The sequence below is a fragment of the Salvia miltiorrhiza genome, chromosome 4 (assembly GCF_028751815.1).
Source record: "Salvia miltiorrhiza cultivar Shanhuang (shh) chromosome 4, IMPLAD_Smil_shh, whole genome shotgun sequence".
NCBI classification, from domain to species: domain Eukaryota; kingdom Viridiplantae; phylum Streptophyta; class Magnoliopsida; order Lamiales; family Lamiaceae; genus Salvia; species Salvia miltiorrhiza.
The window spans coordinates 30,260,080-30,332,168 of NC_080390.1; the positions used below are offsets into that span (position 1 = coordinate 30,260,080).

The window sequence follows — 72,089 nt, forward strand, 5'->3', positions numbered from 1 at the left end:
AACAAAATAAACACTTGATAATATGACCATCGTCGCCAGAGAAAATCATCTATGCCGGAAAGAACGTTGTTTGAGAGAGAGAGAGAGAGAGAGAGGGAGAGAGAGAGAGAGAGAGGGAGAACTAGTTGGTTATAAAAATTGACCAGATGAAAGAGAAAAAGTTGTGATGTAAAAGTAAGGACAATTTCGGCTCTTCAACATAAAATTGACTAAAATTTGTCTAAATACATTAGTTAATGGACAACTTAAAAACATAGATGTCATTCATCACAATTAATTAAAACAAATCTGTGAATTATATTACTCTTTTTAGTTCTTAAAAGAAATATATAAATATATTAGTCTATTTTCTTTTTAAACATCAAATTTATAAATATTTAAATATAAATTCTTCACGTTTAGATACATTTTTGCTTTTATGAAATAATCCTATCTATTTATGTTTATATATATATATATATATTATTTTAGATTTTTTTTTCAGCGATAAACTTTATAAATATGGACATGAATATATATATACGTATATGCGTGTATGTGTATGTGTATATTTAGTAGAATATATGGATTAGATGAATACGGGTTGGGAGCATGAGCATAGAAAAATCACTTTTAAACTATTAGACGTATTAATGAATACGGTTACATAACACTACAAAAAAACAAGAGATTATCGACGGCAGAATGTCGTCGGTAATAAGGCACGGCCGCCGGTGAAATATGCTACCGGCGACGGCGCCATCGGCAACTTGCCGCCGCAATCGGCTCGTCGGTAACGTCATTACCGACGGCGATCGGCCGCCGTCGGCAATTAACGGCGGCGAAGCCGCATACATTTTCGCCGTTGAACGGCGGAGAATTGTCGGAACATTACCGACGGCAATTGCCGTCGCTAATTAGCAGCGGCACTACCGCCGTCGATAATGTTTACCGGACGGCGGTGGCGCACTTGCCGGAGTTGGCCAGGATATTAGCGAGGGTAAATGCCGTCGCTAATTACCGACGACATTTTGCCATCGGTAATATTTTTAAATTTATTTTTTTATTTTATTTTATTTTATTTATTTATTTATTTTATTTATATCCACAATTTATTTATGTATTTATACAGTATTGCATAATTTAGACGAACTTCCCAGTCGGTCACCCAACTTTCCAGTGGGTCACCCATCTTGCTTGTGCTCTGTGTCAAGCACGCTTAACTTTGAAATTCTTTTCGAGTGGTCACCAGTACAGAACACTCGTATTATTGATAAATCTACACCTATTAATTCATTTAAATGCTATATACTCACTCATATATTTATAATCTTTGAATATGTGGAGATAATACCTGAAAGATGTTGTTAATTACTGATCGAGTTCGTTTCCGTCCTTAATTTTATCGTCGGTAAAATATTTAATTATTAATTAAATATTTTTTTAATTTTTTTTAAACATTAATACACCAAAAGTGTTTTAATTTGGTTATTGTAATGTGATTTGAATTTATTTGTTTACGTTAAATGCAATCATCATCATCATTGCCATAAATATATAAAACATATATAGTCTTAATAAAACACTTGAAATATATAGTTCAATAAAACATAAATTTGAAAATAAAGTGCAAATGTAATTTTGTTTGAAAACATAAATATGAAAGTCTAGTATCATCATCATCAGGGAGAAACCTAAGCATCATCATCATCATCAGGGGATGGAGCTCGCTGACCATTATACATCCTCATAAACTGCTCCATTTGAGCAAAGCGCTCTTGCATGGCTTGCGGTTCTGCTTGCTCTGCAGCCAATCGTGCCTCTATTGCAGCCCTTGCAGCCCTCTCTGCTTCCCGCTCATGTTCCTGCTGCTGCAGGCGCTCCTCCAGCGTGGAGATCCGTGTCTCATAAAGCTGTTGAGACACCTCAAAAGTGCCTGTGTTGCGGATAGACCCCCTACTAGCCTAGCTCTGTCCGGCACTCCCGACGCCATCTAGCCGGTGCTCTCGTCCTGTGGCAGCGGCAAGTCGATGAACCTCGTGCTAATTCATACATAACAATGCATAATTGTTAGAAAATAAATACATTCACTAAATATTTGAATAAACTTAAACACTTACGTCAATTCTTGCATCTCTCTTCGACGTATAACTTCCGTCAGCGTACATGTGGAGGCGGAGGAAGGTGGCATAGTTCGGCGCATCCTGGGGGAAATCAGGCTCCAAGCTCTGTTTATGCATTTATATAAGATAAATAAGTTATATTAGTCAAGATATTTTATATATATATATATATATATATATATATATATATACACTTATATTATTTGTTAATTACTAACCATATGTTGCTGCAGGATACGAGTCGACTGAGACCCGCCCACGTGCCTACTGATCCCTGTACCCTCCCCATCGGGCTCGGACATCCGGTTGGCACGTGCTCGTGTAGAAATAGCCTGAACCTCGGGACGCTGCCAGTATTCCTGGAGTCCAGTCCAGAAATCGAGAGTCATCCAGGCGAGTCTAGACATCTCTCTCCCTTGGCGGGTACACTCGCTCTTTCTTGTAGTCGCTCATCATGTCGGAGTACCTTTTGCGGGCGTTTCGCTCTCACATGGCCCTCACGTCATGCTCATCCTCGGGCTGCCAATAAAACTCTTTTCGTTGAAAGAAAGAGAATTAATTTAATATCAAACATTTTAACAATTTAATATGATAAATTTATATGTACTATAAATTTAATTGTACCCGTAATTCACCAAAATACGTATCCTTCATCGCCGGGGGCGCCAACTTCCATGTGTACCCGCCTGGGTTATCAAACATCTTAAATGCTTGCGTGCAAGCTTTGGACAGGCCTATTGGCTCCAACAACACACTGTGTAAAAGCAATAAAAATCAGGGTAATTAAATTAAAAACAATCATTTGTTGGGAGAAGACCCTTAAGAAATAATCAATTTCTATCCCAAAGGGAGAAGATCCTTAAGAAATTGATTAAATCTATCCCACAATATATAATAACATAACATTTCATAAACACATAGCACATATAATTTAACAAAATTATCCAACATATATAAATTATTCTAACAAACAACTTAAACTAATTGATTAAACTAATTACACATTTCATTATTTATAAACTAACAACTTAAACTAATTGATTAAAATTAATCATGCTTAATATAATTTAAAATTAATCATGCTTCATATAATTTATTTATAAACTAAGCCAATTAAAAATTAATTAACTAGATCTAACAAATAAATCTATTTAATTAACATAAATACATAAATAAATTCATAAATAATTAAATAAATAAATAAGAGAAACGTACGGTGGTGGTTTCCGGCGGGGTGTCGTGAAGAAGGCGTCGAAACGGGGTCGTCGAACTACAAGGAAGAATATAAGTGAAAATTAAATAATTATATATATAATTAAAATGAGATAGATCTAGAGAGAGAGAGAGAGAGTTACCTAGGCACGGCGGCGGCGAGTGGCGACCGGAAAAGGAGAAGCAGCAGCAGGGGGGGTTCTGTGCGGCGCAAAACTGAAAAAAGAAAGGCTTCGCGTGCCCTAATATTAATTAATTACCGACGGCGATTTTGCCGTCGGTAATTTTCGTCGCTATTTACGGTTTTTTTGTAGTGTAAATTTTAGACATATTTAAGTAATTGAATCATAATCCACCGAGATTAACATCTCAAAAATTTTAAACCTTAACTTGATTGTTTCGTATAATTGCGGTAAAATAATATTTTGCTACATACTGTTTAATTAATAAGAAACCATTAATTAGTGATATCGTAGCTTTAATTTTGTTTTTTTTTTTTTTTTGAGGAAATATCGTAGCTTTAATTTGATTTCACAGTATTATCTTTCCATTTTCCTTTATATATACATCTCACGCCCAGTCCAAACCCCTCAACCGCAAATATCTATTGTTAAAGTAAGCAGATATATGATTAGGGTTAGGGTTTCAATTCTTAAATCAAAGGTGTTAAAGCGTAAATTAGCTAAAATTGCTTCATAGTTGCCAATTAATTTCCTGAAATCCGCGCGTGTGTGTGTTTGAGAGAGAGAGAGGAAATGGTAATTTTGTTATATATCGATCTGGCAGTTGTAATAAGTGTACAGACACGCACACACGGGTGTTGATGCAAATGAGTTTGTCTACTGTAAAAAGCTGCTCTCCCTAAAAACAAGAGATTTCAGTAACAGTTAACTCTCTCTCTCTCTACAACTTGTCTGCCAACCTCCAAAATTCTTAGTCTTTTCCGAGATGATGATGAAAAGAAATGTGAATATATCTGCTTTGCATTCAATTCACACTCGTCTTGTTTATTCAATTGAAATAAGCGGATATCATCTGCCAAATTGTTGGAACAACTTATAGTGCAACAGCAACAGCACTACTGCTACTGCAATACTATATCTATATAATTTAATCAAGCTTTTTCATACCATCCCATATTTAAGTATATCTTTTTTTTTTGTATTTGCCCTAAATTTATATGTATTCTATTTTTGGATACTGCATACTTTTTATAATTTTACTCTTGTATCCTATACCATTTTTTTTTTAAGAATTACAAGAGGGTATCTAATATATAATCCAATAAGCAATCCGCACACAGACGAAACCATTACCCACGTAAAGGTGGAAACACTACCCACACAAAAGTGGGGAAACTACCCGCATGTAGGTGGGAATTGAACCCTAGACCTCTTACAAATGAGAGTTTTTAAGTGCCTCAACCTTGTCACTTGAGCTAGACCTCATCGGCTTGTATTCTACATTATTTATCCATAATTTATTTAATAATATTCTTATACGAGACTATTCTCCACTATTAATACTTTAAATAATTTTGTATTAAAATATGTGTCGTAATCAATTATGGACAAGAGAAGAGTATTTATTTTTTTTTCTAAAAATTAATATTAATACTTCTGTAGAGCTGTCAAAAGAAGTTACATTGTAACAGCTAAAAGCTGATGGCACTGCATGCCACCCACTCAATTCATTTCATTACCTATGATTTTCAAATATGCCTTCCATCAAATTTAATACTGTTACATTATTTTCGTATATAGGTTCTTCTGTAGAGCCTAGATATATAGCCTATTTTTCTTAATCATTACGTTGCTCTAAGAATTACGCCATTCAATCGCAACATTACGTAAGTTGGACCATTTTGCACCAATTGTTAAAATTTCCATGCTTTCGACAATCTGCGAATACTGTGATGTCTAATTATTTCGTAATGAATTATCACGAAAGGACGTCTTTTCTTTTGAAAAGGAAAAAAGAATCATAAGAAATTTTCAAATTGTAGTTGCAAGATTAAAACAATTTTCATCGTCCACCCTCAACTCCCCAGTCGAAAGTTAGACTTAATTTCAAATACTAATTTTGCAAAAAAAATGTGCATGCCTATTGTATATACAGGCTATTAACCACATATAGAGGCATTCTCTCATACAACCAGTTACCCCGTGCAACTAATTTATAAATGATATTATTTCAACATACAAATGATATTTGAAGATTTTCAAGTGTTATTTGTATGTTGAAGTAGTGTCATTCGGAAAATGTTCAAGTGTGATTTTCCGAATGAAATAATGTCATTGGAAAAACCAGTTGTACGGTGCAACCGATTGGACATGAGTATTTGTGTATATATAATACATATTCTTTCATTTAATATATTTCCCAATCAACAAAGCACAAGAGTGAAAGTAGCACAAGTCAAAGAATAATCATCCTTCTAGATTTTTACACGTGCAAGACCAACTAGAGTTGTCTAATTAAGTAGGAGTAATGTTTTTAATAATTTGAATTAAATGTCTTAAAAAATAGTTTAAAATAAAAAGAGCCCAGATAGGCAAATAATGAATACACTGCCAAAAAAGAAAAAAATAATAACTATTGTAAACGGCAGAATTTTTTATCGTTAAATTTGAAGAATTCAAAATTCCATCGTCAAAAAAAAGTAACGATAAAATTAATGAAAGAAAATCGACGCAGAGATCTACTTTGCGGCCACTTATTTTATATATCTGTCGTTAGTAACGACTAATTTAATGATGGATTTGACCGTTGTTAAAGATTAACGACAATTTCAATTTCACAGTTAAATTTAGTATTTTGACCGTAATGGTGGAATTGAGTAATATCTTCGATAAAATATACAAATATATTGTAATCTTGATCCCTTGCAGCCTCAAGCCTCCTCCCACGTCTTCCTTTTACTCCATCGCTGCCGTCCTCTCATTCTTCCTCAATCATATTCAACTTCAAGCTTACCCAAATCATCCTCTCCTTTGCTTTGCTTTTCTTCTCAATCTCCCCGATCTCACCTCCATCGGCAGCAGCAGTAGAAAAACCACCATTGATGATCACGAACAACGTCACAAACCCAGAAACACCAATTTCTGATTTGCGATAGAGAAAGAGCTACACTATGATGCACGGATTTTTCAAAAATCAGCATGTACGGCGAATCGGATTCTTTTAGGGTGCGATTCTCTCGGATTCTCGTCGGATTCGCACCCGATTCGCCACGTGGCGTATCTTTTAAAACAATTTATAAAAATAAACCGGATTCGCAAATTCCATAGGCGAAATTCACGTATCTCGTGCACGAAAGGCCTACACAAGGTTATTTTGATAATTTTATTTTTAGTTATGACTTATATATTGGACTAATAATATTTGAATCGTTATATTGTTGCTCAATTAACTTATATAATTGAAAATGCTTAACTTTTGGGTAAAATAAAATGTAAATTACATAGAATTAATTTAAGAAAATTTAAATTGTATATAGTTTATAAGCATTATATATCATAAAATTTTAATAATCAGATGTATCCTTGCCGAATCGCACCCTATAATTTTTAAAAATTCGTATCCCCGTACTCGTATCGTATCGCTCCCGCATCCGCACCCCCGTACCTATGCAACATAGGAGCTACATCTAGGGGTAAGGCTTGTGCAAAATAAATTTTCACAAGTATATAGCCAAGGATTCCTTAATTTAACAAAATTATTATTAGCAATGGATTAACGACCAAAATATTAGAAATCAGGAATAAAAATTCCCTCAGTCCCACTTATCATGGCGCACTTTCCTTTTTAGTTTATCTCATTAATAATGATACTATCCAAAAATAATATGTGGTCTCTACCATCTCTAATAAAACAAGTAGTCCCTACCCACTTTACACTCTTAACCCTTTATTCTTAATTTCTATACTAAAAAGCAAATGTGTTAAGATAAGTGGGACGAAGGGAGGAGGGAGTAATTAATTTGAATATATTATTAATTAACGATAGATGAACAACAGACTCCTTATTTAAAAAAATATATATTAAAATTTATTGCTGACGACAAAAAATTTAAAAATAGAAAAAATAATTTAAAATATACTATTTAATGATGGATTAATGATGAACTGCTTAATTTTAAAAAACTATTGTTAATGAGAAATAATTAATGACAAAAATTTAAAAATTAAGAAAAATAAGAATTTGAAAAATATATAGTAGTATTATTTAGTAACTGAATTAACTACAAAATGTATTATTTAAAAAATAATAATTAAAATGCCATTTTCTGTCACTAATGCTGCTACAAACGGTGTTTTTTCAGTCAAGTCGGCTTATGAGACTTTAAGCAGGGAGCGAAGACAGAGGAATTATCAAATAAAAGAAGACGAATTGACGCAGATTTCGAAAATCAAAGCCCCCGCAAAAGTCACCCTGACGGCATGGAAGGTCATCAAAGGACGTTTACCAACCATCGACAATCTTATTCGCCGGCAGGTGGCAATTCAGGGGCCGAACCTCTGTGTGATCTGCAACGAGTGGGAAGAGTCAGTCGAGCATCTATTTTTCTCCTGCGCAAAAATAGAAGAAGTCTGGAAGGAGGTGATCCTTTGGATGGGCAAGCAAGCTGTTTTCCACCTTAAAGCGAAGCCTCACTTTAATGCCTTCGCCAACCTTGGGAAAAAGGAAGATGTCAAGTTCTTAACCGCGGTTTGGTGTTGTGTAGTCTGGTGCATCTGGAAGAAGAGAAACGAATGCATTTTCGAACAAGGTTCTTGGTCTAAGGAAAGAATGGTTGCTGAAATAAAGACTAGAATTTGGGGTTGGAGTTCGGCTTTTAATCTGAATCAGCCCAACGCAGACTTCCGCAGATGGAACGCAGCTGCTCAACTTCAGGGTTAATCTCGGTCTGTGGCTTCTTTGGGATGCCCCGATGCCCAGGTGTTGTAATCCTTGATCTTTTTGTTTTCTCGCGGGATGACCCGTGCTCGGTACTCCTTGTACCATCTTTTAAATAAAAATCTTTTTTCCCTTATCAAAAAAAAAAAAAAAAAAAAAAACTAATGATCTCGTTCGGGCCAAAACTTTGACGATGATTTTATTTTATGTCGTTAATCCATTGTTAATCTCACATTTTCTTGTAATGATATTGAAAGATATGGTTGATGATGAAAGTGAACGAACCTTACACATAAGTTAATTTATGAATCAAGTTGTCAATCCAAAAATCAAGTATGCATTATACCTGCTGTTATGAATTATGCAGGTTAATTAAGACCATTTTTTGACATTATAGAAGATTAATAATCCTACGTGGCATCGTATAATCACTCCATTCTAATTTTCCTTAATTCTCATTCATTCTTATCTATTTATATATTTCTAATCAATTTTTACATTATAGCAAAATAAATCCTATCCTACGTGGCATCGTATAATCACTTCATTCTAATTTTCCTCAATTCTCATTCATTCTTATTTATTTATACATTTCTAATCAATTTTTACATTTAAAAACTATTAAATAATCATATAAATTTATAGAAAAATTCTATACTATTAAATAATCGTATAAAACTATTAAATAATTGTATAAAACTATTAGATAAATCCAACATATCCATTTAATTATAAATCCTACATATATTATAGCAAAATAAATCTTATCATTATTTTCCTCAATTCTCATTCATTCTCACTTCATTCTAATTTTCCTCAATTCTCATTCCTCAATTCTCATTCATTCTTATCTATTTATATATTTCTAATCAATTTTTACATTATAGTAAAATAAATCATATCCTACGTGGCATCGCATAATCACTTCATATCCAACATATCCATTTAATTATAAATCCTACATATATTATAGCAAAATAAATCTTATCCTACGTGGCATCGTATAATCACTTCATTCTAATTTTCCCCAATTCTCATTCATTCTTATCTATTTATATATTTCTAATCAATTTTTACATTATAGAAAAATAAATCATATACTACGTGGCATCGTATAATCATTTCATTCTAATTTTCCTCAATTCTCACTCATTCTTATTTATTTATACATTTAAAAACTATTAAATAATCATATATATATGAATTTATAGATAAATTCTATACTATTAAATAATCGTATAAAATTATTAGATAAAGTCTGTACTATTAAATAATTGTATAAAACTATTAGAAAAATCAAACATATCCATTTGATTATTGAAACTCAGCCAAATTAAAACACATTAGCACTTCGATGGTCCATTTGTCTGTTTTCAAACGTCTGAAATCCCTCCCAACCTCATACCAACTTTTCTTATATATATAAACTCAATGACCAACAAGAACTCATCATGCCTCACAATCCACATTTTTTTCATCCGAAAAATTTAACTTAATAAAATGATGGCATCCATAATAGGAATCATTGTACCCACTTAATTGAGATTGTTCCAAGTGTGACTGAAACTTAAATAAAGTATACCAATAAATCAATCCACGAAAAACAATCAATTCAAATGTCAATTCAGTTTTCAGAAAATATATTCTTCAACTAAATGTTATAAATAAATAAAATACATGCCTATGCCCAATCTATCTATCTATATATATATATATATATATATATATATATATATATATATAATAGCAAAATAAATCATATCCTACATAGCGCCGTATAATCACTCTATTTTAATTTTCTTCAATTTTCATTCATTCTTTTTTTTTTCTAAATTATTAATCAATTTTCATATCTAAAAAGATTTATATTTGTATTTTATTTTATTATATAATATTAGTTTAAGTTTATCACATCATACTCACAAATTAATATGTATATATATAATACGTTTATATATAGATGTATTTATTTAAATAATTAACTATATATATATATATATATATATATATATATATATATATGATTGAATATGATTTCAAATTTGACGATGTTGTTTAAAGTTTGAGACGAGATTGTTCTCATAACTTAATTATAGTTTCACAAATTTTAGAGAAAATGATACTCACAAGTAAGTTATAATCTTCAAGCTCCATACAAAATGATGTTCAAAATTCAGATGTGGTATTTCAAACTCCAAAGAATATGATTTTCAAAATTTTGACATTCAAATGTTATATGTGGTCTTTAGAGCTTGATATGATTATTTGGTTTTATTAGGTCCATATGAGATGGTACTCAGATGACATATGTTTAGTTAAATTATTTCTTATCTGTCAAATTTAAAGAATTTGAACAAACTTAATACTTCCTCCATCCCCCAAACATCTTCCAAAGAGAGGATGACACGGGTTTTAATAAAAGTTAGTTATGTATTTGATAAATTGAGAATGAGTCCCACAAAAAGTGAAATTATAAGAGTGATAGTTAGTGAAAGTAGAGAACGAGTCCTATAAAAAGTGAAATTGTAAGAATAATAATTAGTGAAATTGTTTCCAAAAATATGTTAGGAAGATGTTTTGGGGACGAACCAAAATAGAAAAAAAAAAAAAAAGGAAAATGTTTGAGGGACGGAGAGAGTAAATATTATCGATATACGATTAACAGCAGATGCGACACATCAATCGTACATCATATCATACTTTAAATTTACATATTTTTTTTCTTCTAAAATCTTCAATCCGACATCAACTTTTTATAAACTTCATCAAATGAATATTTATATAAAAATGTATTTCTATTATCACAACCCACATTTACAAAGTGATTAAGATTAATATTATTTCAAATATTGTATTACTAATTTACTTTGATCATGTCAAATTAATTAAAGAAATAATTTATATATAAACTATTTCACATGCTATAGTAATAAAAATAATATAAAATAATTATAAATGATGACATAAAATAATTCCCGTCGAATTTCGACGGGTTTGACGGGTTTGACGCTAGTTAAGAACTTAAGAGTAAAATGGTAACTCTACCACTCTCCCGTGTCTACACCATTTATACGCAAATTGAACTTATTTAAAACATTATTTAGATATATATTCTCTTAGAATTCTTAATTTAGCGAATTTATTTTCGTAAAAAAGTGTTGTGTGGTTTATAACATATTCAAACAATATTTTCATTTTTTATGATTGGTAAGCTTTAATATATCTAACTATATGTTGGGGTCGGTGGGTCAGTTTTATCTACACGGACGAAGAAGACACCACTTTTTTTTAAAGATTCAGTATATATATTTTCATCAGCTCAATTTTAGGATTTTTATATACACGGATGGACACACGCCCAGGAACCAGGAACGGATCCAGAATTTGCCGATGGGGGGGGGCTAAGCCAAATTTTTCCAATAGTTTGTATAGTTTATTTTTATGTTCATGTAGAATTTTAATGGACTTAGAATTAGAATTTGATAACCGATTATAATAAAAAATTGTTCTCTTTTTATTGATTCAATAAAAAATATATTGAAAGCATATAAAAAATTATCTTTCTGTGGGTTTTAAAAAATTAATCTATCTTCTGCAAAAATAAATTAATTTCTATTATTATTTTTAAACGATTTTTTTATCTTTTTCTGAAAGTTGAACTGGGCAATAAGCTTAACTATATAGATATTGATAGTGTTGCTTCCTTCAAACTTGATGTATTGCACTGTGTTAAGGCAACACGAGAGTGCACACAGAGATATATTGCAGCGGAAATAAAAACACAAGACACAAAGAGATGGAAAAATTCTTCAAGTTATAATTTATAACTTGAAGACGCCTTATGGCAAAATGACTAAATCGAGAATGAACAACTCACGTTCAATACCTTTACAACGACATAGGTATTTAACATACGACACTCTCACTAAAAAACAAAACTCGGTTCAAGAGTAATACTCCAAAACCTTACAAAATAAAACAACGAGTGTTGACTCGGATGTCATCCCAACATACGGAATCACACTCGTACACAATTGCCCTACATGGCTTAATTTATCTCTGTAAGCTCTCGGCAGACTTAGGGAACAACGAGTGCTGTAAAAGATGTTATCGTAACACACAACATAACACTCGGCACCCTCTCAAGCTGCACTTTGAATGAGAACTCTTCCCCAGCTTATATAAGCGTCTCCAACTTGCTCCCCAAGCCTTGAAAAACGTGCTGCAAGTGATGGATGGAGTGGTTGTTGAAGTGGTTAGGTTTTCCTTGTTTGTAGGAACAAACTCCACCAACTTTCTTCCCTTAACTTCCAACAGCCACGTTTGAGCCTCCAACCACTCTCTTTCTCTCTCTTTTCCCTCTTCTCATCTTCCTTATTTGTAGGAGTCTTCAATCTCTCTTTGACTCAGCCATTCGAACCCTACAAAACACACGTGAAGAAGGCAAAACAAACCAAAACTTTAGGAAAATTTTATGGAGTTAAAAATTAACTCCAACAGACTCCCCCTTTTTGCCTTTCTTCACAAAACCAATCTCCATGAAATCTCCCCCTAAACGGATGTTCTCCCCCTGCATTTGAACTTCCTGAAAGAGTAATTTGCACCATCCAAAATTGGTGGTCGCATAAATCCGAGATTGTTGGACTCCATGTTGAAGCAACTGTTCTGATAACAGCGAGGATCACACTCAGTGTATCGAGTGACTGCTCTGATACCAATTGAAAGTGTTGCTTCCTTCAAACTTGATGTGATGCACTATGCTAAGACAACAAACTAGTGCACACAGAGCAATAAAGCAGCGGAAATAAAGAACACAGGAAGTGGAACAATTTCTTCAAGTTATAAAATAACTTGAAGAAGCCTTATGGCAAAATGACAAAATAAAGAGTGAACACTCACGTTCAAACCTTTACAATGAATTAGGTTTGAACACCAGACACTCTTACAAGAAAACAGAAACTAGACTCAAGAGCTAGGCTCCGATGTCTGACCAAACAAATGAATGCTATCTCTAATGTTAACCTAACACAAGACACAACACTCGTACACAGATCACTCTTAAAGCTTGAAATCTTTTTGCTCAAATCGTGTTCTGTTCTGAATTCCTCCTTGGTATTTATAGATCTTGTGAACTTGATCTCCAAGGTAAGAATTCGTGGGTTGGGTAGTGGACTGAGTGACCGTTGATTTGGTTGAAAGAATTAGTCCACTCAAGCCACTCCTTCCTTGTTTTTAGGAGCTGCCCAACAAGCTCCTTTCTTCTCTCAACAAGAGCTTCTCTCTCTCTCCTTTCCACTTCCTTCTTCGTAGGAGCCGAAGGTTTCCTAGTCTTGACTTGGTCAGTTCCCTATCAACCAAAGACGTGAAGAAATAGCAAAACAATAACAAAGCATTTGTGAGTTAATTTGGAGTTAGAAAAATAACTCCAACAGATATTAGACTAAATATATTTAATACATATAGGACAAAATTTTGGGGTTGCACTGGACAATGAAGATCCGCCATTGCACACTACACAATTTTTTTAAGGTTTTAGTGCATGATAAAATAGCAATCCAATAATTATATACCGCCATTTTTTTTACATTTTGGTTTAACGCTTTATACTTCACTTTATTAATATCTTTAGAAAGCGTTTGATTTTGGTGAATGAGATAGATAAGATTCATAAAATTGGAGAGATAATTAATAATTCATCCAACTTTTGAGAATAATTAAGCAAGTTTAGTGAGCGTCAAGCAAGCAACGGAGGGTGCTATGCCCAAATTTAGAAATTAGGCAAAGATAGGGGGAGAGAGACACGCGCGCGCGCACACATATATATAAGGTTAGCTTTTAGTTAGAATGTTATTTTTTTTTAGAAATGAGAATAATGAATAAGCCTATATATAGTGTTGAATAAGGCAGTATAAAGTGTTGAATAACAATATTTAGTTAATCAATAAAATTTTCACTCCCTTCAGGATTCAAACCCAGGTAAAATTTCGCCCCCTCCAAATAAATATCCGTCATAGGATTTGAAAATCTAACATTCAAAATTCATTCTTATTTCTCACCACATTTGTCTATTCTCATAGGAACCATTCCATATATATATATATATATATATATATATATATAGGGGGCGCTCCAGTGAGACCCCCTATTTTTCGTGTAACATGAGTACAATGAATAAGACATATAATACTAATGAACAAAACGTATATCTAATGAACAAGATGTATATACTGATGAAAAATAAAATTTAAAAAATTCGTAATGAATAAGACATGTATACTCATGAACAGGGCCATATATACTGATTAACAATGCAGTATATACTGATGAATAACAAAATTTAAAATATTCTGCTCCCTCCAGGATTCGAACCCTGCGAAAAAAAATCACCCTCCAGATACAATATCAGCCATATGATTGATAAAATAAACGCACCAGATCGTGTCCTAGATCTCACTAAAATTAGGGGGTCTCATTGGAGCGGCCCCCTATATATATATATATATATATATATATATATATATATATATATAGAGAGAGAGAGAGAGAGAGAGTATCGTGTGGCGGAGAGCCGAGACGAGGGCCTATGGAAGAGGGGAGAGAGAGAGAGGCGAGCGACAATGGCGAAAATCTAAGTGGGAAGGGAGATAAATTTTAGGGCAAAATGGGGGAAGGACTACAGTGTAGTTGATTAAATTGAATCGGTCGACGGATTGCGTGACGTTGCTTAGCTCCTCCGTCAGTCATGACTCACCATTTTGCAGTATAAAGAGGCGTCACAGGTCCAACAATGATGCGTTGGAAATCACTAACGGCGAGGATTCCATCGTCAAGCCTGTCAGCTTCCACCAAGATTTCTTGTTGTGAATCACTCATTTGGATGACTAGAAGTGGACGGACTTACCAATCACAAGTCCAATCATGCCAATCAAACACTTGATTAAGGTGAATTATTTTATCAGTCATGCCTTATGACTTAAACCAAATATATATCTCCTTAAGTGCTACCATGAAAACACTCTTAAGTGCATAAAATATGGATAAAATCCATCCGTCCGTCAGACTTAAATCAACGGCCCATATCTTAAATTTATTAGACTGATGATTCTTTCTGTTTACACCTGTAATTCGTAATAATAAACAGAATAAGGGTATAATTGTCAGACAACAATCTTGATCTTCCGTCTATCACTCTCTGCTCCAATTCTGTCGCCCATGGATATGGAAAGATCTCTTTTTCATATTCTCGAAAATATCTCTCTTTCTCTCTTAACAACTAAGGTCTGCGAAAATATAACCCATTTACACTCTTCCATTCACAGCGCATAGTGAAGGCGATGAATCTAGGATTTTTGAGAGACGTAATGGCGAAGACGAAGGGTGGTGTTGGAGGTTCGTAACAGTGGTTTCCTTTTGTTTACAATGGTTTAAGATTCGTAAGAGGTGTTTTTTTTATTACTGTGGAACTCATCTGCAATCTCTCTATAAATCTCTTAAGTTTCTTCGATTGCTTTGAAGAATCGGTTGCTTATGTGTAGAATTAGTGAGATTTTTGAAAATTTCCCTTTCCTTTAAACGATTGTGGGGTTTTTTACGTGTGTGGTCCAAAATTGAATTTTTTTAGATTTGGGGTATAGTTTTCTATTGATTCCAGTAATCGATTTTCTCCATTTTGGGTGCGAATGTGGGATTATGTGCGTGGGTATAGTGGAACCCATCTGCACTCTTTCTCTCACTTTTAAATTTCTTGGATTGTTGTGAAAAATTGATTCCCTATGTTACGATTTTTTTTAATTTACCAATTTTTTGAATTTTTATGATTTTTTGCTGGCATTAGTATATTGTGTATGAATTTGTTACGAATTTTTATGAATTTGTTATGAATTTTTTGCTGGCATTAGTATATTGTGTATGAAATATGAGCATGTATCGAATTTATTGCGAATTTTTTTGGCTATGTCGTTTGGTATTTATTACGAATTTTTACGAATTTGTTACTTATTTTTATGGCCTTAGTATCGAAAATTAATGCAATGGGTCTGATTTAGTTTCAATTTTATGGTTTGGAAAATCTATTTGCTTCTAAGTATAGATGTATTGATGTATAAATCTATTTTGCTTCTAAGTATAGATGTATTTGGTTAATAGCAATTATTCATGTTAGAATATTTAAGAAAACTTGGGGCTGACAAATTAATTGGGCTAGCTTTGTATTCAATTGGGTGTGTGCACCAGTGGACTTGTAGTTTGATGTATTCCAGCTAAGCATTTGTGTGCACACACATATGATTTTTTATACCCTTTCTGTACAAAATGTTGTCCTTACTCACAAATTTGGATATAAATATCTTGTGAAAATCCTTTGTGACATTGGGGTTTGACGACCATCTGTTAGGGATATGAATGACATCCAGCACTTTTCAGATATTTGTTGGAACTTTTGCATACATTGTTATGATGTTGCATAATTGATATTTGATTCGTACTTAATTCTGTTACGAATTTGTTAGTTAATGGTGGTTGATTGTGTGTAGGTTAATGCGTATTAAAGATGATTAGATGGGGATATTTTGATGCCTCACGTTCATACATTATTTTAATGATGCATCCAATTCTTTTATATTGTTTTCGTAATTAAAGAAGGTTATTTTATTAAATGGTGTAAAATATTTCAAATTATGTTTTAGATGGTGGATATGTTATGTTACGAATTACACGTTATTGTATAATGAATTATACGAATTATTTGTGAGAATAAATTATTTGTTACTCCTGGCTCATGCCTAAAAAAATTAATTTGTACTAAATAATTTTACAAGTGTTACGAATTTTATATTATTGTTGTATGAATTGGTAGTATAAATTTACTGAATTCAAATTATCATTATACGTTGTCAAAGGAACTCCATGACTATAGCACTAAATCTAAGTACTATAACTACTGAAAGAAGAGATTGATAATAATCAATAACCAATTATAGAATTTATAGACCTTAAAGAAATGATTATATAATTCTATGATATAAAAATGCCAAAAGAACGCCATCACTTAGTCAAATTTCATGACTTGAAAATGTCAAAAGAACTCCAAATAAAATTCAAACACATGGAAAACTAAAAAATTCAAAAATCAAATTGACAAGATTTTGATTCTCGTTGTCCAGTCACTCCTCTTCACTATCTTCTTCAACAATCTTTCCACAATGAATCATGTTGAGCAAGGCCCTCTTCTTGAGACTCTGGTCTGATGCCTTCCCTTGTACAGATAAAATATCTATACAATATTTGATCAAATTTACTTTTTTTCCCAGTTCCAAAACCCGAAGCAGCTCCATATTTTTTATAAAAAGCATATGCATCATCTATAGACTTGAATTGTTGACCTATGTACAGCTTCTTGTTGGCTTCACAAATGGGAAGCAGGTATCAATTGGTATCACATTCTATTTCGCCTTCGTGAGGCTTTGAATCTGAAAATCAAAAGTAATAGTGGTTGAATTTGATATCAAACAATATTACAGAAGCAAAGCATATCTGGACAATTATTAATTCGTAACATAATTATTATAATGCGTAATAATTCGTGTAAACTTCCTGCCAATTTAATTCATAACATATATGATCAAATGCGTACAAACTTCGTCATATACAAATGCGTAACATAATAAATAAAATTCGTAACATGGTTAATAAAATACATGCAACCATACCCCACTGCCCAAATAATCAAAGAGACTCTTATTAAAATTTCACGTAAAATCAACCAGATATTGCATAATAACTAATAAAATGCGTGCAAACTTCTTCATATACGACTATGTAACATAATTAATAAAATTCGCGTAAACTACCTTACAATTTAATTCGTAACATGCTTAATAAAATTCGTGCAACCATCACCCACTTCTCAGATACTCACGATACTTGAATTAATAATTCACGTATAATCAACAAGATATTGACTACAAAAATGAGTAAAGGAGAGAATGTTAATCTTTATATTGAATATTAAATTACACAATATTTGGAGTTTGAATGTGTAGTAAAAAGAGAGATGAATTCAAAAATCAATACAAAACATTGATTACTATATATTAAATGTAAGAACTCATTACGTGGATGATCCATGAGATTATTTGTCGAAAAAGAGAGATGGCTTTAGTTTCGTTGATTATTGACGTTTGATGATACAAATACATTTAAGTTCTAGGTTAGAATGGAGGCGTAAGGTGGCAGACGTGTTTAATGATTAAGGAATATATGGAAAAAAAAGATTTGATCACTAAAACAAATCTTCTTAACGAAAATAAAGATTGAGTAAATTACTAGCTTATCCTCTACATAATTTTCGTGAATTATTAAAAATATCATTAAGCTAATTTCAAGCTATTAGATCAATCAAGATCTAATGGATAAGATTCATCCATATTTTATACACTTAAAAGTGTTTTATTATAGCCCTCCCATATATATATGTAGGGAAGGGCTACCGTGAAAACACTTTTTAAAATAAAAATAAAAATATTTCTCAATGTACGAATTTTATGTAGAACATGTGTGAATTCATCCAACTGAGTTATGAATTGTGAAAAATAAATTTTTGCTACCTTTGGGATTCGAACTCAGGACCACGAATTCATCCAACAGGGTTACGAATCAACCGTAGATCTTGATGATCTAAGGACTGAAAATTATTTATATTTTATATTTTAAGAAGTGTTTTTATTTTAGTCCTCCCCTATATATATATATATATATAATGTACATTATTAGTATGGTTGATTGCACTTAAATTCATGAACTTCGTAAAAAAATTTACTTTTTATATGATTGTCAATCTACGACGAATTAATACAAACAATTATAGCTAGCTAAAGTAGCATAGACATTCAATTACTTTATTTAGGGCTTGTTTTCTACGTGGTATGAGATAAGATGTGATATATATTAAATATCAATATCATATTTGGTAAAATATACTCCCTCCGTCTCAGATTTTAGTATTCATATTTTCATTTTTGGATATCCCACATTTTTACATTCATTTCTATTTTTAGTAAAAGTAGGTGAGACACTTACTCCACTTTATTATTTTAACACTCACATTAAAAGTGAGACCTTTATTCCATTTATTAAAACCAATATCACTCTCAATTGGATACTAAAAGTTGAGATGGAAGGAGTATAAAAAAAGATTTTACGCTATCACACTTTCCAGGTTTAATACAGAATCCAAAAGATATAGTAAATAATAGATAACATACCATTAATTTATAAATAACTTTGAATTTTGAAGCAAATAACATATTAAGGTGTTATAGATAGATGTCTATCCCACACTTATCATGCATAGCAAACGAGCCTTTAATATGTTGATTGTTTAAGTCATGAAGACGTTTCAGACGTTTGCCTTAGCATTATTTTAGGGCAACTAAAAATTATGTGAAATTATTCTAAAAAGAATAACTATGTGATTTTTTTTTAAAAAAATGTGTATATAAAGGCATAATTTTTAAGTCATATTCTAACCTAAAACTTAGTAAAAATTCATGTGGTATAGGCACACACAGTTAAACTTTATTAGTAACATAAATATAGAATGTAGATATCACTTTCTACTCTAAGCCTCCATGTATGTGTATTTGAAAATAAAAGGGCAAATTGCATGAAAATACCTCACTTTATACCAAAATTTGATTTTTTGACAATCTTTTCAATTGTAGCAAAAATTTGAACTATCTTTCAATTTGTTGCAATTGACTTCCGGAGTAATTTTCCGGTCAACTTAATGCTGATGTGGATTCCCGTAAAGTTGATGTGGCATGCCTCGCCGGACGACAAATTACATGAAAATACCCCACTTTATACCAAAATCTAGTTTTTTGACAATCTTTTTAATTGTAGCAAAAATTTGAACTACCTTTCAATTTGTTGCAATTGACTTCTAGAGTAATTTTCCGGCCAACTTAATGCTGATGTGGATTCCCGTAAAGTTGATGTGGCACGCCTCGCCGGCTAATCAAACGACAACGTCTCTAATTACCTTAAACGATGTCGTTTTCCACGATTTTAGGCAAATTACAATTCTAGTTTTATATATTTGTCGATTAGGGCTTCAAATGTCCTCATTTTTTCTCCCAAATTTTCTCATCTCAGTTGAAATTCTTGTTCCATAAATTCTCATTTGCAGCATCAATCTTTGAACTGATGGATTCTTCTTCTCAAACTGGACGACTGAGCTCATACAATTTCCCCTTACCTCCAAAATTCTGCAGATGCGAAGAACCAGAGCCGTGCATCTTGCAGGCTTCAAATAGTGTGACTAATCCGGAGAGGCGCTACTTCTCATCATGTACAAAAATACCCACATCAAGTATCTTGTACTCTTTAAAATATACTTTTATTTAAGAGTAAAATTTTGAAGTAGCCAAAATGAAGCATAAAACACAATTTATGGCCACACATTGAAAAAACACAAAATTTGACCATTTTTATTGATTTGGACGTTTTTACCCTTAATGAGGCGGACCGGGTAGGATCAGGCACGCGGGTCGCGTGCCGGGTCGGGTTAGGCACTTACGGCACTATTAGTGCCATAAGTGCCAAGATTTTACTTTGGTTTTATTTTGGATTTCCGTTGGCACTTATGGCACTATTAGTGCCATAAGTGCCAAAATGACCATTTTACTTGGTTTTATTTTGAATTTCCGTTGGCACTTATGGCACTAATTAGTTGGCCGAAAAATTACTCCGGAAGTCAATTGCAACAAATTGAAAGGTAGTTCAAATTTTTGCTACAATTGAAAAGATTGTCAAAAAATCAGATTTTGGTATAAAGTGGGGTATTTTCATGCAATTTGTCGTTTGATTAGCCGGCGAGGCGTGCCACATCAACTTTACGGGAATCCACATCAGCATTAAGTTGGCTGAAAAATTACTCCGGAAGTCAATCGCAACAAATTGAAAGGTAGTTCAAATTTTTGCTACAATTGAAAAGATTGTCAAAAAACTAAATTTTTGTATAAAGTGGGATATTTTCATGCAATTTGCCCAAAATAAAATAATGATACATTAATATTTAATGCATTGACTTTTCGTCAAGTTTAGGACAAAAAATGGTGTTTCCACTTCACACCCGTCAATCTAATAAAATCGATGTGGAATTCTTCGATCTTTTTTTATTTAAAAAATAAAAACGATCGTTATTTATTATTTTTTTTTTCTTCGTTACAGCAACTCAACTGTTAATTTATTGAGTAGAGAAAAGAAATATCTTAAGGAGCTACGCTACTTTATTAATATCCACAGCTTCAAAATTTTGGAAAATGAAAATGTGAGTGGGTTTGGTGATTGAAGTGTTGGGTTTTTGCAGAATAATCCAAAGAGCAAATCAATCTTTCCTTTACTGCAAGACGTGCAAAACAAGCAAACCCGCTCAGACCAAAGCAATTTGGCAGTGAATAAATAGCTGCCAACAAAAGAATTTTACTATTTAGACGCCCCCACCCACTCCACAATTTCATTATTTCTATTCTTTTCTTTTTCCATTTTTATATTTAATATAAATATATTTTCCATCACTTGATTTCTGTATCTTACCTTAGAGTTTTTGTTTTTTCTGCTTCGGATGATTAATGCAGATTTTTTCAGTTAAAAACTCCCAACAAGTTTTTTTCGATTAAAAATTTGCAGGATGGATGACTAATTAAACAAATTTTGTATTCTCTTCCCTTCGACTTGATCTAGCTTGCTTTCTTTTGTAAGTTGTTAAATTCGATTTGCTCTAGATTTTTTTGAATAATCAATTTTACTATAATAAATATGATATTTTTATATTATAATTTTTAAAAAAAAATAATCGTATCAAATTTAAAGAACTACATCAACTAACGCGACATAGAGGAATTAACTAATTTAGTACGGAATTTTAGTATAAAATATCATCACCTAAGTTCAGTAACTTTCCTTGTACACGTCAATTGTCTACATCCGCAGCTAAGGATATAATCGAGCCGAGTCGAATAATATATTGCTCAAAATTGACTCGTTTAACTAATCGAGCTGTTAGCCTATATTATCGATCGAATTTAATTAAGTCGAATACAATGTCGAGCTTAATCGAACTTTTTAAATTTAAAATTTTAATTATTTTCCTAATACATAAGTTATTTTTCAAATATATAAGTTATTTTATTCACAACAATGTAATGTATTTACTACTTTTTTGTAAATAAATGATGTTAATTAGATACTAATCCAAATATTACTAATTATAGTACTTCATCCGTCCCACTATAAGTGAGACTCTTTCTATTTTAGATGTCCCACCATAAATGAGACTCTTTCCTTTTGGATAAAATTTTTACACTTTAAACATCTTTTTCACTTTTTCACCTACACACAAAATACACATTTCTTAATTCTCGTGCCCAAAAAAAGGGTCTCACTTATAGTGAGACGAAGGGAGTATAAAATATAAGACATTTCACTAATAATCTTATATTTTTAAGATAAATCACTTAACAAGCTAGCGAGTCGAGTATCGTCATACTCAAACTTGATTCATTTAGCTAAACGAGCTGCTCATTAAATTACCAATCGAGCTTTTATGAAGTCGAAGGTCGAATAGCTCACGAGTAGCTTTGACTCGTTTACAACCCTATCCGCAGCCACGAAAATTGCAGAAAATTGATTATTCTGTTTATTTTTTGCAGCAACTTCTTCTCTTATGTCAAAATTTTTCGATGGTGTACAATAATACAAACAGTAATTGTTAATATTTTGTATATATTTTATCAAATTATTTAATATTTTATAAATTATTGAACTATACCTTTTCATTTTTGTAGTAGATTGAATTATGACTTTTCATATACTCTCTGAGTCTCAATTTTTAGTATCTATTTGAGAGTGTTACGAGTTTTAATAAAATAATTGGGCGTGTTGTGAATGGAATAAGAATTCCATCTATTATATGAGTATTAAAATAAATAAAGTGAAGTTAGAGTTTCACTTACTTTTATTAAAAATAAAAATAAATATTAAAATATAAGACGGTCAAAAAAGAAAATATGAATACTAAAAATTGAGATAGAGAAAGAAAACTATTTTTTTGTAAATTTATGGTGGTGAGAGGAATTATGAATTTAATTAAATAGGTTTGAATGATTATTGGAAAAAGAGAAAATTAATTTATTTCCATAAGTGGATTTCAGTAACCGACCTCAGGTTTTTTGTTTCTTCTGCTTCTGATGTTATTGCATTTCCAATTCCCTCGTGCCCCACTTATCTCAATCAACCTCTTCCGCTTTTTACTATTCCATCATTATTTTTTGAATTATATATATATAGAGAGAGAGAACGATTTGAATGAGATATCTGAATGGGGTGAGAAGATCTTACATTATTATTATTTTTTAATTTTATTTTATTATAAGTGGCTTAAAACTTTTCGGCATAAAAATTAAAGAAAATGTGTAAATTAATTATAAGTAATAGGACCTACACCTTTTTTAGGGTTAAATTTTTTAATTTATGAAAATAGGCTACTCATAGTAGAATGACCTAAAATGAAATACATATATATATGTTACTTTTAGTGGGAGAGGTGGAGTATTATGTCGGTGAGACCTCTACACCATATAAAGGTGAAAAAGTACTATATCAACAAGCCAAAGGTTACTGCTTGGAGGCTGATCAAAAATAGACTACCAACTTGTGACGAGCTGTTGAAAAGGAATATCCCGCTTGCGATCGAGGGGAGCTACTGCACTTCGTGTGTAGCAAGTTTGGAGACAGCAAACCACCTGTTTCTTCTCTGTCCTAAAGCGGGGAAGGTCTGGGATGAGATTCAGAAATGGCTTGGGAAAATTACGGCCTGTCCTCAAGGTATCATACAACATTTCTTTTCGTTTTTGTACAAAACTTAAATAAAAAAGAATTTCTAAATATAAATCTTAGGCTTATTTTAAGGCCTTTTCAGCTGGCCCGCAGCCAATTAGATCAATTTAAGCCGACCCGATCAAATATTTTAATGCAAATTGGAGTAGATAAGATAAATCAAGTACTATGTTTTATTCGTAAATTAATAAACTATACATGCCAGTTTACACTCATCCAACATCAAATTTACTTGGGCCAAATTCAATTTATGGAGTCCCCAACATAGGAGGCTCTTCCGTTGAAAACACTTGCAATAGGTTTCTTCATTTGAAATTGGTTCAAAAATATTGTTGCTCGACGAGGTGGGGGCTTGCTTTTAGCATTATCATTATCTTTATATATATAAAAAGCAAAGTAAATGTAATTTAATTCAATTTGAAGGATATAATTAGAATTCATGGAAAAAAATTATAATCTCCACTAATAATTAGTTATCTTCAAAATCATCAGTTTAATTAATTCCTCTAAACTCTCTTTTTCTTTTTTTTTATAAGAAAATTCGCATCATTATATTTGACAGTTTTAATTAACTCCTCTAAACAAACAAACTAATTCAATATTCAATAAAACAAAACTAATTAAATATTAAATATTTACCTCTTTCGAAAAGATATATAGTAAGCCTAAGAAAAGAAATGATATATAGTACATATATTAATTGTAATTTATCCTATAAACTTTAACATATTAACAAAATTATATTTTACGAAGTACTAATAGTTTCCCTAAAATGAGGAACCGCGATTTAACTTTTATAATTTTTTTTTCTTATTTCTAATATTTTAATTATTCAAATTATGTATTTACATTTATTTATATTAAAAATAAATTATTACTATTACATTATGTAATTCTTATATATTACAATTTATATTAGAAACACTAACTCAATAATCTCATCCAACTAATTTAATATTAAATTAGTATAATTATAAATATAATTTATAAATCAGGCTCTATAATTTAATTTGTATAATTATAGAACTCCTTATATACGTGATACAATATCTATATATAGACATATGTTATATTTTTATATAAATTAGCCGTTTCTTTGTTTGTTTTCTAAGAGCCACGGCGGCTTGGGGGCAATGGTTTGGCCGGAGCTCCCGAAGCCGTTCCCCGCTTTTTTTGTTTTCTCTTTCTCTTTTCCTATCTGGTGTTTAAGATAGGTTTTACGAGGCTTGGCCCCTAGTCTGCTCCTTTGTGCTTTCAGGGGTTGTTTCGGTTTTCTCTCTTTTCTTTTAATATATGGCCGCTATTTCATCATATTTTTATATAAATTACATTGGTTATATTAAAATATAACTTTACAAAAAATAAATTTGATATCAATTGTAATTTTGTTAACTTATATTAATATTATAAAATATATATATATATGCACATTTTGTGCGAGTCTAAAATCAAATTCACCGCGCATAGCGCAGAAGGTATACTAGCATATATAAAAAGCAAAGTAAATGTAAATAAGTTCAATTGCAAAGATATAATTGAAATTGGAAAGATAACTAGTTATAAACTAAAAATCAAATTCAATATATTTACTTCACTTAAAAATGAAAGCAATAAAACTGCCGACTCCTTAGAATACTCAAACCGCCAAGTTGTGTATTATTTAAAGTTTTTATTTTATTTTGTTTTCTTATTTTATAGATAGAATGCGTTTTTCTCATTTTCAAGTAATTTTGTATTATATAATAATATACATCTTCAATAAAAGCTCATGAAATGACCTTTAATTTGATATATAAAATGTAAAAAAAATGACTTTAAAATAAGCAGGTTATGATAATTTAAAGTTATAATACATAAAATAATTTATATTTATAAACAATAATATTTTCCTTCAAAAAGTATAGAATTTTACTTGAAATTCGAACTGTATCTCAGTTTTTCAAAATGATCAAATTATGTAATCTTATTTATTTTATACCAAAAAATGATTAATAGCATATTATGCAATTCCTACTGTTTAATTACCTCAAAAAAAGAAGCATATTATAGTTTATTTTAAGGAACACTAATTTAATAATCTCATTTAACTAACAAAATATTAAATTATTTTTAAAATTATAAATTATAATTATATGTACACGAATTATCTCAGATTCTCATCCAATTAGTTAAATATTAATTATCCATTTTTATATGCAATACATGTATATTTTTAAAAATTTCACATTTTTATTGTTATTTAATAAAAGTTATATATTTGAAATCTTTGTATTTATTAATAAAATATTAAATTTACAATACATATAATATTTTTCGCACATCGCACATGAGGCGTTTAATGTACGTTTGGAGGAGGAGTTTAATTGCACCAAAATTGAACATCAGGGGCTTGATTGATGCAATGTCGAATATAGGGAGTTAAAACGTCATAGGGGTGTCATGTAAGAGGTTTAATTATTACTTTTCCCCAAAAATTATAACACTTTCCATTTTAAGACACGGTCTCACATCTTTTATCCTTTTCAAATACCATTTATTTACAAAAATATCATCCTTAATTTAATGTCAACCTCTCATTTCTTATAATGGTAGGACCTTTTTTTTTTATTAAAAAGTATATTATATGTGTAGCTCACACAAGTCCAAAATTATAATACACTAGTTATACCAAATAAACACATTTTTAGGACGCGCATCGTTTGATTAATTTATACTTCATTTTGTTGACTACACATACACGCTTCTGAAAGCAAAATATATAATTTGAACACCTAACATATCAAAATATAACAAGCCCAGGTGATGATACATCATACACGTACGTTAAAATAAACAGCAATGACACGTGCCAAAAAGGAAAAAAAAAAATAAAACAAAATTCTCTAGTCAATAATATGAAGGCTAAATAAGCACAGAAATGAACCACACAGTGAAATTGAACAAAATATATTTTCTTCTCCATCTCTAACCAAGGGCCATTGCAGTTACCCAACTGCAGAAAGATAATGACGCCTAATTTTGTCATACTCTGGCCTTTTCTTGCTTCATGAGATGTAAAAATTCACCAAATACTGTGACAGAAATAGTTCAGAATCCTTCAGTTTCAAATCAAGGTAGTAACTAATAGTCAAGAACATTCATTTGCAGTTCATGCAGTGTGTCGTGAGGCCAGATTATCAAGTTGAGAGACAGGGTTTTGACATGTCTCCCATCCACATTATTCATTCTAGAACACAACAAAACATATGGAGGAAAATGGAGCTAATTTCTAAACTTATATCTTGTCAAAGAAGAACAAGAAATAACAGCAACATTTTGAAAATGTGGTGTGGCAGTGTTGGCATGTATAATGTTAAATCAATAAAGTTCTTGAAGTCAAGTTTTACTTGGATAGATATATATGAAAAGATAATTTAGACCTCATTTATGGTAGAATTAGTAAAAATTAGGAAAGTTACCAGGATCCGAATCGTGGGGTCCAGGGGAAGCTTCAGGATGATACTGTAGTGACATGAGCTTCTGCTGAGGAAACGCAAGCCCAGCACAGCTTCCATCATTCAGATTGACATGAGTAACCTCAACTCCTTTAGGAAGTGATTCCGGATCAACAGCATAGTTGTGATTCTGCACAAGACAGTGAACTTCGATATTAGCATCACTCGTTATGTCTAATAAAGAAGTATACTGAAGAAACAAACCTGAGCACTGATCTCAACGCGGCCATTTCGAATATTACGAACAGGGTGGTTTCCTCCATGGTGACCGAACTTCATCTTGAAGGTTTTACCCCCTAATGCTTGACCAAGCAACTGATGGCCCATACAGATGCCAAAAACAGGAACTTTTCCAATTATTTCCTTGACAGTTTCAACAGCATAAGGAACTGCTGAGGGGTCTCCCGGGCCATTGCTGAGAAATACACCATCCGGGTTCATCTTTAGGGTCTCGGATGCTGGCCATGTTGAAGGAACCACAGTGATTTTACAGCCATAGGATGCCAGACGTCGGAGTATATTACTTTTGATGCCAAAATCATATGCAACAACCTTCATCCAAGAATAAACAGCAAGAAACAGAGAGATGAGGACAATGTATTACAAATCTGCAAGCATTTTATCTCTAGAGTAATGAAACAGAGTACGCGAACAAACATGAAACGTCTCCTGGTTTCTTCCATTGGAATTAAATTCCCATTCAGAACCAGTTTTGTCAACCCATTCATAAGGAGCTTCACATGAGACACCGCTTATCAAATCCACTCCTGTAAAATAAGCCAAATGTGTGATCTATTTTCTTAGTGGCCTAAATTACCAGTTTAACATTGTAGCTAGAATAAACTTACCAACTATATCCCAAGTCCGAGACATATTCAGCAGTTCATCATCTGTTTTAGATTCTTCTGTGCTCAATACGCCAATAAGGCTGCCATCTTGTCTCAATCTACGGGTGATAGCACGAGTGTCAACGTCATCTGCAGCACAGCACAAGAAGAAAATTCAGAGTAAAAACTCGGTTCCTGTTCTACTCAAAAGCAAGATTGAGATATGAAACAACAACATACATATTCCCATTATGTTCCTAGAAGCCAAATAATCTCCAAGCGTTTCCTCGCATCTCCAGTTGGAGGTGCTGCAACATATCAAGAAGTGAATATAAAAAAACACAAAATGTGAGGTAGAAACAGAAAGAAAACCGGAAAAAAAAAAAAAAAAAAAAAAAAAAAAAAAAAAAAAACAAAAAAAAAAAAAAGTGAAAAAGTGAAAAAAGCACGGTCATAATCTGAGTGCCAAAAGGGACAACCTAATACTCAAACTTCGGATGACCAGTCCAGCTAGAAAGCATTGCCTTGATTCTTCATCATCTGACAAGAAAAAATATGCCAAATCATCTCCCTTTTCAAACTACAACTTCTCCAAAGTCCAAATGTACAAGCAATTGCCTTACCAAAATTAACACCAGTATTTCCAATGTGCGGATTAGTCATCAGAACAAATTGCCCAGCATAACTAGGATCTGTAAGGATCTCCTGGTACCTGCCATATCACGATTCAAAATGCATAGATGCATAACAGCCAGGTGCTAGTTAGATACAAGCACAACCACAAGCCAAAAGCGCAATATTTTCCTCATCCAAGGGCCTTTTGGACCTCACTTGTGAATATTACCCCTCCTCAACATAAAACGGTTCAGGTGAAGAAACACCTATTGTAACAATGAAATTCACAATCAAATATTGGAAACTTCTAATAGAGGAGAAGATTCCAAACCACTAAAGGGGTGTTTACTTTGAGTGATAGGATGGATTGAGTATCTGAAGGATAAGATGGTCATAAAAGTTCCAAATTAATCAACCCATCAATAAATGGTAGATTAGCTCGGATTATTTTTATTTATCCATCCTATCACTTAGGGTGCGCTCTCTTTGGTTGTAAATTTATCATGGGAAAATGAGGGATAACCAAAATTTCATCCTTTAAATTCTTCATTTCTTTTCCCTCATTTCCTAACTGACCCTTACTCGTTCCTTCTTTACACTACAAATGAGGGATAATATTATCACACCGTTTTTAGAGGGATAATATTATCCCTCCTTTGTAGTGAAAAGGAGGAATGAGTAAGGGTCAGGTAGTAAATGAGGGAAAAGAAATGAAGAATTTAAAGAGTACAATTTTGTGTATCCCTTCTTTTCCCATGATAAATTTACAATCAAAGAGAACGCACCCTTAAAGTAAAAGCCTCCTAGGAGGCGTTTACTTTTGAGGATTAACTCAGATAGATGTACATATTATAGGCTAATCTATTGTTTACTAAGATGGATTGAAACACAGGGATATCCCAATGCCCTCGATAATTCCTATCATTTGAGCTAATTTTACTTGATTCATATCTCATTGAAAGGATAGGATTGGAGAAATTTTTGTAATGAGGATAAAAAGACTCAATCATGAATCTTATTAATTATGACAAGTAAGCTCCCCCTATAAACACTAGAAAATGATGAAGAACTATAAAATTTAACAATGCTGGTTCAAGATCACTTAGTTAATTATTCTAAAGCTTACAAAATGTGGTCAGTTAAAGGTCAAATCTTCCTCAACCAACCCTAATTTTTTAAACAACATGGTACGACTAGTTTGATATAATGTAAATTGCAACAGTATTGGTGCTTCTCACACAACCAATTCAAAAACTCATCAATTGATTGATGAATTGACCAAAACATAAAATAGAGTAAAGTTTACCCAGTCAAGGATGTATTGAAAACGACTTCGCCAACTTGAGTTCCAGAAGCACCGAATGACTTAGCCTTCCAGACGGAGCCGTCCTCCAGCACCAGCCTGGCGTCTGCCACCTTCCACGGCCGCTCCGCCAACCCTAACCCTAAAAGCACCATGATCAAAATTTTATGAACTCTAAAGGTGTGACACTAAAATACACACAATAAACACACCATTCTCGGTGGAAACGGAGCGGCAGCTGACGGTGAAGAACCGCGGATTTTGAAGGGTTGATGTCAAGCAGTAGGCGAACTGAGAGCACGCCATGGCCATGGCTGTAGAAGAGGCGGAGCTGCAGCTGCGGGCGGCGGCGGCTAGGGATCGTATTGAGTGTCTCTGTCTCTTGTGTGTGTGTTCTGTTTCTATTACTTATCACCGTTTAAATGTCTCACTCAAACTAAAAAAGAAAATGTGAAAATAAATGTCTTACCTCAAAAAAGAGTGAAAATAATAGGAATAATTTTACGTAAATTATTCCCCTCAAAAATAACTTTTTTGTAAATTATTGAATTTTGATTCAATTTTAATTTTATAGATTAATTTTAAATTTTATTTAATAATTATTAAACTTTAATTTCACTTTATTTTAGCAATAAATTGATTCTGATCCAAACTAATGTTGATATAGATAGGGATTTTATGAGGAGGTTAAGGGGATCTCGATAATGACATGGGGTGAGAGATTCACCAAGAAATCACAGTAGTTGGTGGTAAATTTGAAAAATGAATAATAATATTATTATTTTCTTGATAAATTAAAAATTAAATAAAGAAACTTAAAAATCGAACTAGGGTAGAATGAAGAACAACATTATTGAAGAAATTTGATGTTATCTAAAGATATGATAAGAATGGTATTTTAATTGGAAATGGAAATAATTGGAGTATGAAAATGTCATGTGTGGCAGCGGGCACATACTATAATTTTGCGAGTAAAATTTTGAAGTAGCCAAAATGAATCATAAAACACAATTTATGGCCACACATTGAAAAAATATAAAATTTAGCTATTTTTATTGATTTGGACGTTTTTACCCTTAATGAGGCGGACCGGGTAGAATCAGGTACGCGGGTCGCGTGTCGGGTCTGGTTAGGCACTTATGGCACTATTAGTGCTATAAGTGTCATACGTGCAACAGAAACAACAATAATAGAATTAAGAAATCATAAATGGATAATCTAAACCCTAAATGGATAATTTAAACCCTAAATCGAACATCTAAACCCTAAATGGATAATTTAAACCTTAAATGGAACATCTAAACCGCGCGGGGAAGTGTTTAAAATGGTCCTTTTGGCACTTATGGCACTATCATAAGTGATAACGGAAATCCAAAATAAAACCAAGTAATAAAATGATGTGTATGGCTTATGGCACTATTAGTGCTATACGCACAGAGGCCAACCAATCACCCCAGCGGTCGAGTAAAAAGGGCAAATTAGGCATACTACCTAATTAATGACCATATTTTGATGTTTTAAGATTAGGGGCTAAAAATTGATTTTCAATCTTCATTATGGTCATTTGACTACATTGTTTCTAATTTTGCAGTATGTCTTTTTTTAGTTTGGTTCAAATCAAATACTCACTCCGTCCCGCCCAAGATGCTACATATTCCTTTTTGGGCCGTCCCAACGAAGATGCTACATTTCTATATTTGGCAAAAATAAGAAATTTTAAACACTTAATCAACACTAATTAAGTATTTCTTTATTACATTCTCTCTCCTACTTTATCACTTTATTATCTTCTCTTTCTTACTTTATCACTTTCTCTCTCCTACTTTATCACTTTATTACCTTCTCTTTCTTACTTTATCACTTTCTCTCTCCTACTTTATCACTTTATTATTACACACTTAAAACATTAATCTACAACTCCTTAAATCCCGTGCCGAAAGGTAAATGTAGCGTCTTGGCCGGGACGGAGGGAGTATGTTAGGGAATTTTTGAATCAAAAATAAAAATTTGGGATATTTTACGAAAAAAACTAAAAATTAGGAATTTAAAGAGAAAATGAAAATTGAGGATATTTTGTAAAAAAACTGAAAATTTAAATACAATAAATTTTGAAAGTTCAGTAATTATCAAACAAATTTTAAATTTAATATACAAAACCAATATTTAACGAGAGTTTTTTTTTTTTTTAAACCAAAATTTAACGAGAGTTAGTAATTTACATACTATCCCAAAATAAAATGATAATGGACGTCTTAAAAAAATTTGCCTTATTCACTCGACAAATAAAATATTTGCCTTATATATGCCTATAGTAAGTAGGAATTTTACGCAATTAGTCAGTTTTAATATTAATAGTGAAAAGTAAGAGGATCTTGGCAGTATTGCAAATGTGAGAATTTCTCATTATTATTATTATTAAACAATAAATTGCAAAATTAATTCGTGGATTGTTTTGTTAGGTTAAAAATTGTGTTGCAACTCCCATTTAATAAGTTGAAGGTGTAAATTGAAGAAATGTGATTTTGATGTAGATTAACGTTTATTGATTAGGGAAATATGAAATGAATATATTAAATTGCAATACAAGATCTGGCAAGGGTAAATTTACACTAGAGCAGAAGAGTGATGATATATGTGAAAATGTAGAATAGTTTATTTGCAGTGAATGAGTAGTGATTAATGGCGGCCACCTCTGCCCTGTTTGTTCTAGACATAAAGGGGCGGTGCATGATCAGCCGCGACTACCGTGGAAATGTCTCCGCCGCCGAGGTCGAGAGGTTCTTCTCTAAGCATCTTGACAAGGAGGTCCTCTCTCTCTCTCTCTCTCTCCATTGTGCTTGATTGGAAACTCACCTGAATTTCTTGATAGATGAGAAAAAAGGGAATGTATTGGCATGCTTGACGTTTAGAGATCTTGAGAATAATTATATTTCTGTAGCTGAAAAAAGAAGTAATCTCAGTCGCTGAATATCGATATTTCATCAGTACCTTTTAAGTTGATTACGTCTTCCCCAAAAGCATACATCGTCCCCTTTTCTAAATACCATTTGGAAGAATAAGAAATTTTGTTTTGATAACTTCTACTGTCTTAGCTTAATTTGTGATCATTGCAAAAGGTTTGATTTTATTGTGGTATTGCAGGGTGATATGGAGTCTCATGGCCCCATATGCTACGACAACGGCGTCACCTACGTATTTATTCAGCACAGCAATGTGTATATAATGACAGCATCAAGGCAGAACTGCAATGCTGCTAGCCTGCTCGTCTTCCTACACCGTGTTGTTGATGTAAGAAGAAAAATTCTTATTACGTGCAGTTTTACTTATTTTAAAAACAATTGTGTTGGTGGTAGGTTTTCAAGCACTATTTTGAGAAGTTGGAAGAGGAATCTCTCAAAGACAACTTTGTTGTAGTGGTGAGTGCCATTTCTTTCTCCCACATATGTATATATATATATATCAAAGCTCAAGAAAATGGAGCCAAATTTTGCAGTACGAATTGCTTGATGAGATCATGGACTTCGGCTATCCTCAATACACTGAAGCTAAGATACTGAGTGAGTTCATCAAGACTGATGCTTATCGTATGGAAGCTTCTCAGAAGCCTCCAATGGCAGTAACCAATGCAGTGTCGTGGCGTAGTGAAGGGATAATGTATAGGACTAATGAAGTAAGGGCCCTTGAAATTGTTCGTCTCATAGATCAAGATTCGCGTTCATCTGAATCATTTTTTCGTGCCTCCACCAGGTGTTTCTTGATGTGGTTGAGAAGGTGAATCTTCTTGTCAACAGCAATGGGCAGATTATCCGTTCAGAGGTGAATGGGGCATTGAAGATGCAGACGCGTTTGAGGTGAAAACATGAGCTCGTGATTGATGGACTTTTTTGATTAAGAGATTATTAGAAACTGTTTTGATTGTTTCTTTTTTTGTGGTTCAGTGGTATGCCTGAATGTAAGCTTGGCCTAAATGATAGGGTGTTGATGGAGTCACAAAATCAATCATCAAGAGTGAAAGCCATTGATTTGGAAGACATCAAATTCCATCAGTAAGCTTCATTCTTTAGTTGTGAATGAAATAAACTTGATTTGAGTTCAATCTCATAGCCCTTTTCGATCCCAGATGTGTACGTCTCGCTCGCTTTGAGAATGATCGCACGATTTCTTTCATACCACCCGATGGAATATTCGATCTCATGACTTACAGACTCAGCACTCAGGTGAAAGTGAAACCAATCTGTTTAGGTCATCTTGATCTTGACTTTTACTCACCCACATTCATCCTGATAATAGGTCAAACCACTGGTTTGGGTAGAAGCTCGTGTCGAGAGGTATTCAAGGAGTCGGGTCGAGATGATGGTGAAAGCTCGAAGCCAGTTCAAGGAGCGAAGGTAAATTCATCCTCTCTCTCTCATTCTCCTCTTCAAAATGCTGCCTACTCAAACATTCCACCATCCCTCGTGCAGCACTGCAACGAGTGTCACAATCGAGCTGCCCATGCCCCCGGATGCAACGAGCCCGAGCATAAAGACATCAATGGGATCTGCCAAGTATGCTCCGGAAAAGGATGCCTTGTTGTGGACTATCAAATCTTTCCCTGGCAACAAGGTGAGGCTTTTTTCTGCAAGAATTCGAGATTGTTTTCCTCATGTTTTTGCTCTTACTTGAGTTAAAAATTGTAGGAATTCATGTTGAAAGCAGAGTTCAAACTCCCTTCTGTGTTATCTGAGGATGCAGTGGACAGAAAAGCCCCAATTTGTGTGAAATTTGAGATTCCATACTTCACTGTTTCTGGCATTCAGGTCTGCTATGCTTCACACTCGAGCTTATACAATGTTACGTTTTAAACGCTGGAACACTGATGAGCCGTTAGGGTTTTAACAGATTCGATACCTTAAAATCATCGAGAAAAGCGGGTATCAAGCGCTTCCATGGGTGAGGTACATCACCATTGCTGGAGACTACGAGCTCAGGCTTTAGTTGAGAACTTGAACACAGGTTTTGATTTTGGTGACATAATTCTTGAATCTTGATAAGTGTGTGTTTTCAATTCTCTCTGCCGTTAGTTTAAATAAACTATTCTTGCAATGGTTGGATACATCTTGCATTCTTTTCAAGAGATATTAGTTAGTTAGTTAGTTGGTTGGTATTTAATGTGTATAAGAAACTTATAGTGATTATGCAAAAGGTGAGTACAACTACAACCCCCATTGTACCTACCCTACTACAACAAACAGGGTAAAAAAACATTGAGTGCTATGTGGATGATGATGATGACGTGATGCCAGCTAACCGCTCCGTGAACTGGTCGAAGACCTCATCACGTGGTAGCACGCTGATCCTGACGTGCTTCGCGCTCTCACCAAAGTGCTTCCCACTTCGCGTTAGCACCTTGTGGTCACGGAGGAACCCCTCACAGTCCTCTGTCTCGCCCTCACACTTGAGCCACGCAAAAGCTGCCAATGAATGGTGTGAGAATGATGGGTTTTGAGGATCTGTAGTGAAAGAAACGAGGCGATTTTAGGGTGTACCTGGCTGTGAGGCAAAGGTACGGCCGCTGAACTGGCACTTGCCGTGGGAGAACTCAGGCAAGCTGAAGAGCTTGCTCTTCCTCACTGCTTCCCTCAGCTGCTTCCATCTCTTTGCCATGAGATGGTAGCTGTGTTCGAAGAAGGCTTCGCCTTCCTTGAAGCTCCCTCGTTGCTCGTGGGAGTCGGATAGGACCTGCAGGATCTTGGCTGCGCGCAGCTGCGACTCCTTGGAGACACCAATGGTGCTGAGCACGATGAACTCGGTCATCTTCCTCGCAGTTTCTTGATCCTTGACAAGAGCCCACCTGCAAAGTCTAGGCATGAGTTTTTCACGTAACACAAGCGATAAGGCGAGGGCTTTACTTACCCCAGTCGTGTTCCAGCATGGCCGGTGCTCTTGGAGACTGTGAACAGCATGATGTCGTGATCTGCTGGAGGAGATGAGATCGAGGTATACTGGGGCCAGTAATAAGCCAGGTCATGGACTAGTATGCCTTGATTCCGGTTCACCACGGCCTCTCTCGATAACCCGTCGGGGTTGTTTGGCGACGTCACCAGCTCGATATACGGGATGTCCCTCTTGAACTTGTGCGCGTCACCGCCCCATTTGTAGAGCCCCGACTTGAGGAACTCGGTGATCAAAGGATACGACTGCAACACGACACGATCATCTTAAGCCAATTCAGTTCAAGAATGTAAAAAATCCATATCTTGGAGATATCTTTGGTGATCAAGAACTTCAATGAGAAAGATCTTGCCAACTCAGCAACAATAAATGATAGATTGCAGTCTGTGTTGTTTGGTGAGGTGTGTAAATCACTCAACTACAGCTACATTGTATCTAGCATGTGAAACATGTAACTCAAGAAAGCATTAATCTTAGACTCAAATAATTGCTAAAAATAATGTTTTCCTCCCCTGCAGATTGTAATAATAAATGGGGACAGAATACAGATCTACAGGTGAGCAATTATGGGCAGATTTTGATGTCTGTTGAAAAAAATCAGAAAATCTTGTGTAAGACCATCTAACGGCTCAAGAATCAAGCATGATCGCTTGGATGGATGATAGAATCACCAGATTATTCCTCTATCAAACAGAGGGAAACAGAGGACAGCTACACAGAAATTTAACTTGTTGGCTCATCTCAGTCAAAAACATGAAGCGTCAAGGAGGCGACTTACAGAGTAGAACGGGGCAGCAGACACGACGCTGATAGGCTCTGAGGCATTAGGGGGGGAAACGGCATAGAGCACAGCCTGGAACAGCTGCGTGGAGCCCGTCCCAACGACAATGTAACGGTCATCAGTGACAGCGTTGCCCACCAGTTTGTGCAGCCTAACCACTGCATTTGCGAATTCAGGCTCCAGAAACCAGCAAAGGCTCCTCACATCAGAGAAGTAACTGATGAATTTCCAACCAGGGATCACCACCGTAGTTCTATCCCCCATCTGTTGCCAATACCTCTCGTACATCGTCGGATCACCACTAGACACGGTCCAAAAAGTATTAGGTCAGACACCAACCAACCAATTCTCAAAACCATCAATTCAATCTCAACTATTCCCCCATTATGCCTAACAAACACGCGAAAGGGTCAACACGGCTGCATCCGGTGTGTGTAGGGTTGGTTAACTTTAACCTAACCAAACCATCGGATGGGCGGTGAAAACGTACATGAGCATGATATAACACCACCATGCCCCAAAGAATGGTCCAGCGTCGAGGACGGTGGTCCTCGCCACTCCCATAGGTTTCATATGGGTGGGAGGTAGGTATGGAAGGGCCAAACTTGTGGGTCATTTGATCAAATGATTGGATAAATGACAAGTAAATATCAAGGTCCACAATCATTCTTCACTATGAAAAGACAGAGACCTAAAAATGGCTCTTAAACACTTTCCCAAATCTTTTAATGCTTTGATTAACCAACCCTTTTCCATACAGTTAGTTCCATGTAAAATAGGGCCTAAACTAAACTTATGTGGCTCACATATTCTCAAGATTCTTAAAGAAACAAGCTTTCTGCAAGAATCAAGCATGGAATGAAACGTGCAACTATTTTCCTTCAATAAATTAGCAAACATCACCTATCATAAAAGGTAAAATAGGGAAAATCTAATGCTCAACTCGAGAAGGATCACACATGGAGAAATGTGAGAGTTCTTTAAAAATAGTACTGTAATTTTTTTTATTAAATTATTTTTTTAAAGAGCAAAAACAAAAGCAAGAATGATGATAGTGGTCAACGAGGGAATCAAGAAAGACCACCACCATTTCTGCCCCCTCATCATGCATGCCACTGTCTTAGGCATACAACAATCACTTTGAAAAACATCAAAAAAATTCAAGAAAAGAATAAAAACTTGTGTATCTGCGTTGTGCCTCTCTCTCTCTCTAACATGCACCGTGGGAATTCCAAAGCCAGCAGGACTTGTCCCTGTCTCTAAACTGACATAGCGTGAACCCACAAGCGCACGTTAGGGAACCGCACCAGCATGCCAGTGCACCATCATTCAAATCACTTAAACAAACAGCAATATTTAGATTAATAATCCTAATCAAATCCACTGCATCAAAACATCGCTACAGCAAATCCCTAAACTGGGGATTTTTGCTTATGTCAATCTAAAAGAAGAGTGAAAAAAAATTGAATCTTTGATGACGGGTTAGTCAACAAGAACCGAATACTAACTTCATCATTACAAGCCCATGTCACAAAAATTAACCATCATTTTTCACATTTTTTAGGGAGAAAGATTGCTATTCAAGCACAAGATGTTGTCCGAATACATGCATATGGACTAAGATGGGCGAAAAAATCTCAAGAGTCAAACCCCACTTGTTTATAAAAAATTAAAAATTTATCTTGACAAAGTTAAAAAAGACTTCATTTTGGTGAGAACAGTCAAACTAAAAAGACCCCTTTTCCCTCCCACTCAATTTTGAGGGCGGCAAAAGGTGAAAAAAAAGGCCACTTACTGATCGAGATCGATTACTTCGCTGAGAGCTGCTTTTGAAGATTGAAATTTAGTTTCAAGAAACGCCTTTTGAGGGAGCAAAGATGAATTCTTGCACTCATTGTTGAAGCTGAAGACGTTTTGGGATTTATGTTTACCGCTGCAGTAGTTTCTATACAACAATCCCACGTTCAAGGCCAAAGAAATCACCAAAAAATGTCCCAAAACCATCGTTTTAAACTCCATAACCATCAAAATTACTTTTTTCTTCACAAAGACTCCTCTTTTTCACCTCCCAGAATCACTGAGGAAAGAAAAAAACAGAAGGGTATCAGCATGAATTGAAGAAAAATCCAAAGGGTAAAACAATAAAGCTAATGGTGCATGCCTTAGCCAAATATGCTCTCCCCCTCTCTCTGTCACACACACACACATAATATATACGTATATATAAGAAGCCATCACATAATATAGAAAAAAGGCTTTTGGTTAAGCCAAAAAGTACAGAAAATGACTGAGATTACGACGTGAGGTGCTGAATGGATACTAGAGAAGATTAAGGTTTCTTTTTTTCTTTAGTTTGTATGCAAGCAAAAAAAAAAAAAAAAAGAGTTTCATCATGCATTCACATAAATAAGTACCTGTGGAATCAGAAAAGAAATCCCACTTCGGAAAAGCTCATACAGAAAAAAGAAGAGTTGAGAATCCGAAAAGATTTTGCCCAATCACATTGGCATTTTTATGGGTAAGCTTTCTAGAGTTGGAGAGAGATCAGAGATACTAGAAAACTAGAAAAACATACATATATATACATATATAAAATTATAAATGGAGTTTGTGCGATGGGAACCTTTGCAGAATTTGCAGTTTTGAAAAGCACTAAAGCTCCCAGAAACCAAGAGGCATGTTGCAGGCTTATTTATACTTAAGCAGAGAGAAAAATACTAAAAAAAAAAAATGTTTTAAAGTGCCCCAACAAAATATTTAAATATAAGAGGTAGATTCACCGCCCCTTTCTTTCTCTCTCACATAGTTGGTACTTGTTCATGCGGTTCGGAAGGTGAAAGGGAGTGGCTTCGCTGGTTTAGGGATGGCAAAAGGGAAAGATATCTGCAAAATTCGCTGTGTTCTTTGCACTTACAGTTTGCCTTTGTGTTTCTTTTGTTAATAAATTATTTGCCTTTTCTTTTTCTTTTTTGTACTTTGTTTTTTGATTTTGTAGTTTTCGTCTTTTAGGTAGAGCTTCTATTTGTATTATCATATTTCCTTGAGGGAATGAAAGTATTTATTGTCTCGTGGCATTACAATTGTGAACCAAGATACATCTCATCAATGCTTTATATTATTAGAATAATAAGGAGGATTTGCTAAATTATCCGACTTTTAATTTTAGAAAATGTGTACTTAATATATCAATTTCTCATATTTACTGATTATATCCATTTTTAGTTTTCGCAAAATCTTCAGTGCCGTCTGTTGATGATCAGACTGAGTTTGACCACTTTAATCCAATCCGCGTCAATACCATATATAATACTCCATCCGTCCCAACTAAGATAACACATATTCTTTTTTGGGCCGTCCCAACTAAGATGACACATTTCTATATTTAGAAAAAGTAAGGGATTTTAATTGCATAATTATAACTAATTAATCACTCTTTTATTACATTCTCTCTCTCATACTTTATCACTTTATTACCTTATTTCTCCTACTTTATCACTTTTATACTACACACTTAAAATACTAATCTACAACTCCTTAAATCATGTGCCGAAAAAAAATGTGTCATCTTGCTTGGGACGGAGGGAGTAGTTTTTAACAATTAAATGCAAAAGTTAGAGTTTGGTGCAATAGTAAAAGCAAATCAATTTTCCTTATTCCAAAAGGGTGTGGAGTTCAAAACACTTTACATGCATTTTTGCAGTTTTTCATTTTGGGTGCCCCATTATCTTGAGACCTTTTCTTATTTGGCAAAGTTTTACCATTTATTCACATTTTCACTTTTTTATCTACACACAAAACACATCTTTCTTAATTCTCGTGCCTAAAAAAAGAGTCTCATTATAGCTGGGACGGAGGGAGTATTTCTTTATTTTTTAGCATTTCTTACATATTTTCTTCTTTTTTTTCTTTTTAGCATTTTTTTATATATATTTTTTTCCTTTTCAGTATTTTCTTTATTTTTATTTTTTTATTTACTGTTTTTCTGTTGCATTTTTTTATATATATTTTCATTGAAAATATAATACTTTAAAAATATTACATTTCTCCATATCAATAATTACTTTTTCTGACGACAATAATTAGTTGAGCAAATAACTAAAATTATAAGTTCTCGTGAGTAAAAATAATAATTATCGTGAACAAATGTTTCAAAATTATTACATTTATTTATGATAATGGTTACTTTTATTTATTAGAACTTTTACTTTTAATTATTTGGTTAAGTAATTATTATAGTAAGAAAAAATATTGATTGATATAAAGAAAAATAATTATTATTATGAAGAAAGGTAATGTTATTGAAACATTAAATTTCTTCACAATAATGTCAAAATCTATGAAGTTTGGCGCGATTCTCGTTTTTCCCATGACCTAAAAATCTTGTGTTAAAATCCATGAACTTGATGCCGATTATCAATTTCCCCATAAAATTAATTTCCCCCCCCAAACTTATGCTGACATGGCAATCGAAAATCCACGTAGGCTTAATTTTCCGGTGAATTGAACGAGTGTGTTTAAGTCATAACATTAAATGTCGTCGTTTTATATTTTGTTTGGGAATTAAATGAAATTGAACTGAAATCCCTCTTCAAATTAGGGTTCCTCACAAAAAAAAAAAAAACTCAAAACACTCTCAGATTTGAATACGAAGAATTGTCAAAACACTCCGTCTCGAAGCTGAGAACGGCTGAAGGTTCGTTGGCAATGGAATTGGAGGGGCTAAAGATGAGCATATCGTAGGGATAGGAGGAGCGGTGCAAGTTCGGCAGCTGAGAGATTACTGGAAAGAGAGAGCGGCGTGTTGAGGACAATGGACCCATCGCAATTTCTCTCTCTCTCTCTCTCTCTCTCTCTCTCTCTCTTAATACTAGGGTTTTTATATACAGTATGGAAGATGTATAAGATAGTGTTGATCGCTACTCTAAATTGTTGCAGAGTTTCCAGTGGACTCGTTCTCGTTTCCAACCCAACGGATGTTAAGGCCGAGGAAAAAATAAGAATCGCGCCAAACTTTAGGTATTTTGACGCAATTAGGTTATTTAATTCAGACGCAAAACGATTTCGTTTAGCTTCTAATTAATCTACTCAGCATAAGTGTGCCACGTTGGTGACACGTCATCTAATTAATAGCTGAAAAACGTCACTAAGGGAATAACGAGAATCAGAGCAACAGTCATAGATTTTAACGCGATATTTTTAGGTCAGGGGAAAAACGAGAATTGCGCCAAACTTCATGGATTTTTGACGCTATTTGCCCTTAGTTTTATTCATAAGAACTTTTACTTTTAGTATTCAGAGTTTAGAAGTTAAATACTTATATTAGCATAAGTATATATTTGTGTGAATAAATGTATATATACCTTATGCTAATTAAAAGTAAATATTCTTATTACGATTCATCATTTAGTGTTCAGGGTTTAAAGGTTTAGTGTTCAAGGTTTAAAGGTTTAGTACTTTATATTGAATGAATGTAAATACTTATATTAACACAAGTATACATTTATGCAACAAATGTATATTTTATACTTATGAAAAGTAAGCGATGAACATGAACGCAGGTATGCTCTCTCCCCACACCACTAACCCTAGCCGCCCTAAATCCTAAATTGTCGATCGCTGCCGGTGATGGACTCGAGTTCGCCGGCTGTCAATCGAGATAAGGGGGGCCTCAACCTTCCCCCGGTCTCATCTAACTTTGACGGGTTTCGATCGAAATCCCCTGCCAATGTTCTGTCTCAGCACCCGCCCCTCGAAAATTCTTCCGGCGCAGTGGCTGCTGTGCAGCGCTCGTCGGGCTTCTCACCGAGTCCAATTGGTGAGCAATCGACTCATATCCATGGCTTCCCTGGTTCGATTCAACCGCTGCCTTCTGGTGTTGCTTCAGCGGCGCAGATAGCGCCAGGATTTTTTTCCGGCGCGATGGCTGCTGGGCAACGCTCGTCGGGCTTCTCACCGAGTCTAATTGGTGAGCAATCGACTCCTAACCAGGGCTTCCCTGGTTTGATTCAGCCACTGCCATCTGGAGTTGCTTCAGCAGCGCAGATAGCGTCGGGATCTGCTCCGGCTGTCTCGTTCGCTGCTAAAGTTCAACCCAAGGCACTGGATGTTGCTGCACATGGCCTTCGAGCCCTTCCGCTACAGTTGTCACCCTCTCAGTGCCCAAATCAGAATATCAAAAAAAGTTGGAAGAGTTTCAATTTGCACTAATCGGTAGGCTTATCCAACGTAAAGGGGACAAGCCACGCACGTTCGCCGACCTCTCTCATGAACTTCGAACCATATGGCAGTGCGCCGACTGTCAACTGGTGCCCATGGCTAAGGGATTCTTCGTTGTTAAATTTTTGACGATGGAAGCGAAAAAGAAAGCTAAGGGGAGTTCTTTTCTCCAACTGTCAATCGGTCACGTACGCTTCCGTGAATGGACTAGGTATTTCGATCCGTATAAGGAAGTGTCGTCTTTGGCTCAGGTCTGGGTTCGTATATATTATCTCCCTGTGGAGTTATGGACTCCGGTGATTATTGCTGGTATAGGTCGTGTGCTTGGTCATCTGCTGCGAATTGATAACGCCTCCGCAACTGGTCATGTGGGACACTTTGCGCGGGTTTTGGTGGAACTTGACATGGCTTTGCCTATTCTCAACTCGATGTACATTGATGACGGCAATAGATCGTTCTACATTGAGTTTGGTTTTGAATCTATGCCCCTTTTTTGCTCGCGTTGTAAACTTACAGGTCATTCAACGGATAAATGCCGGAGAGCTGATAGGGCCATGAGCAAGCAAAAGATCATTGAGCTTCCTGCTGTGGTTGTGAAGAATCTTGATAAGGGAGAGGGTCCGACTGCTGCATGGCAGCCCAAAGTTGATATTGTTAAACCTCTATCAGGTTCTGATCTTCTAGAAGCGGCTACAGTGCTGGTTAAGGAAAATGATCTCCCTCTGGCGGGGGATGCTAACCGATATCAAGCGCTTGATGAGGATGAGGAAGAGGAAGTGGAGGAGACTATCATTGCGGACTCCAATTATGAAGCAGAGGCTTTAAATGAGGGAAAAAATGATGGGTCGCCTCACACGGACAAGGCTAGTGTTAAAGAGGGCTCGAATGTAGAGGGAACTTTGGAGTTGGATGGAGCTGTGGTAGAGCAGCAAATGGTAGTTGGGGCAGAAGATTCAGCGAGCCAGCGGGTTAATTGTCCGATTAAGGAAGTTGATTTTGATAAGCAATCCAATCCTACTCCGGATGACATGGCGAGTCGTATAATTAGGTTAGAGGAGTAGGTTAATCAGGGGATGCCGTTGCTCTCGGAGCAGAAGCGCGGACGTGGTCGTCTAAAGGGCTTGGTAAAGGGACGAGAGCCTGTACATGCAATTCCGGAAGGGTTGTATTAAAAGTCGTCTCAGGAATGCGGAAGAAATGGGTCACAAGCCGAGGGAGTTTGTGGTTGACGTCACCAATACGCCTAGTATGATTGCAATGAATAATGTCGTCCATAGGCGTTGGTCGGATGATATGGACAATTATCCTGAGTTTCCTTTTTGAGTTGTTCTCCTTCGCTTTTAAAGTTTTGTGCCTTTAGTCTGCGTCTTTGTGCTTTCAAGGGATGTTTTTTCTTTTTCACTTTTTTTAATAAATCTCAATTTAATAATATACTTATGAAAAGTAATATTCCTATTAAGGTTTAAGATTTAGTGTTCAGGGTTTAGGGTTTAGAAAATTTATATTAAATGAAGGTAAATACTTATATTAACATAAGTATACATTTGTGCTAACAAATGTATATTTAGTACTTATTAAAAGTAAATATCCTATTAGGGTTTAGGATTTAGTGTTCAGGATTTAATATTCAGGGTTTAGGGTTTAGAAAATATAATACTTTATATTGAATGAAGATAAATAGTTATATTAACATAAGTATACATTTGTGCGAACAAATGTATACCTTATGCTAATTAAAAGTAAATATTCCTATTAGGATTCATGATTTAGTGTTCAGGATTTTAAGGTTTAGTGTTCAGGATTTAGGGTTTAGTTTTCAGGGTTTAGGGTTTAGAAAATATAATACTTTATATTGAATGAAGGTGAATACTTATATTAACAAGTATACATTTGTGTTAACAAATGTATATTTTATACTTATAAAAAGTTGCTATTATCTTAATAAAAAGTAATATTTTCATATGAAGAAATGTAATATTTCAAAATTATTTCATATGAAGAAATGTAATATTTCAAAATTATTAATTTTTTCACGAAAATTGTTATTTTTACTCACGAAAACTTGTAATTTTAATTATTTGGTCAAGTAATATCATAGTAATTATTTTTCATCATAATAATAATTACTTTGAATAACGTAAAAATAAATAAAATATAGAAAAAAATAATCAAGTAATTATTCAAGTAATCAATGTTGTAAGAAAAAGTAACTATTGAAATGATGAAAAGTAATGCTCCAAAAACATTACTTTTCTTTATGTCAGTAATTAATTTTTGTCATAATAATAATTATTTTAGAATAATGTAAAAACAAATAAAATACAAACCAAATAAAATAACATTGTAAAAAATCAGAAAAAAAAAACCCTGAAGCAGAATATAAAGAAAACCAAAAAAAAAATGCAAGAAAATAGGTTGGTAGAAAAAAGAGGAAAAAAAACGCAGGCAAAAAAAAGGGGGAAAAGAAGAAAAAATAAAGGGAAAAAAAACAAGCAAAAAAAAAAGGAAGAAAGGAAAAAAAAAAGCACATGCAATGGATTTAGGTTGGTAGAAAAAAGAGGGGATAAAAAACGCAGGCAAAAAAAAAAGGAAAAAAAGAAAGAAAAAAAACAAAAAAAAAAACACACGCAAAAAAAAGGAAGAAACAAAAAAAAAAACACAGACAAAAAAAAAGGAAGAAAGGAAAAAAAAAACCACAGGCAATGGATTTCGAACCCCTGCCATTTGGTATAAGGCAAACAAGGTGTACGTTATTGTCATTGCACCACACGCATTTTTTTATTTTATTTACCAAAATCTATAATATAAATATTTGATGCGAGTCGGGTTGGATCCGACCTGTCTGACCGTCAGACCGGTCTTACGCAAGACTAACTCTTTAGTTTTATTTGACTGGCGGAATTATTCGCTTGAAAGGAAAATTATGCATCCAAAGAAAAAGTCTATTTTGCACTCAATTTTTGTTTCATTGATATATATATATATATATATATATATATATATATAGGGGTGGGCTAGAATAAAAACACTCTTAAGTGTATAAAATATATACGTTTCTTAATGTACGAATTTTATGTAGAACACGTATAAATTTATCCAACAGAGTTGCGAATTGCGAAAAATAAATTTTTGTTACCTTTGGGATTCGAAGTCAGGACCACGAATTCATCCAACATGGTTACGAATCAACCGTAGATCTTGATGATCTAAGGGCTGAAAATCATTCATATGTTATACATTAAGAGTGTTTTTATTCTAGCCCACCCGTATATATATATATATATATATATATATATATATATATATATGGGGCAGTTATTCAATAAACCACCCTTATTTTAAGAATTACGAACCAACAAAACTGCATGAATTTTATGTATAACACGCATGAATAAATTGTATAAAGGCATGAATTGCGAAAAATAATTTTTTGCTACCTTTGGAATTCGAACTCAGGACCATGAATTTATCTAACAAGGTGATGAATCAACCGTAGATCTTATTTTAGCCTTCCCCTATATATATATATAGGGGAACCATTTTCAGCCCTTAGATCATCAAGATCTACGGTTGATTCGTAACCCTGTTGGATGAATTCGTGGTCTTGAGTTCGAATCCAAAAGTGTCACGACCGCACTTGCTAAGGATAGCAAATTCGGGAAAACCGCGACTAAGGGAGGGAATTTAGGAGCGGGATTTAGAAAGGGCATATTCGTTTTCTTGATGACTCGACTTGTATAAAGAAATCAATCGAAATATCTAGATATCAATGAAGGCCACAAGGGGACCGTACATAATATTATCCCAAAACGGGGTACTCAATGGTTTTAGTACATTATTAAATAATACATATTGTTTGACAAATGACATAATATCTTAACATAATCAGTGTACGCAGCGGAATAACAATAACTTGAGTATATGTATGAAGACATATACCCCACTCTGAGGTTCTCGTCCTAAATTGACAAAAGCTCCGCTTGCACACTACATCCTCGATCACAGCTCAACCTGCACATTTAAAAATACATGCAGGGCTAAGTACAAAAGTACTTAGTGGACACTTGCCGAAATTTACATACATGCATAATATTTGATTGTCAAGCCTTTCAACAGTAGTAAGATACGAGGGTTTTCCTTTAAAGACTCGTATTTACCAAACATAATATCATTTCTTTCATCAATAACCCGCGCAGGTATTTTATATCATTAATCACCATATCAGTAACTCGTGCCGAGAGGGAGGCCTCCCTCTACGGACACTATGATCGGCCAACCCGCTAGATGACTCACGATCACAAGGTGTACACTAATTCCGAAGGGATTTGCGGTCCCATCCAGAATCCGAATTCGATTAACATCAGATAGGCAATTAATAATAAAACATAAAGCATTTAGGCATTGACAATATCATTTAAATTCATCAGCATAAAGTCTTAACAATTCTAATATATAATTTTAGTTTATACGTAGAAAGCCCACCTGAATAGCAGACTCACGGTTTAGCTCTAACTCTGGTGCTTGACCTTTAATTCGAGAAAATAAAATAAGATTCTAATTCTCGAAAAATCTCAATAAATGGGGATGCGTGAAATGATTATGCATGACTCATATTCCTTTAATTAAATTATGGGATGCTAATCCTATTTAAGGAATTAAAGCTCGTCTTATGAGGTCGGATTATTAATCTTTAATAATCTACTCATCTTAAAATAATCTAATTCACTTACTAATTAATAATTAGTAAGTCTTAAAATCTTCTCTAATTAAATTTAATAGAATAATTATGAAGACCCAATTAAAATAAAATAATCAAGGCCCAAAAGGAATTTAATTCGAGCCCAAAAGAATAAATTCGAAGCCCAGTGCATTAATAATAACTCGTTCTATTTATGTCATCAAGTCAAATATTCCGTCATTTTAAAAACAAATCCTATAATATTACATAGATAAATTATATCATCATAGATCATGCTTTCTTATTTAAAATCATTTAATCATTTTCAAATAATCCATATTAATAAGTCATTTGAAAAGAATTAATATAAATGAGAGTTTAACTCAAAATATTTCATTTTATAATCCATTTATAATTACTTTGAAATAAAGAACTCCATTTAAATAATTAATTTAAAGGTCAATATATAATTAAATTAATCAAGCTCAATTTAAATTAATAATTAAGAGCTCAAATAATTTAAATAGATATAAACCCAAATTAATTAGATAAATTAAGTCTATCATGTTTTTCTTTGAATAAGGCCCAAACAATTAAATTAAAATAGGCCCAAATCCTTTAATAAAATCGGCCCAAGTCTCGGCCCAACAACAATTAAATTCTAGAGCCCAACAAATGAGACCCAAGATAATAAAATCATGAAGCCCAATAAGTGAGCCCATCATCACCCTTAAAATAATTAGTAAACTTTAATATTAATCACTAATTAAAAATAATTAGGATTAATAAAGAAGCCTAAAATAATAATTCTTATTGGGTTAAATAAATAAATAAATTTCATTGGACTTAATCAATTAAATCGTAGGAGCCCAAGTAATAATTAATGTGGACTGGAAAGAATTAATCTTAGTCCAATAGACACTTTAATCGGCCCAAATGACGAATTAACAGCTGGGCTGAACTAAACAAATCTGAAACAGGCCCAATAGAATTAAATAAATTCCAGCCCAAGAACATTAAATAAATTCGGCCCAGATAGAAATAAAAAGATGGCCCAATGAATTAATCCCCATAAGTCTTCACTCTCGGTTCTCTCACTACCGACAATTCTCCTCTCTCTCTCTAAATTATCGGTTCTCTCCTTTTTTTTTTATTAAAGCAGAATACTCCCTCTCTCTCTCAATTATCAAGATTAAGACTCTCTCTAAATTCTCTCTCTCAGCTCGATCATCTCTCTCTCACTGCTCATCATCTCTCTCTCTCGCTCGATCCAGCCGTCGCCGCGGAATTCGCCGGAGGAGCAGCGGCGATAGGCCGCGCCACCCTCGGCTCTCCCTTCACTCACCGAAACTCGGCGCCCCTGTAACGCCCCGAGCTCCACCATCTGCGACCGGTTCAGCGGGTACAGCGCCACCCCGAAGAGCGCCCGCAGCCGCCTGCACCGCCCCGGCCGCCATCTCCCTCCGGCGAACTGACAGCGGTAAGCCGCCGTGCCGTTTCAGAACCCAGACCCCAAACCACGACCGCTCTCTCTCAGCCCCCAAAGTCCAGATCGAAAATTCACCCCTCCCCTCTTCTCCTTCGGCCACCGCGACCAGCCACCAGGTGTCGCCACCCTCGACTCCCTCGCCTTTCTCTCTGGATCGACGGGCAGCCTAAGGTAAGCCCTAATTTCTTCCTTTTCTATTTTCCCCCTTTTTCCATTTTCTAAATTAAAAATCTGAAATTCCTCTTTCCCTTTCTTGGCAGATCGGAGACAACGGCAGGTTCACCGCCGCCGCTCCGTCGCCGGCGACGAGCCACCGCGGCTGCCGCCTCCCTCTGATTTCGACTCACACACACAGTAGGTTCAAGCCACAATTTAGTTCACAAAATAGCATAGGATTTTGAGCAGAAATCAAATACTGTAAATGCTTATTGAAATCTGAAATTCTTTTCTTGAAACTGAACTAGTCTGTAAATTTCAGTTCATATGTGCATATGTAAACATGTTGTGAAATATCAGAACAGCCGTATGAATTGGTATGAATTGGTGGTTCCCTGAGGGTGATGATACCTTGAGTAGGTGGATAATAGTCTCTGCAGATATTGTATATCACAAAAATTAGGAATCAATTTGGGAAGAGAATGGAAAGATGCAGAAATTTCTTTGTTGCATTACCTTAAAATTGGCTGTGAAATTGGGCTGCAGTAGTTGAAAATGGTGGTGTGAGAATGGTGAAAGTGGCTGTGGTTTTAAAGAAAAATGGGGTGGTTTGGATGGATGAGGATCGTGGAATTTTTTTCAACTTACAGGTATGAACACTTCAGCTGGCATGTAAGACTGAAGAATTTCTTCAGCATGCGTAGTAAATTTTTTCAGCATGCTTAGGATTCAGCATGCTTAGGATTATATATGTAATAAAATATCTAAGATATTAATGTATTAATTATATGGTTCCAAACTCATTTAAATACATTAAGACATATAAGCCTAATTCTTATTGAAGCATAAAATCCATTTGAGCTTGCTTCTAACATAAATTAAATTACTCATGGGCTTAAGTAAACAATCGATAAAAGATTCATATTTAACACTTCAGTGTTAAATTCTCCACAATAAATTAATGGACTCAAAATATATTTTGAGTGCATCATCTATTGAAAATAAAAAAAATAAATCATCACATATATAAATTATCAAATTCATATAAGTTTGTATTTTATAAATGGATGCTGAACTCTAATTACCATAATAAATCCTTAAATTAGTAATTAAAAGTATATAATCCTTAATAAAAAGTCGGGTCATTACATACTATCCCCCTTAAAAGAAATTTCGTCCCGAAATTTGCATACCTATGTGAAAAGTTCTGGGTATTTTTCTTTCATCTGGTCCTCAAGTTCCCACGTTGCTTCTTCCGGTCCATGGTGTCTCCACAGTATTTTGACTGACGCGATCGATTTATTCCTTAACTCTTGCACCTTTCGGTCCAAAATGGCTTCAGGTTTTTCCTCGTACGTCAAGTCTGGGTTAAGAATCATTTCATCTTGGTGAATCACGTGTTTGGGGTCAAACACGTACCGTCTCAGCTGTGACACGTGGAACACATTGTGAACGTTTCCAAAGCTAGGTGGCAGTGCCAACCTATACGCTACGGGACCTATTCTTTCAAGGATCTCATAAGGTCCTACAAAACGGGGTCTCAACTTACCCTTAACACCGAATCTAACGATCCCTTTCGAGGGTGATATTTTAAGGAAAACCTTGTCTCCAATCTTAAATTGTAGTTCAGTTCGTCGGGTATCAGCATAAGACTTCTGTCTGTCCTGAGCCTCTTTAATTCTTGCTCTAATCTGGCGGATGGTCTTAATCATCTCGCTTACTGCATCTGGCCCAAGGATTTTTCTTTCACCCACTTCATCCCAGTAAAGTGGTGATCTACACTTCCTTCCATACAGCGCCTCATAAGGTGCCATATCAATGGTTGCCTGGTAACTATTGTTGTAGGCGAATTCGATTAACGGCAGCACTGATTCCCAACTTCCTCCTCGGTCTAGCACCACTGTCCTCAACATATCTTCAAGGGTCTGAATTGTCCTTTCTGATTGTCCATCTGTTTGAGGGTGAAAGGCGGTGCTAAAGTTTAATCTCGTTCCCAACTCTTTCTGCAAACTGATCCAAAATCTAGAAGTAAATTTTGAATCTCTATCTGAAGTAATGGATATTGGTATTCCATGTAGCCGTACAATCTCACGAATGTACAGTTGGGCTAGTTTCTCCGATCCATGGGTAATTGGAATCGGTATAAAATGAGCGCTCTTTGTGAGACGGTCTACTATTACCCAAATAGCTGTGTTGCCCCTATTTGTCTTGGGTAGACCCGTCACGAAATCCATCGCTATGTGCTCCCACTTCCATTCTGGGATTTCCAATGGCTGCAATTTCCCATATGGTCGTTGATGTAAAGCTTTCACTTGCTGGCATGCAAGGCAACGCTCTACAAACGAGGCTATATCTCGTTTCATCCCGTCCCACCAAAACTTCTGTTTTAGATCTTGGTACATTTTGGTACTCCCGGGATGAGCGGTATAGGGCGTGTCATGAGCTTCACTCATGATCTCGTTTCTGAGTTCCTCGTTATGGGGAATACACAATCTTCCTTCAAAAAGAACTGCGTTATCCGTTGCCTCTTGGTAGCCTCCTGGCGTGCCTGTTCGGATCTTGAGACGAACTTTTTCCAAGCTCTCATCCGCTCTCTGGGCACTGACGATCCTTTCTCTGAGGTCTGGGACGGCTACCAGAGTTGCAATAATTGCTCTTGTCGTTGCCGGTGGCTGAACCACTTCTATCTTCAATTTGTCAAAATCCCTTACAAGCGTGTCTTCTTGAGTGAGAAGAAGTCCTAACTCGGATTGAGTTTTACGACTTAAAGCATCAGCTACTACATTAGCTTTTCCCGGGTGGTAGTTGATACCGCAATCGTAATCCTTCACGAGCTCGAGCCATCTTCTCTGTCTCATGTTCAAGTCTTTCTGCTCGAAAAAATACTTAAGGCTTTTGTGATCAGTGAAGATTTCACATCTAACTCCGTATAGATGGTGTCTCCAAATTTTCAAAGCATGCACAATTGCTGCTAGTTCCAGATCATGAGTGGGGTAGTTCAATTCATGTGGCCTTAGTTGTCGCGAGGCGTAGGCAATGACCTTTCCTTCTTGCATCAACACACAACCTAGCCCATTTTTGGACGCGTCCGTGAAGATCACGTATTCTTTATCGGCTGCTGGAACTGCTAGCACTGGTGCAGTTGTCAATTTCTTCTTCAGCTCTTGGAAGCTGGCTTCACACTCTTCGTTCCACTTATACTTGATTCCTTTGCGAAGTAATTGCGTCATTGGTCTCGCTATTTTAGAGAATCCTTCGATGAATCTCCGGTAGTATCCTGCCAAACCTAAGAAACTTCGGATTTCATTAGGTGTGGTTGGTGATTTCCACTCGCGCACTGCTTGCACCTTGGCGGGGTCCACCTTGATTCCATCTGCTGATACGATGTGCCCTAGAAACATTACTTCTTTCAACCAAAATTCGCACTTGCTGAATTTGGCGAACAACTTCTCCGTCTTTAATGTCTCCAGGATGATTCTTAAATGATTTTCATGCTCTTGGTCATTCTTAGAATAGATGAGGATATCATCTATAAACACTAAGACAAATTTGTCTAAGTATGGATGGAAAACTCGATTCATGAGGTCCATGAATACTGCCGGTGCATTGGTTAGACCAAATGGCATGACAATGAATTCATAGTGACCATATCTTGTGCGGAAAGCGGTCTTAGATATATCCTCTGGTCTGATCTTCAGTTGATGATACCCAGACCTTAAATCTATTTTTGAGAATACACTGGCTCCTTTGAGTTGATCGAACAAATCATCTATCCTTGGGAGAGGGTATTTGTTTTTAAGCGTCAGTTTGTTCAACTCTCGATAATCAATGCACATTCTCATGGTTCCATCTTTCTTCTTGACAAAGAGTACAGGCGCTCCCCAAGGCGAGACACTGGGCCTGATGAAACCCAAGTCCAAGAGTTCCTGTAGTTGCACCTTCAATTCTTGTAGTTCCTTTGGGGCCATCCTGTACGGTGCCTTTGATACTGGGGCAGATCCAGGTTCTAGATCAATGGTGAAATCTAGTTGCCTGTCTGGAGGTAGTCCTGGCAATATTTCAGGAAAAACTTCTGGAAAGTCTCGTACTATTGCCACATCTTCCACCTTCTTGTCTTCACTAGCTTCCCCGTTTAAGTAGACGAGATAAGCTGTGCTTCCTTCCTTCATCATCTCTTTTCTGGCTTGTAATGCGGATATCACTGGTACTCTTTTCTTCATACCTATGCCGTGAAATTCTGTCGGTTCCTTTCCAGGTGGTCGAATAGAAATTTTTTGTTCACTACAAAGGATGGTGGCGTGATTCTCAGCTAGCCAGTCCATTCCTAAGATCATATCTACGTCCCACATGAGCAGAATATTAAGATTGTTCGCTACCATCTTAAGTTCTCCTATTTCAAATTCTACGTTCGAGCAAACATGTGTGGTGGTAGATCTTTCTCCTGAGGGTGTAGTGATTCTTAAGGCACACTTAGCTCGTTCTGATTCGATTTCTAAGGTATCTATGCAAGGGGCAGATATAAAAGAATGCGAGGCACCAGTATCGAACAGAATCATTATGGAAAAACCTTTAAGCTTGCCCATACCTGCCAGGTTTCCCTGGTTTTTCTCGGGCTGGTTTTGGGTGAGAGCAAAGGCTCTCGCCTGCTGCGGCAATGGTTGCTGCCGCCTCTGTTGCTGTTGGCGCTGTTGGTGCTTGTGTTGGTATTGCTGCTGGTATGGCTGTTGTTGGCGGGGCTGGTATTGGTATTGCTGCTGGTATGGCTGTTGTTGGCGGGGCTGGTGTTGCCCTTGAACTGCTTGCAGGGGCTGGGCATAAGTGGCCCTGATTGCCGCGCCCTGCTGTTTGTTGGGGCATTGTGAGGAGTAGTGGCCCTTCTGGCCACACGTGTAGCAACTGTCAGTTCCAGCCTTACAGACACCACGATGTGGTTTGTGGCATTTTGGACAAAGGGGAACTTCATTTTGTCTTTGGCTGCCTCCAGCCGGGGCAGGACCCTGTTGCTTCCCTTGTCCTTGTTGCTGATATTGTCCCAACGGCGCATTTCCTTGCCATGGCCTCTTGTTAGTCTGGTTTTCATTTCCTCTATGGTCGTTCCAGTTGCGCTTCCCTTTAAAGTTCTGAGGGCGTGAAGGTGGGTTGGCTGGCGCTGAGGTCTGTGGCGGAGCCAACCTTTCTACTGGCATCGCAGCTTCGATGTCCAGTGCCCTGTTCAAAGACTCAGTGTATGAGAGTCCACCATGACTAGCTAGAGTCATCCGAATCTCGTGCCTCAGACCGGCACAAAATTTCTCCGCCATTTTCTCATCAGTATCCACCTGTTGCGGAGCATAACGCGATAGATCGCAGAACTCTCTGTCATACTCTGTCACCGTCTTCTTCCCTTGTTTCAGGCTATAGAACTCAGCCTCCTTCTTCTTTCTGTAGCTCTTGGGAATATACTTATCATATAATCCCGTCTTAAAGTCTTCCCAAGTGTATGCTGCCCATTGTTCGGGAGTCAGAGTCTTTCGGCGGGCTTCCCACCAAAAGTCAGCCGATCCGGCTAGTTGGAAAGACATACACGAGAGTCGCTCTTCTTCTGTGCAGTGTAGGAAGGTGAAGATACGCTCCAAGGCGCGTATCCAAGCTTCGGCCTCGGCTGGGTTGCCTGTCCCAGTAAATGTGGGCGGATTCTGTCGAAGAAACAGTTCTTCAGTCCTTCTAGCAGGGGGTGGAGGGGGTGGGGTAGGTTCCCTGTCGTTTCGCCGTCCCTCAGGTATTTCATCACGATTTCCATTGTTGTTAATGTTCCTCCTAGCTGGGCGACCTCGTTTAGGTGGCATTCTGTACAATACAAACACCCATTTTAACGCATTCTATACAGGAGTCTCTAAGGCAATTAATAAAGAACTGTTTGTCAATTTTAACTTATCATAACTCCAAAAATATAACAGGATCTGTTGCATACACGAGTCACATTATTCAAAGTTACTACATTCTTAACTGACTCGTGAAGAATAAGAACCCGTAGAGAAACATAAAACATATACGAGATCGTCGCAGAAAGCCCATGATAGGGTCATTTATACCTCATGGAAAATTGCCTCATCGAGGGCTTTTACATCGTCAACCCAAAATGTAAGTAAAGTCTATCTAGTACTCCCTATGATGTATCGGCTTACTAGTTAAGTAATCACAAAGGGTTTTTATTCGCGGAATGTCCTAGAGACCAACATTTCCGTACTAATGCTAGCTAGAAACAACATAAATAAAACATAGTCATTGGAACGAATTATCGTTTTCGGAGTACATCCACAAGCTAAAAACTATCAAATCTGTGAACTCTGAGTCGCGGTATGACTGCTCCTCGGTGACGCCAGGGGGGTCCTCTTCTGGATCCTCCTCGGGGTCCTCCTCCTCATCCTCCTCGGGGTCCTCCTCCTCATCCTCGCCCGGCTCCCAGCTGGGCAACGGAGTCTCTCCCTGGCCCTCGTCTGTCTCCCGCATGATCTGGGCTGAGCGGAAGATATCGTCCACAATCTCACGGATCGGATCGTCTCTGGTGCTGATCCTGGCCGTGGCACGAGGCTTGATCGGAGCTGGAGTTGGCACGGGCTCGGGACGAGAAATTCTCATCGTACCATACTGTGCTGTATCGTCATCCTCCTGCATAGGGTATTTGCCCCTATCTAGAAACTCCCTCATGTTGGCCATGACCCTGTCGACATCTGCCATGGAAGCCTCAAACCTTGCGTCTATCGTAGGTATTAGTGGTGGTGGAGTAGCAGTAGCTCGGATTGCTGAGTCAGGAGGCGATGGGAAATCCCTACGAGCCCGTGGACGAGAAGGGCCTGTCTCGTCATCGTGCCTACCACGGCGCCCTAGAACTGAGGCTCGTGGTGGAGGATCTCGGGGCAAGGCCATCGAGGGCTCGGGAGCAGTAGTGGGTGCTTCCGCTGGCAAAGGCGTCCCCACCTGTACGTAGTCTCCCGGAAGGATGTAGGGCCCTAGAGGGGCGCGGCCCACAAAGTGAAACAGGTCTGAAGCTCCGCAATAAAGCTAGGGAAGTCTCCCATGAGGTCGTGGTAATCTTCTCGGCGAAAGATGTAGTGGGCAGAGATCTGCCTAGCCCATCCCTGCCACTCGGAAGGTAGCAGTAAGATCAACCTCTGGATACCGTCATACCCTGATACTCCATGTGCACTCGCCTCGACCCAGTGCCTGTGAAAACCTGCGAGGAACTGTCCGAGGTTATCCCCGTGACATGGAGCATAGGTGCGGTAGGACCGCTCGACCTCCTCTGGACTAGCCCATGGGGGCAGTGGTCGTCGTCGGGTGAAAACAGTCCTCGCCATCTAACGAAAGAAGTTCTATCATCAACTCAAAGTAAAACGTGACAAGTAACCTAAACGATATGGTTCCAAACATCTATACTTGGCAATCAGGAATCGGTTCGAAAATCATAACTCGTGAAATCTAGATATCACAACATCGTCTAAATCTAGTATTCAAGCACATGTCATAGAGGTTCTTAATACTTTAATTACAGATTACCAATTCGACTATCATATAGTTCTAGTGTCGTTGTTTACCGAACTTAGGGCTTGTTATGTGATGATGATATTTTCTTAAATCTAGCAACGAGCACTAAAAGTTTCAACAAAATAAGTTCAAAAGGCCAAGCTAATTCGAGATCTCATCGTAGAAAAACACTCGAATATTTAAGCTATGCCCATGCCATCAACGTACTATTGGCGTTCGTTACGCTGCTCAATCTTCATGCTCGTGGTTTCATCATGCGACCCTTCGTATGATTCTTCTTTCTCTATTTCAACCGTCATTGTCGATGTCATCGTAACATGAAGAAAAAGTTAAGGCATCTCCCTAAGTTCTCTTCTATGTTCCGTCGTGAGAGTGAGTATATATAACTTAACAGTTCTAAGTTCTTGTGATTCATACCATAGTCATACTTATTCATGCTTCATACATTTCAAGAAATTAACTTAATTAAAACTTGAAAGTACTTACCATAACCTCCGTTGAGCGTGACGAGATGTAGTGCCAAGCTTTTGTCAACTAGTTCAAAAGTGTATTAACTTACTTAATCTAGACTCAACTTAGAAGGAATGATTAGTACTCAGAGCAAAAGAAATGCTCTGATACCATTCTGTCACGACCGCACTTGCTAAGGATAGCAAATTCGGGAAAACCGCGACTAAGGGAGGGAATTTAGGAGCGGGATTTAGAAAGGGCATATTCGTTTTCTTGATGACTCGACTTGTATAAAGAAATCAATCGAAATATCTAGATATCAATGAAGGCCACAAGGGGACCGTACATAATATTATCCCAAAACGGGGTACTCAATGGTTTTAGTACATTATTAAATAATACATATTGTTTGACAAATGACATAATATCTTAACATAATCAGTGTACGCAGCGGAATAACAATAACTTGAGTATATGTATGAAGACATATACCCCACTCTGAGGTTCTCGTCCTAAATTGACAAAAGCTCCGCTTGCACACTACATCCTCGATCACAGCTCAACCTGCACATTTAAAAATACATGCAGGGCTAAGTACAAAAGTACTTAGTGGACACTTGCCGAAATTTACATACATGCATAATATTTGATTGTCAAGCCTTTCAACAGTAGTAAGATACGAGGGTTTTCCTTTAAAGACTCGTATTTACCAAACATAATATCATTTCTTTCATCAATAACCCGCGCAGGTATTTTATATCATTAATCACCATATCAGTAACTCGTGCCGAGAGGGAGGCCTCCCTCTACGGACACTATGATCGGCCAACCCGCTAGATGACTCACGATCACAAGGTGTACACTAATTCCGAAGGGATTTGCGGTCCCATCCAGAATCCGAATTCGATTAACATCAGATAGGCAATTAATAATAAAACATAAAGCATTTAGGCATTGACAATATCATTTAAATTCATCAGCATAAAGTCTTAACAATTCTAATATATAATTTTAGTTTATACGTAGAAAGCCCACCTGAATAGCAGACTCACGGTTTAGCTCTAACTCTGGTGCTTGACCTTTAATTCGAGAAAATAAAATAAGATTCTAATTCTCGAAAAATCTCAATAAATGGGGATGCGTGAAATGATTATGCATGACTCATATTCCTTTAATTAAATTATGGGATGCTAATCCTATTTAAGGAATTAAAGCTCGTCTTATGAGGTCGGATTATTAATCTTTAATAATCTACTCATCTTAAAATAATCTAATTCACTTACTAATTAATAATTAGTAAGTCTTAAAATCTTCTCTAATTAAATTTAATAGAATAATTATGAAGACCCAATTAAAATAAAATAATCAAGGCCCAAAAGGAATTTAATTCGAGCCCAAAAGAATAAATTCGAAGCCCAGTGCATTAATAATAACTCGTTCTATTTATGTCATCAAGTCAAATATTCCGTCATTTTAAAAACAAATCCTATAATATTACATAGATAAATTATATCATCATAGATCATGCTTTCTTATTTAAAATCATTTAATCATTTTCAAATAATCCATATTAATAAGTCATTTGAAAAGAATTAATATAAATGAGAGTTTAACTCAAAATATTTCATTTTATAATCCATTTATAATTACTTTGAAATAAAGAACTCCATTTAAATAATTAATTTAAAGGTCAATATATAATTAAATTAATCAAGCTCAATTTAAATTAATAATTAAGAGCTCAAATAATTTAAATAGATATAAGCCCAAATTAATTAGATAAATTAAGTCTATCATGTTTTTCTTTGAATAAGGCCCAAACAATTAAATTAAAATAGGCCCAAATCCTTTAATAAAATCGGCCCAAGTCTCGGCCCAACAACAATTAAATTCTAGAGCCCAACAAATGAGACCCAAGATAATAAAATCATGAAGCCCAATAAGTGAGCCCATCATCACCCTTAAAATAATTAGTAAACTTTAATATTAATCACTAATTAAAAATAATTAGGATTAATAAAGAAGCCTAAAATAATAATTCTTATTGGGTTAAATAAATAAATAAATTTCATTGGACTTAATCAATTAAATCGTAGGAGCCCAAGTAATAATTAATGTGGACTGGAAAGAATTAATCTTAGTCCAATAGACACTTTAATCGGCCCAAATGACGAATTAACAGCTGGGCTGAACTAAACAAATCTGAAACAGGCCCAATAGAATTAAATAAATTCCAGCCCAAGAACATTAAATAAATTCGGCCCAGATAGAAATAAAAAGATGGCCCAATGAATTAATCCCCATAAGTCTTCACTCTCGGTTCTCTCACTACCGACAATTCTCCTCTCTCTCTCTAAATTATCGGTTCTCTCCTTTTTTTTTTATTAAAGCAGAATACTCCCTCTCTCTCTCAATTATCAAGATTAAGACTCTCTCTAAATTCTCTCTCTCAGCTCGATCATCTCTCTCTCACTGCTCATCATCTCTCTCTCTCGCTCGATCCAGCCGTCGCCGCGGAATTCGCCGGAGGAGCAGCGGCGATAGGCCGCGCCACCCTCGGCTCTCCCTTCACTCACCGAAACTCGGCGCCCCTGTAACGCCCCGAGCTCCACCATCTGCGACCGGTTCAGCGGGTACAGCGCCACCCCGAAGAGCGCCCGCAGCCGCCTGCACCGCCCCGGCCGCCATCTCCCTCCGGCGAACTGACAGCGGTAAGCCGCCGTGCCGTTTCAGAACCCAGACCCCAAACCACGACCGCTCTCTCTCAGCCCCCAAAGTCCAGATCGAAAATTCACCCCTCCCCTCTTCTCCTTCGGCCACCGCGACCAGCCACCAGGTGTCGCCACCCTCGACTCCCTCGCCTTTCTCTCTGGATCGACGGGCAGCCTAAGGTAAGCCCTAATTTCTTCCTTTTCTATTTTCCCCCTTTTTCCATTTTCTAAATTAAAAATCTGAAATTCCTCTTTCCCTTTCTTGGCAGATCGGAGACAACGGCAGGTTCACCGCCGCCGCTCCGTCGCCGGCGACGAGCCACCGCGGCTGCCGCCTCCCTCTGATTTCGACTCACACACACAGTAGGTTCAAGCCACAATTTAGTTCACAAAATAGCATAGGATTTTGAGCAGAAATCAAATACTGTAAATGCTTATTGAAATCTGAAATTCTTTTCTTGAAACTGAACTAGTCTGTAAATTTCAGTTCATATGTGCATATGTAAACATGTTGTGAAATATCAGAACAGCCGTATGAATTGGTATGAATTGGTGGTTCCCTGAGGGTGATGATACCTTGAGTAGGTGGATAATAGTCTCTGCAGATATTGTATATCACAAAAATTAGGAATCAATTTGGGAAGAGAATGGAAAGATGCAGAAATTTCTTTGTTGCATTACCTTAAAATTGGCTGTGAAATTGGGCTGCAAGTAGTTGAAAATGGTGGTGTGAGAATGGTGAAAGTGGCTGTGGTTTTAAAGAAAAATGGGGTGGTTTGGATGGATGAGGATCGTGGAATTTTTTTCAACTTACAGGTATGAACACTTCAGCTGGCATGTAAGACTGAAGAATTTCTTCAGCATGCGTAGTAAATTTTTTCAGCATGCTTAGGATTCAGCATGCTTAGGATTATATATGTAATAAAATATCTAAGATATTAATGTATTAATTATATGGTTCCAAACTCATTTAAATACATTAAGACATATAAGCCTAATTCTTATTGAAGCATAAAATCCATTTGAGCTTGCTTCTAACATAAATTAAATTACTCATGGGCTTAAGTAAACAATCGATAAAAGATTCATATTTAACACTTCAGTGTTAAATTCTCCACAATAAATTAATGGACTCAAAATATATTTTGAGTGCATCATCTATTGAAAATAAAAAAATAAATCATCACATATATAAATTATCAAATTCATATAAGTTTGTATTTTATAAATGGATGCTGAACTCTAATTACCATAATAAATCCTTAAATTAGTAATTAAAAGTATATAATCCTTAATAAAAAGTCGGGTCATTACATACTATCCCCCTTAAAAGAAATTTCGTCCCGAAATTTGCATACCTATGTGAAAAGTTCTGGGTATTTTTCTTTCATCTGGTCCTCAAGTTCCCACGTTGCTTCTTCCGGTCCATGGTGTCTCCACAGTATTTTGACTGACGCGATCGATTTATTCCTTAACTCTTGCACCTTTCGGTCCAAAATGGCTTCAGGTTTTTCCTCGTACGTCAAGTCTGGGTTAAGAATCATTTCATCTTGGTGAATCACGTGTTTGGGGTCAAACACGTACCGTCTCAGCTGTGACACGTGGAACACATTGTGAACGTTTCCAAAGCTAGGTGGCAGTGCCAACCTATACGCTACGGGACCTATTCTTTCAAGGATCTCATAAGGTCCTACAAAACGGGGTCTCAACTTACCCTTAACACCGAATCTAACGATCCCTTTCGAGGGTGATATTTTAAGGAAAACCTTGTCTCCAATCTTAAATTGTAGTTCAGTTCGTCGGGTATCAGCATAAGACTTCTGTCTGTCCTGAGCCTCTTTAATTCTTGCTCTAATCTGGCGGATGGTCTTAATCATCTCGCTTACTGCATCTGGCCCAAGGATTTTTCTTTCACCCACTTCATCCCAGTAAAGTGGTGATCTACACTTCCTTCCATACAGCGCCTCATAAGGTGCCATATCAATGGTTGCCTGGTAACTATTGTTGTAGGCGAATTCGATTAACGGCAGCACTGATTCCCAACTTCCTCCTCGGTCTAGCACCACTGTCCTCAACATATCTTCAAGGGTCTGAATTGTCCTTTCTGATTGTCCATCTGTTTGAGGGTGAAAGGCGGTGCTAAAGTTTAATCTCGTTCCCAACTCTTTCTGCAAACTGATCCAAAATCTAGAAGTAAATTTTGAATCTCTATCTGAAGTAATGGATATTGGTATTCCATGTAGCCGTACAATCTCACGAATGTACAGTTGGGCTAGTTTCTCCGATCCATGGGTAATTGGAATCGGTATAAAATGAGCGCTCTTTGTGAGACGGTCTACTATTACCCAAATAGCTGTGTTGCCCCTATTTGTCTTGGGTAGACCCGTCACGAAATCCATCGCTATGTGCTCCCACTTCCATTCTGGGATTTCCAATGGCTGCAATTTCCCATATGGTCGTTGATGTAAAGCTTTCACTTGCTGGCATGCAAGGCAACGCTCTACAAACGAGGCTATATCTCGTTTCATCCCGTCCCACCAAAACTTCTGTTTTAGATCTTGGTACATTTTGGTACTCCCGGGATGAGCGGTATAGGGCGTGTCATGAGCTTCACTCATGATCTCGTTTCTGAGTTCCTCGTTATGGGGAATACACAATCTTCCTTCAAAAAGAACTGCGTTATCCGTTGCCTCTTGGTAGCCTCCTGGCGTGCCTGTTCGGATCTTGAGACGAACTTTTTCCAAGCTCTCATCCGCTCTCTGGGCACTGACGATCCTTTCTCTGAGGTCTGGGACGGCTACCAGAGTTGCAATAATTGCTCTTGTCGTTGCCGGTGGCTGAACCACTTCTATCTTCAATTTGTCAAAATCCCTTACAAGCGTGTCTTCTTGAGTGAGAAGAAGTCCTAACTCGGATTGAGTTTTACGACTTAAAGCATCAGCTACTACATTAGCTTTTCCCGGGTGGTAGTTGATACCGCAATCGTAATCCTTCACGAGCTCGAGCCATCTTCTCTGTCTCATGTTCAAGTCTTTCTGCTCGAAAAAATACTTAAGGCTTTTGTGATCAGTGAAGATTTCACATCTAACTCCGTATAGATGGTGTCTCCAAATTTTCAAAGCATGCACAATTGCTGCTAGTTCCAGATCATGAGTGGGGTAGTTCAATTCATGTGGCCTTAGTTGTCGCGAGGCGTAGGCAATGACCTTTCCTTCTTGCATCAACACACAACCTAGCCCATTTTTGGACGCGTCCGTGAAGATCACGTATTCTTTATCGGCTGCTGGAACTGCTAGCACTGGTGCAGTTGTCAATTTCTTCTTCAGCTCTTGGAAGCTGGCTTCACACTCTTCGTTCCACTTATACTTGATTCCTTTGCGAAGTAATTGCGTCATTGGTCTCGCTATTTTAGAGAATCCTTCGATGAATCTCCGGTAGTATCCTGCCAAACCTAAGAAACTTCGGATTTCATTAGGTGTGGTTGGTGATTTCCACTCGCGCACTGCTTGCACCTTGGCGGGGTCCACCTTGATTCCATCTGCTGATACGATGTGCCCTAGAAACATTACTTCTTTCAACCAAAATTCGCACTTGCTGAATTTGGCGAACAACTTCTCCGTCTTTAATGTCTCCAGGATGATTCTTAAATGATTTTCATGCTCTTGGTCATTCTTAGAATAGATGAGGATATCATCTATAAACACTAAGACAAATTTGTCTAAGTATGGATGGAAAACTCGATTCATGAGGTCCATGAATACTGCCGGTGCATTGGTTAGACCAAATGGCATGACAATGAATTCATAGTGACCATATCTTGTGCGGAAAGCGGTCTTAGATATATCCTCTGGTCTGATCTTCAGTTGATGATACCCAGACCTTAAATCTATTTTTGAGAATACACTGGCTCCTTTGAGTTGATCGAACAAATCATCTATCCTTGGGAGAGGGTATTTGTTTTTAAGCGTCAGTTTGTTCAACTCTCGATAATCAATGCACATTCTCATGGTTCCATCTTTCTTCTTGACAAAGAGTACAGGCGCTCCCCAAGGCGAGACACTGGGCCTGATGAAACCCAAGTCCAAGAGTTCCTGTAGTTGCACCTTCAATTCTTGTAGTTCCTTTGGGGCCATCCTGTACGGTGCCTTTGATACTGGGGCAGATCCAGGTTCTAGATCAATGGTGAAATCTAGTTGCCTGTCTGGAGGTAGTCCTGGCAATATTTCAGGAAAAACTTCTGGAAAGTCTCGTACTATTGCCACATCTTCCACCTTCTTGTCTTCACTAGCTTCCCCGTTTAAGTAGACGAGATAAGCTGTGCTTCCTTCCTTCATCATCTCTTTTCTGGCTTGTAATGCGGATATCACTGGTACTCTTTTCTTCATACCTATGCCGTGAAATTCTGTCGGTTCCTTTCCAGGTGGTCGAATAGAAATTTTTTGTTCACTACAAAGGATGGTGGCGTGATTCTCAGCTAGCCAGTCCATTCCTAAGATCATATCTACGTCCCACATGAGCAGAATATTAAGATTGTTCGCTACCATCTTAAGTTCTCCTATTTCAAATTCTACGTTCGAGCAAACATGTGTGGTGGTAGATCTTTCTCCTGAGGGTGTAGTGATTCTTAAGGCACACTTAGCTCGTTCTGATTCGATTTCTAAGGTATCTATGCAAGGGGCAGATATAAAAGAATGCGAGGCACCAGTATCGAACAGAATCATTATGGAAAAACCTTTAAGCTTGCCCATACCTGCCAGGTTTCCCTGGTTTTTCTCGGGCTGGTTTTGGGTGAGAGCAAAGGCTCTCGCCTGCTGCGGCAATGGTTGCTGCCGCCTCTGTTGCTGTTGGCGCTGTTGGTGCTTGTGTTGGTATTGCTGCTGGTATGGCTGTTGTTGGCGGGGCTGGTATTGGTATTGCTGCTGGTATGGCTGTTGTTGGCGGGGCTGGTGTTGCCCTTGAACTGCTTGCAGGGGCTGGGCATAAGTGGCCCTGATTGCCGCGCCCTGCTGTTTGTTGGGGCATTGTGAGGAGTAGTGGCCCTTCTGGCCACACGTGTAGCAACTGTCAGTTCCAGCCTTACAGACACCACGATGTGGTTTGTGGCATTTTGGACAAAGGGGAACTTCATTTTGTCTTTGGCTGCCTCCAGCCGGGGCAGGACCCTGTTGCTTCCCTTGTCCTTGTTGCTGATATTGTCCCAACGGCGCATTTCCTTGCCATGGCCTCTTGTTAGTCTGGTTTTCATTTCCTCTATGGTCGTTCCAGTTGCGCTTCCCTTTAAAGTTCTGAGGGCGTGAAGGTGGGTTGGCTGGCGCTGAGGTCTGTGGCGGAGCCAACCTTTCTACTGGCATCGCAGCTTCGATGTCCAGTGCCCTGTTCAAAGACTCAGTGTATGAGAGTCCACCATGACTAGCTAGAGTCATCCGAATCTCGTGCCTCAGACCGGCACAAAATTTCTCCGCCATTTTCTCATCAGTATCCACCTGTTGCGGAGCATAACGCGATAGATCGCAGAACTCTCTGTCATACTCTGTCACCGTCTTCTTCCCTTGTTTCAGGCTATAGAACTCAGCCTCCTTCTTCTTTCTGTAGCTCTTGGGAATATACTTATCATATAATCCCGTCTTAAAGTCTTCCCAAGTGTATGCTGCCCATTGTTCGGGAGTCAGAGTCTTTCGGCGGGCTTCCCACCAAAAGTCAGCCGATCCGGCTAGTTGGAAAGACATACACGAGAGTCGCTCTTCTTCTGTGCAGTGTAGGAAGGTGAAGATACGCTCCAAGGCGCGTATCCAAGCTTCGGCCTCGGCTGGGTTGCCTGTCCCAGTAAATGTGGGCGGATTCTGTCGAAGAAACAGTTCTTCAGTCCTTCTAGCAGGGGGTGGAGGGGGTGGGGTAGGTTCCCTGTCGTTTCGCCGTCCCTCAGGTATTTCATCACGATTTCCATTGTTGTTAATGTTCCTCCTAGCTGGGCGACCTCGTTTAGGTGGCATTCTGTACAATACAAACACCCATTTTAACGCATTCTATACAGGAGTCTCTAAGGCAATTAATAAAGAACTGTTTGTCAATTTTAACTTATCATAACTCCAAAAATATAACAGGATCTGTTGCATACACGAGTCACATTATTCAAAGTTACTACATTCTTAACTGACTCGTGAAGAATAAGAACCCGTAGAGAAACATAAAACATATACGAGATCGTCGCAGAAAGCCCATGATAGGGTCATTTATACCTCATGGAAAATTGCCTCATCGAGGGCTTTTACATCGTCAACCCAAAATGTAAGTAAAGTCTATCTAGTACTCCCTATGATGTATCGGCTTACTAGTTAAGTAATCACAAAGGGTTTTTATTCGCGGAATGTCCTAGAGACCAACATTTCCGTACTAATGCTAGCTAGAAACAACATAAATAAAACATAGTCATTGGAACGAATTATCGTTTTCGGAGTACATCCACAAGCTAAAAACTATCAAATCTGTGAACTCTGAGTCGCGGTATGACTGCTCCTCGGTGACGCCAGGGGGTCCTCTTCTGGATCCTCCTCGGGGTCCTCCTCCTCATCCTCCTCGGGGTCCTCCTCCTCATCCTCGCCCGGCTCCCAGCTGGGCAACGGAGTCTCTCCCTGGCCCTCGTCTGTCTCCCGCATGATCTGGGCTGAGCGGAAGATATCGTCCACAATCTCACGGATCGGATCGTCTCTGGTGCTGATCCTGGCCGTGGCACGAGGCTTGATCGGAGCTGGAGTTGGCACGGGCTCGGGACGAGAAATTCTCATCGTACCATACTGTGCTGTATCGTCATCCTCCTGCATAGGGTATTTGCCCCTATCTAGAAACTCCCTCATGTTGGCCATGACCCTGTCGACATCTGCCATGGAAGCCTCAAACCTTGCGTCTATCGTAGGTATTAGTGGTGGTGGAGTAGCAGTAGCTCGGATTGCTGAGTCAGGAGGCGATGGGAAATCCCTACGAGCCCGTGGACGAGAAGGGCCTGTCTCGTCATCGTGCCTACCACGGCGCCCTAGAACTGAGGCTCGTGGTGGAGGATCTCGGGGCAAGGCCATCGAGGGCTCGGGAGCAGTAGTGGGTGCTTCCGCTGGCAAAGGCGTCCCCACCTGTACGTAGTCTCCCGGAAGGATGTAGGGCCCTAGAGGGGCGCGGCCCCACAAAGTGAAACAGGTCTGAAGCTCCGCAATAAAGCTAGGGAAGTCTCCCATGAGGTCGTGGTAATCTTCTCGGCGAAAGATGTAGTGGGCAGAGATCTGCCTAGCCCATCCCTGCCACTCGGAAGGTAGCAGTAAGATCAACCTCTGGATACCGTCATACCCTGATACTCCATGTGCACTCGCCTCGACCCAGTGCCTGTGAAAACCTGCGAGGAACTGTCCGAGGTTATCCCCGTGACATGGAGCATAGGTGCGGTAGGACCGCTCGACCTCCTCTGGACTAGCCCATGGGGGCAGTGGTCGTCGTCGGGTGAAAACAGTCCTCGCCATCTAACGAAAGAAGTTCTATCATCAACTCAAAGTAAAACGTGACAAGTAACCTAAACGATATGGTTCCAAACATCTATACTTGGCAATCAGGAATCGGTTCGAAAATCATAACTCGTGAAATCTAGATATCACAACATCGTCTAAATCTAGTATTCAAGCACATGTCATAGAGGTTCTTAATACTTTAATTACAGATTACCAATTCGACTATCATATAGTTCTAGTGTCGTTGTTTACCGAACTTAGGGCTTGTTATGTGATGATGATATTTTCTTAAATCTAGCAACGAGCACTAAAAGTTTCAACAAAATAAGTTCAAAAGGCCAAGCTAATTCGAGATCTCATCGTAGAAAAACACTCGAATATTTAAGCTATGCCCATGCCATCAACGTACTATTGGCGTTCGTTACGCTGCTCAATCTTCATGCTCGTGGTTTCATCATGCGACCCTTCGTATGATTCTTCTTTCTCTATTTCAACCGTCATTGTCGATGTCATCGTAACATGAAGAAAAAGTTAAGGCATCTCCCTAAGTTCTCTTCTATGTTCCGTCGTGAGAGTGAGTATATATAACTTAACAGTTCTAAGTTCTTGTGATTCATACCATAGTCATACTTATTCATGCTTCATACATTTCAAGAAATTAACTTAATTAAAACTTGAAAGTACTTACCATAACCTCCGTTGAGCGTGACGAGATGTAGTGCCAAGCTTTTGTCAACTAGTTCAAAAGTGTATTAACTTACTTAATCTAGACTCAACTTAGAAGGAATGATTAGTACTCAGAGCAAAAGAAATGCTCTGATACCATTCTGTCACGACCGCACTTGCTAAGGATAGCAAATTCGGGAAAACCGCGACTAAGGGAGGGAATTTAGGAGCGGGATTTAGAAAGGGCATATTCGTTTTCTTGATGACTCGACTTGTATAAAGAAATCAATCGAAATATCTAGATATCAATGAAGGCCACAAGGGGACCGTACATAATATTATCCCAAAACGGGGTACTCAATGGTTTTAGTACATTATTAAATAATACATATTGTTTGACAAATGACATAATATCTTAACATAATCAGTGTACGCAGCGGAATAACAATAACTTGAGTATATGTATGAAGACATATACCCCACTCTGAGGTTCTCGTCCTAAATTGACAAAAGCTCCGCTTGCACACTACATCCTCGATCACAGCTCAACCTGCACATTTAAAAATACATGCAGGGCTAAGTACAAAAGTACTTAGTGGACACTTGCCGAAATTTACATACATGCATAATATTTGATTGTCAAGCCTTTCAACAGTAGTAAGATACGAGGGTTTTCCTTTAAAGACTCGTATTTACCAAACATAATATCATTTCTTTCATCAATAACCCGCGCAGGTATTTTATATCATTAATCACCATATCAGTAACTCGTGCCGAGAGGGAGGCCTCCCTCTACGGACACTATGATCGGCCAACCCGCTAGATGACTCACGATCACAAGGTGTACACTAATTCCGAAGGGATTTGCGGTCCCATCCAGAATCCGAATTCGATTAACATCAGATAGGCAATTAATAATAAAACATAAAGCATTTAGGCATTGACAATATCATTTAAATTCATCAGCATAAAGTCTTAACAATTCTAATATATAATTTTAGTTTATACGTAGAAAGCCCACCTGAATAGCAGACTCACGGTTTAGCTCTAACTCTGGTGCTTGACCTTTAATTCGAGAAAATAAAATAAGATTCTAATTCTCGAAAAATCTCAATAAATGGGGATGCGTGAAATGATTATGCATGACTCATATTCCTTTAATTAAATTATGGGATGCTAATCCTATTTAAGGAATTAAAGCTCGTCTTATGAGGTCGGATTATTAATCTTTAATAATCTACTCATCTTAAAATAATCTAATTCACTTACTAATTAATAATTAGTAAGTCTTAAAATCTTCTCTAATTAAATTTAATAGAATAATTATGAAGACCCAATTAAAATAAAATAATCAAGGCCCAAAAGGAATTTAATTCGAGCCCAAAAGAATAAATTCGAAGCCCAGTGCATTAATAATAACTCGTTCTATTTATGTCATCAAGTCAAATATTCCGTCATTTTAAAAACAAATCCTATAATATTACATAGATAAATTATATCATCATAGATCATGCTTTCTTATTTAAAATCATTTAATCATTTTCAAATAATCCATATTAATAAGTCATTTGAAAAGAATTAATATAAATGAGAGTTTAACTCAAAATATTTCATTTTATAATCCATTTATAATTACTTTGAAATAAAGAACTCCATTTAAATAATTAATTTAAAGGTCAATATATAATTAAATTAATCAAGCTCAATTTAAATTAATAATTAAGAGCTCAAATAATTTAAATAGATATAAGCCCAAATTAATTAGATAAATTAAGTCTATCATGTTTTTCTTTGAATAAGGCCCAAACAATTAAATTAAAATAGGCCCAAATCCTTTAATAAAATCGGCCCAAGTCTCGGCCCAACAACAATTAAATTCTAGAGCCCAACAAATGAGACCCAAGATAATAAAATCATGAAGCCCAATAAGTGAGCCCATCATCACCCTTAAAATAATTAGTAAACTTTAATATTAATCACTAATTAAAAATAATTAGGATTAATAAAGAAGCCTAAAATAATAATTCTTATTGGGTTAAATAAATAAATAAATTTCATTGGACTTAATCAATTAAATCGTAGGAGCCCAAGTAATAATTAATGTGGACTGGAAAGAATTAATCTTAGTCCAATAGACACTTTAATCGGCCCAAATGACGAATTAACAGCTGGGCTGAACTAAACAAATCTGAAACAGGCCCAATAGAATTAAATAAATTCCAGCCCAAGAACATTAAATAAATTCGGCCCAGATAGAAATAAAAAGATGGCCCAATGAATTAATCCCCATAAGTCTTCACTCTCGGTTCTCTCACTACCGACAATTCTCCTCTCTCTCTCTAAATTATCGGTTCTCTCCCTTTTTTTTTTATTAAAGCAGAATACTCCCTCTCTCTCTCAATTATCAAGATTAAGACTCTCTCTAAATTCTCTCTCTCAGCTCGATCATCTCTCTCTCACTGCTCATCATCTCTCTCTCTCGCTCGATCCAGCCGTCGCCGCGGAATTCGCCGGAGGAGCAGCGGCGATAGGCCGCGCCACCCTCGGCTCTCCCTTCACTCACCGAAACCCGGCGCCCCTATAACGCCCCGAGCTCCACCATCTGCGACCGGTTCAGCGGGTACAGCGCCACCCCGAAGAGCGCCCGCAGCCGCCTGCACCGCCCCGGCCGCCATCTCCCTCCGGCGAACTGACAGCGGTAAGCCGCCGTGCCGCTCCGTCGCCGGCGACGAGCCACCGCGGCTGCCGCCTCCCTCTGATTTCGACTCACACACACAGTAGGTTCAAGCCACAATTTAGTTCACAAAATAGCATAGGATTTTGAGCAGAAATCAAATACTGTAAATGCTTATTGAAATCTGAAATTCTTTTCTTGAAACTGAACTAGTCTGTAAATTTCAGTTCATATGTGCATATGTAAACATGTTGTGAAATATCAGAACAGCCGTATGAATTGGTATGAATTGGTGGTTCCCTGAGGGTGATGATACCTTGAGTAGGTGGATAATAGTCTCTGCAGATATTGTATATCACAAAAATTAGGAATCAATTTGGGAAGAGAATGGAAAGATGCAGAAATTTCTTTGTTGCATTACCTTAAAATTGGCTGTGAAATTGGGCTGCAGTAGTTGAAAATGGTGGTGTGAGAATGGTGAAAGTGGCTGTGGTTTTAAAGAAAAATGGGGTGGTTTGGATGGATGAGGATCGTGGAATTTTTTTCAACTTACAGGTATGAACACTTCAGCTGGCATGTAAGACTGAAGAATTTCTTCAGCATGCGTAGTAAATTTTTTCAGCATGCTTAGGATTATATATGTAATAAAATATCTAAGATATTAATGTATTAATTATATGGTTCCAAACTCATTTAAATACATTAAGACATATAAGCCTAATTCTTATTGAAGCATAAAATCCATTTGAGCTTGCTTCTAACATAAATTAAATTACTCATGGGCTTAAGTAAACAATCGATAAAAGATTCATATTTAACACTTCAGTGTTAAATTCTCCACAATAAATTAATGGACTCAAAATATATTTTGAGTGCATCATCTATTGAAAATAAAAAAAATAAATCATCACATATATAAATTATCAAATTCATATAAGTTCGTATTTTATAAATGGATGCTGAACTCTAATTAC

The 72,089-nt window shown here is 36.6% G+C and overlaps 4 protein-coding genes across 6 annotated transcripts; 2 read left to right on the top strand and 2 right to left on the bottom strand.

Annotated features, from left to right (window-relative positions):
• Positions 1-7,592: 7,592 nt before the first annotated feature.
• On the top strand, positions 7,593-8,216 carry LOC131023272 (uncharacterized). Its single transcript, XM_057952818.1, has one exon. The coding sequence runs from the start codon at positions 7,593-7,595 to the stop codon at positions 8,214-8,216; it is 624 nt and encodes a 207-aa protein (XP_057808801.1).
• An 18,638-nt stretch (positions 8,217-26,854) lies between these two features.
• On the bottom strand, positions 26,855-30,802 carry LOC131019719 (carbamoyl-phosphate synthase small chain, chloroplastic-like). The gene is made up of 10 exons (XM_057948310.1): positions 30,562-30,802; positions 30,353-30,491; positions 29,055-29,143; positions 28,911-28,971; positions 28,672-28,739; positions 28,453-28,581; positions 28,262-28,371; positions 27,809-28,156; positions 27,569-27,734; positions 26,855-27,181 (listed from the first exon to the last, which is right to left on the bottom strand). Exons 1-10 carry the CDS (start codon positions 30,659-30,661, stop codon positions 27,132-27,134), a joined length of 1,260 nt encoding a protein of 419 aa, XP_057804293.1. The 5' UTR covers positions 30,662-30,802; the 3' UTR covers positions 26,855-27,131.
• Positions 30,803-32,798: 1,996 nt separating this feature from the next.
• On the top strand, positions 32,799-35,444 carry LOC131019721 (AP-1 complex subunit mu-2-like). Its single transcript, XM_057948314.1, has 11 exons — positions 32,799-33,154; positions 33,491-33,637; positions 33,703-33,765; positions 33,843-34,019; positions 34,097-34,200; positions 34,288-34,395; positions 34,470-34,566; positions 34,640-34,737; positions 34,813-34,954; positions 35,029-35,148; positions 35,231-35,444. Exons 1-11 carry the CDS (start codon positions 33,029-33,031, stop codon positions 35,324-35,326), a joined length of 1,278 nt encoding a protein of 425 aa, XP_057804297.1. The 5' UTR covers positions 32,799-33,028; the 3' UTR covers positions 35,327-35,444.
• Positions 35,445-35,495: 51 nt separating this feature from the next.
• LOC131019720 (tryptophan aminotransferase-related protein 2-like) lies at positions 35,496-40,030 on the bottom strand. Of its 3 annotated transcripts, none has more exons than XM_057948312.1 (6): positions 39,688-40,030; positions 38,860-39,141; positions 37,062-37,365; positions 36,245-36,528; positions 35,878-36,182; positions 35,496-35,802 (listed from the first exon to the last, which is right to left on the bottom strand). In XM_057948312.1, exons 2-6 carry the CDS (start codon positions 39,087-39,089, stop codon positions 35,603-35,605), a joined length of 1,323 nt encoding a protein of 440 aa, XP_057804295.1. In that variant the 5' UTR covers positions 39,090-39,141; positions 39,688-40,030; the 3' UTR covers positions 35,496-35,602. The 3 variants fall into 3 exon arrangements, with proteins under 3 accessions (XP_057804295.1, XP_057804294.1, XP_057804296.1); XM_057948311.1 differs by having other exon boundaries at positions 39,479-40,030; XM_057948313.1 differs by lacking the exon at positions 39,688-40,030 and adding an exon at positions 39,226-39,441.
• Positions 40,031-72,089: the final 32,059 nt, after the last annotated feature.

Bases quoted from the DNA above. Each gene is read 5' to 3' on its own strand.
- LOC131023272 (XM_057952818.1), top strand. From the start codon at position 7,593: ATGCCATTTTCTGTCACTAATGCTGCTACAAACGGTGTTTTTTCAGTC.
- LOC131019719 (XM_057948310.1), bottom strand. From the start codon at position 30,661: ATGGCCATGGCGTGCTCTCAGTTCGCCTACTGCTTGACATCAACCCTT. The intron at 29,144-30,352 runs GTAAACTTTACT...GTGATATGGCAG, and splicing joins TTCAATACATCCTTGACTGG to GTACCAGGAGATCCTTACAG. The intron at 27,735-27,808 runs GTTTGTTTCTTC...TGTCTTGTGCAG, and splicing joins GCGTTGAGATCAGTGCTCAG to AATCACAACTATGCTGTTGA.
- LOC131019721 (XM_057948314.1), top strand. From the start codon at position 33,029: ATGGCGGCCACCTCTGCCCTGTTTGTTCTAGACATAAAGGGGCGGTGC. The intron at 33,638-33,702 runs GTAAGAAGAAAA...TGTTGGTGGTAG, and splicing joins TCCTACACCGTGTTGTTGAT to GTTTTCAAGCACTATTTTGA. The intron at 34,201-34,287 runs GTGAAAACATGA...TTTGTGGTTCAG, and splicing joins AAGATGCAGACGCGTTTGAG to TGGTATGCCTGAATGTAAGC.
- LOC131019720 (XM_057948312.1), bottom strand. From the start codon at position 39,089: ATGGTTATGGAGTTTAAAACGATGGTTTTGGGACATTTTTTGGTGATT. The intron at 37,366-38,859 runs GTAAGTGGCCTT...GACCGTGTCTAG, and splicing joins GAAGTAATCGATCTCGATCA to TGGTGATCCGACGATGTACG. The intron at 36,529-37,061 runs GTAAGTCGCCTC...GTCGTGTTGCAG, and splicing joins CTGCTGCCCCGTTCTACTCT to TCGTATCCTTTGATCACCGA.